The 72,089-nt window shown below is 35.9% G+C and overlaps 1 protein-coding gene across 1 annotated transcript; it reads right to left on the bottom strand.

Annotated features, from left to right (window-relative positions):
• Positions 1–20,856: 20,856 nt before the first annotated feature.
• Positions 20,857–70,296, bottom strand: LOC148956736 (dual specificity tyrosine-phosphorylation-regulated kinase 2-like). The gene is made up of 4 exons (XM_089087108.1): positions 70,169–70,296; positions 57,146–58,582; positions 46,475–46,883; positions 20,857–21,635 (listed from the first exon to the last, which is right to left on the bottom strand). The coding sequence occupies exons 2-4, from the start codon at positions 58,481–58,483 to the stop codon at positions 21,031–21,033; spliced, it is 2,352 nt and encodes a 783-aa protein (XP_088943234.1). The 5' UTR covers positions 58,484–58,582; positions 70,169–70,296; the 3' UTR covers positions 20,857–21,030.
• Positions 70,297–72,089: the final 1,793 nt, after the last annotated feature.

Genomic DNA, 72,089 nt, shown 5'->3' with positions numbered 1-72,089 from the left:
GTAAGGACACTCAATATCCTAAAAGTATTTGATTCAAACTTTTACCTTGAGAATCGATGTTGTTAGCTGAATTTCAAAAGGATCGTTTATGAGTACTGGCGTATCTGATGAAATAATTTAGGTCGTATGATAAATTTAATTTATTTTTTTAATGCAGTAGTTTTTCAGTAAGGACATTCGATATGCTAAAAGTGTTTGATTCAAACGTTTACCTTGAGCATCAATGTTCATACACACACACACACACACAAACACACACACACACACACACACACACAGAGACGACACACACACACACACAGACAACACACACACACACACACACACACACACACAGAGAGAGAGAAGACACATGCACAGAGACGAAACACACACACAGAAATGACAAACACACATAGAGACGACACACACAAAGAGACGACACACACACAGATACAGAAACACACATAGAGACAATACACGCAAAGAGACGACACACACACAAAGACAACAAGCACAGAGACAACACGCACACACACAGAGACGAAACACACACATAGCGACGACACACGCACAGAGACGACACACACACAGAGACAAAACACACAAACAGAGACGACACATACACAGAGTCATAGTGATACATAACAGAGTCATACATAACAGAGTCATAGTGAGAGAGATATTCAAAAAGTTGGGTTGATCTAGGTTCACTTAGAGTGGCGCGGCACTCTAAGTGAACCTAGATCAACCCAACTTTTTGGATATCTCTCTCACGATGACTCTGTTTGTGTGTCGTGTCTGTGCGTGTGTCGTCTCAATGTGTGTGTCATCTCTGTGGGTGTGTCGTCTCTGTTTTTGTGTCTTCTCTCTATGTTTGTCGTCTCTGTGTGCGTGTGTGTCGTCTCTGTGTATGTCAAACGAAACTCAGAGAAGAGAGAAAGTAACAAAATGAAAAATAAAATAAAAAAGGGTGAAAAAACGAGGATTTTGTCAGCCAGCGAACCATGAAGAAGACAAAATATAAGCAAATATTTCGACAAGGACCTCCGCCAAGTCGTCCTCAGTGCTAAAAAAAAACAAAAAAGAGAAGAAAAAAAAAAACGAGAATCTAACCTTTCGAAGTTTCCTGTACAAAGACAGAATAGACTATTCTGTCTATAATGTGTCTATTCTGTCTTTGTACAGGAAACTTCGAAAGGTTAGATTCTCGTTTTTTTTTCTTCTCTTTTTTGTTTTTGTTTAGCACTGAGGACGACTTGGCGGAGGTCCTTGTCGAAATATTTGCTTATATTTTGTCATCTTCATGGTTCGCTGGCTGACAAAATCCTCGTTTTTTCACCCTTTTTGATTTTATTTTTCATTTTGTTACTTTCTCTCTTCTCTGAGTTTCGTTTGTCATGTATAGCCAGTGTGGTCTAAGAATGTATTCTCTGTGTATGTGGCGTCTCTGTGTGTGTGTTTTGTCTCTGTGTGTGTGTCGTCTCTGTGTGTGTGTTGTCTCTATGTGTGTGTCGTCTCTGTGTGTGTGCGTGTCGTTTCTGTGTGTTTGTCCTCTCTGTGTGCGAGTCGTCTCTGTGTGTTTTTGTCTGTCGTCTCTTTGTGTTTTTGTCTGTCGTCTTTGTGTGTTTGTTCTCTCTGTGTATGAGTGGGCTCTATGTGTGTGTCGTATCTGTGCGTGTGTCGTCTCTTTGTATGTTTCGTATCTGTGTGTGTCGTCTCTTTGTGTGTGTTCTCTCTGTGTGTTTGTCGTCTCTGTGCGTGTGTCGTCTCTATGTGTAAGTCGTCACTTTGTCTGTGTTGTCTCTGTGTGTGTGTCGTCTCTGTGTGGGTGTCTTGTCTGTGTGTGTGTGCTGTCTCTATGTGTGTGTGTCGTCTCTATGTGTGTTTCGTATCTTTGTGTGTGTGTCGTCTCTGTGGGTGTGTCGTCTCTGTTTTTGTGTCTTCTCTGTTTTTGTGTCTTCTCTGTATGTTTGTCCTCTCTCTGTGTGTGTGTCGCGTCTGTGTATGTCTCGTCTCTGTGTGTGTTTCGTCTTTGTGTGTCTGTCATCTCTGTGTCTGTGTTGTCTCTATGTGTGTGTCGTCTCTGTGTGTATGTGTGTGTGTGTGTGTCGTTTCTGTGTGTTTGTCCTCTCTATGTTTGAGTCGTCTCTTTGTGTCTGTCGTCTCTGTGTGTTTGTCCTATCTGTGTGTGAATCGACTCTGTGTGTGTGTCGTCTCTGTGCGTGTGTCGTCTCTTTGTGTGTTTCGTATCTGTGTGTGTGTCGTCTCTTTGTGTGTGTTGTTTCTGTGTGTTTGTCGTCTCTCTGTGTGTGTATCGTCTCTCTATGTGTGTCGTCTCTGTGGGTTTGTCGTCTCTATGTGTAAGTCGTCACTTTGAGTGTGTCGTCTCTGTGTGTGTGTGTCGTCTCTATGTGGGTGTCGTCTCTGTGCATGTGTCTTCTCTCTGTGTGTTGTCGTCTCTGTGTGTGTGTGTCGTCTCTGTGCATGTGTCGTCGCTATGTGTGTCTGTCGTCTCTGTGTGTGTGTGTTGTCTCTGTGTGCGTTTTGTTCTTTGTGCTTGTTGTCTTTGTGTGTGTGTGTCGTCTCTGTGCGTGTATCGTCTCAATGTGTGTTTCGTATCAGTGTGTGTGTCGTCTCTTTGTGTGTGTCGTCTCTATGTGTGTTTGTCGTTTCTGTGTGTGTGTGTTGTCTCTTTGTGTGTGTGGCGTCTCTGTGCATGTGTCTTCTCTCTGTGTGTGTGTGTGTGTTGTCTCTGTGTGTGTGTGTGTGTGTGTGTGTGTGAACATTCATGCTCAAGGTAAAAGTTTGAATCAAACACTTTTAGCATATCGAATGTCCTTGCTGAAAAACTACTGCATTAAAAAAAGAAATTAAATTTATCATACGACCTAAATTATTTCATCAGATACGCCAGCACTCATAAACGATCCTTTTGAAATTCTGCTAGCAACATCAATTCTCAAGGTAAAAATTTGACTCAAGCACTTTTAGGATATTGAGTGTCCTTACTGAAAAACTACTGCATTAAAAAAATAAATTAAATTTATCATACGACATAAATTATTTCATCAGATACGCTAGCACTCATAAACGATCCTTTTGAAATTCTGCTAACAACGTCGATGCTCAAGGTAAAAGTTTGAATCAGACACTTTTAGCATATTGAGTGTTCTTACTGAAAAACTAATGCATTAAAAAAAAAAATTAAGTTGATCATACGGACCTAAATTATTTCATCAGGTACGCCAGCACTCATAAACGATCCTTTTGAAATTCTGCTAACAACATCGATTCTCAAGGTAAAAGTTTGAATCAAATACTTGTAGGATATCGAGTGTCCTTTACTGAAAAACTACTGAACATAAGTCCTTAGAATAGCATGGGAGGGAACATAAACCCTTAGAATAGCATAGGATGGAACATAAGCCCTTAGAATAGCATAGGGAGGGAACATAGCGCTATAGAATAGCATGGGAGGAACATAATCCCTTAGAATAGCATAGGAAGGAACATAATCCACCCAAATCCATAAGTACATGCCCTGAAAAAGTGTCAAGGAACGTAATCTCCCCCAATAGCAAAAGAAGGAACCTAATCCACCCAAATCCATAAGTACATACCCTGAAAAGGTGTCAAGGAACATAAGGCAAGCAAATCCATAAGTACATGCTCTGGAAAGGTGTCAAGGAACCTAAAGTACCCAAATAGCACAGGAAGGAACATAAAGTATGCAAATCCACAAGTACATGCTCTGAAAAGTGCCAAGGAACTTAATCTCCCCAAATAACACCATTATAAGTACTCTAAGACACCTCGCTCCCATCACTACATCCCTCCAAAAATATTTTATTCAGAGATTTCTTGTTAAAAAATTATCCAATCACTAATTAGAATCAATCACACTCCTATTATTCAAACATTAATTAATATCGTTCATAGAGTCCAATTTGCGAATTCCTTATCCCTTTTTGCAAATGTCAATCAAAAAATTCCAATTATAAAAGTGTGTTTAATCACGTTGCTTGGAAAGGTATCCACAAGTACATGCTCTGGAAAGGTGCCATGGAACGTAATCTCCCCAAATAGCACAGGAAGGAACATAAAGTACTAGAAATGGAACATAGGACTCTACTGGCGTTCGGTTGACTTCGTATTAATTTTGCGGCAATTCTTTATTGCGTCAACCGCTAAGTTGGAGCTTTTCTTTTCTCGTGTGGTCAATTTTTGCGACTTTCCTGATTAGAAATGAAGCAGGGCTTGCACTATCCCCGAATTCGGGGATTTCCTTGAAAATCTATGTGTCACCCAGAAAATAAATTTGGTTCCCCGAATGCCCGAAAATCACCCAATCACGGTGCCACCCCTAGTAATTTATCACTAGTAACTATCCCTGCCAAATATTACTTTGTATACCATAATTCTTCACTACTATCTTGTTCGTTAATTTTCGTCTCTTGTGTTACTTAGCATATAAACCAGACAGATACAATTGCAGTATACACGATTCTTCATATGTTGACAAAAGTATCGTTTTTATGAAATTAAATAAAAAAAACAAGTTTTTTTAACTGAAAGTAAGGAGCGACATTAAAACTTAAAACGAACAACAATTATTCCGTATATGAAAGGGACTGTCCCCTCCACAACGCCTCACTCCTTACGCTAAAGTTTATTTATTTTTTGAAAAAGTAGTGGTGACAAAGAGTCAAATTTTAGCGTAAAGACCGAGGCGTTAAGAAAGGGACTGCCCCTTTCACATACGGAATGATTGCTGTTAGTTTTAAATTTTAATGTCGCTCAATACTTTCAGTAAAAAAAAAAATTGTTTTTTGTTTAATTTCTGAACGTTTTTCAACTAATGCAGGTTCGATTTTGGCTCACCGCGCAAGAAAAATTAAAACACAATTTGCATATTAGTTTTGGCAGATTTATTCCGGATATGAAGGGTCGCCCTCCTCAATACCTTGCTCTTTACGCTAAAGCTGTTTGCACTATTTAAAAAACTACCTATTCTTATTAAACAGCCCCTGTGTTTTAATTTTAGTAAACAATCAAACTTTAGCGTAAAGAATAAGGTATTGAGGAGGGAGCAACCTTTCATACATGGCATAATTTCTGCTCGTCTTTCAAATGATGCCGGTAAATCTGGCTCACCCTCTATGAAATATACCCCTCCCCCTCACGGTACTCATCCGTGGGGATTTCATCCAACCTAAAGTGCACCCCCCCCCCGTCTCTGTAAAATTGCTTGCTTGTGGACGAGTCACCCTGAAAAATTCTCCTTAGCATTTTTGCATTGGAATAAGACTATCTATAATTGGTTTCTCGGTCACTCCAGAAATGCCCCCTTCCGTGGAAATAATTTCCCAGAACACAAACCGCGAAAAAAAAGCCCCCCTATAATCCCCCCCCCCGGAACATTTCTATATAAAAAATTTGGCAAAGAGAATGTACGACAATTAAAAAGAATTTCGTATAGTAATTCTGTCAAATCCCCCACGTGTAACATTTCCCAGCACTCCCGTACTAAACGCACTCTTTTATATACGGCAATACTTTCACCCCCCCCTCTAATTTGCAAATATATAGCCCAAATTTGTTTCTAAACTATTATATATTCATCCTATTTTATTTCATTAGCATTAACCAAACTAGCACTATATAAAAGAGTGCGTTTAGTACAGGAGTACCCATTTCCCCTAGAACATTTACTCCCCAGAAATTTCCCTCCCAAAGGAAGATTCTCCCATTAGAAATCCACCCCAAACTCACCACCCCCCAACCAAAAAAAAAAATGGCTGTATACTCCCCAACACCAGATACAGAATGTAAGCAATGGGCAAAGTTTATAACTTACAGCCCTTCCCCCGGGGACTGTTGCGAGTCATTTTATACCTAAAGACATAGTTATAAAATTTTCGACAATGTTGAATAAAATGGCTATCTCAAAATTTCAATTTGGTGACTTTGGGAAAAAAAGGAGTGTGGGAGGCGGCCTAGTTGCCCTTCAATTTTAATTTTTTGGTCGCTTAAAAAGGGCACTAGAACTTTTTATTTTCGTTCGAATGAACCCTCTCGCAATATTTTAGGACCACTGGGTCGATACGATCACCCCTGGGAAGAAAAACAAAAACAAATAAAAACACATCCGTGATCTTTCTTCTGGCATAAAAAAAAATACATTCCACATTTTTGCATATATGAGCTTTAAATCTCTACAACAGATTTATCTGATACGCTGAATCTGATGGTGTGATTTTCATTAAGATTCTATGACTTTAGGGGGTGTTTACCCCTCTTTTTCAAAAATAAGGCAAATATTCTCAGGCTCTTAACCTTTGAGGGGCAATACTAAACTTGATGAAATTTATATATTTGAAATCAGCATAAAAATCTGATCCGATTTGTGTGTACTCCCTTTTAATTAGATTCCTTGGATGTTATTGAATGCCACGGCGAATCTATTATTTCAACTATTATGCAAGGGTTCTGAAACGCCACAGCCATTTCGTTTCCACCAGATTTCTACTTCTCTTGATGAATAATGAAGAATTCTTTTGTAAATTGAAGCTGGGATTTGAGAAAGACTGATGAAAACATTAATGTTTGCGGTCAAAATTGATCGCGCCGGCGGCGCGCCACCAACATCTCACCGGCGGCGGCAAGAAAAAATCATCGGTGGCGCACCACTGCTATTTTTGGCCTCGCCGGTCTTCTCTTATCGGCGTGGCGCTGGGGTCTAATTATAACTCCAAAGAAAGCAGAATATATTCCGTAATGGAGGGGGACTGGCCCTTCCTAATCCCAACCTCCACCTCATGGTCGAAGAAACTTTGGAGGGTGCTCAATACGTCAAATTGAGAGCAGTCCTTTTTATAAATCCACAGTGATTGGAGACCAGCCAGCCGCGGGGGGGGACTCCGGCTCCCAAGTGGAGAGGGCTATGCGCTGGGTTCTCAGATGGCTTAGATGAGTTGTTGAGATTCAGGTTTATTCTCCCTGGAAAATTCCCCCACACATAAAATGAATCAGCCACAGAGAAAGTATGACAAATAAAAATAATGAAGAAAAAAAGGAATATTGGAATAATCTACCCATACTCTGAATATAGGCAGAAAATGACGTGTAGAGGATTTTATTACCGTTTTCGTGTTTATGGTGAGACTTATCAGAGAATCGTAAGATAAAGATTAACACTGGCACAGTGATTTTTTTTATTCATAATTGAAAAAAAAAACATAAAATAAGGATTCTAATGATATTACTTTTGTTTAGCCCTCGGTTTCATTTACGAAAAAAAAAAAACATAATGAAAATGTGAACAAAAATATAACAGAGTCAAACTTTATAGACAGAGACAGAGTCAAACTTTATAGACAGAGTCAAATAGACAGAGTCAAACTTTATCGTAAAGAGCGAGGCGGTGAGGAGGGGACAGCCCCTTTCATATACAGAATAATTTCTGTTCGTTTTAAGTTTTAATGTCGCTCCTTACTTTCAGTCACAAAAAAAACATTGTTTTTTTTAATTAATTTCTGATCGTTTTTGTTAATGCAGCTTTGATTTTGGCTCACCGTACATGAATAATTAAAACAAAATTTGCATATTATTTTTACTTTTTTTGGTTAAATGGCTTTCTCAAACTTTTGATCTGACGTAACTTACGAATTAACTTACGTAACGAATTTCTACATTCGTATGTTTTTATTACGTATATTAGGGAGTTCTAAAGTTTTTTTTAGTACTTTCAAAAGAGCTATCTATTCTAATTAACCGGCCTTTGGGATTCAGGAGTTTATGATTCGAACAAATTTCGAACTTTAGCGTAAAGAGCGAGGTATTGACTAGGGGGAGAGCCCCCTCATATACGAAATCATTTCTGTTCGTTTTAAGTTTTAATGTTGCCCCTTACCTTCAGTTGAAAAAAACAGTTTTTTTATTTAATTTCTGATCGTTTTTTAAATAATGCTGGGAAATCTGGCGCCCCCTTCATAGAAATGTCCCTTCCCCCAAGGAAACATCCTTAATGGACATATTCTCCCCCGTGACCCTAATCCGAACACCCCCCCCCACCAGAAAAAAATTCGTCCTGAAACCAATACTATAATAACCAATACTATATGTAAACAAGGGGCAAAGTTTATAACTTACAGCCCTTCCCCTGGGAACTGTGGGGGATAAAGTCATTCTCAAAGACATATTAATTAGATTTTGGACTATGCTGAACAAAATGACTATCTCAAAATTTTGATTAGCTGACTTCGGGAAAAAAATGAGCGTGGGAGGGGTCCAAGTTGCCCTCCAATTTTTTTGGTCACTTAAAAAGGGCCCTAGAACTTTTAATTTCCGTTCGAATGAGCCCTCTCACGATATTCTCGGACTACTGGATTGATAAGATCACCCCTGCGAAAATATAAAAAAAAACAAAAAAAAACAAACAAACAAATAAACACACATTCGTGATCTTTCTTCTGGCAAAAATTACAAAATTCCACATTTTTGCAGATAGGAGCTTGAAACTTCTATAGTAGGGTTCTCTGATACGCTGAATCTGGTGGTGTGTTTTTCATTAAAGTTCCATGACTTTTAGGGGCTGTTTTCCCCTTTTTTCGAAAATAAGGCAAACTTTTGATGGGTAAGACTAAACTTGATGAAATTTAAATAATTGAAGTGAGCATAGAAATCTAATTTTTTTGATGTATCTATTGGTGTCAAAATTCCAATTTTTAGTGTTTCGGTTACTATTGAGCCGGGTCGCTCCTTACTTACAGTTCGTTACCACGAACTGTTTGAAAATGTCAAGCGTTCCAATCACTTTCGACTATTAAAAAGGGCACTAAGCCTTTCGATTTCCAATCGAATGAGCCCTTTTTGAGTTTCTACGACAACACTTTCAATAAAAACCTTATATGCACCAGGGCATAACTTACAACCCTGCCCTGAAGGCTGGGGGGGGGGGGGTTGTCATCCTCAAAGACCTATTTTCCAGAACTTTTTGCAACGTTGAACAAAATGGCTATCTGAAAATTATGATTAGATATTTGGAGGAATGGTGGGCGTGAGAGGGGGGTTAGTTACCGTCCAATCACTTTTATTTATTAAAAAGGGCACTATCCCTCTCAATTCCCAATTGAATGAGCCTCTTTTTTAGTACAGAAGTTTTTAGGATAGAAGTTTTTACGACAACTCTATCTATAAAAACCTTATATGCCCCCAGGGCAGAACTTACAACCTTTGCCCTGGGGGCTCTGTCATCCTTAAATTCAAAACTTCCAGAACTTTCAGCAACATTGAACGAAACGGCAGTATCTATACTTTGATAGAATGTGTTTGGGGAAATGGTTGGCGTGAAAGAGGGGTTAAATCCTTTCCACTCACTTTCGACTATAAAAAAGGGCAATTTCAATTTCCAATCAAATGAGCCCCTTTTAAAATTTCTGCAACAGCTTTCTATATACACCTTATATGCCCCAAGGGCATAAATTACAACCCTTGCACTGAGGGCTCTGACGGGGTTATCATCCTAAAAGACCTAATTTCCAGAACTTTCGACTACGTTGAACAAAATGGATATCTCAAAATTTTGATTGGATGTGTTTGGGGAAATGGTGGGCATGAGAGGGGGGTTAGTTGCCCTTCGGCCACTTTCAACTATTAAAAGGGCACTAGCCCTTTCAATTTCCAATCGAATGAGCCCATTTTAAAGTTTCTACAACATTGCTTTCTATAAAAACCTTATATGCCCCCAGAGGATAACTTACGACCCTTGCCCTGAGGTCTGTGGGGATGGAGGGGTTGTCATCCATAAAGACCGAATTTCTAAAACTTTCAACTAAGTTGAATAAAATGGCTATCTAAAAAGTTTGATGGGATGTGTTTGGGGAAAAGGTGGGCGTGAGAGGGATGTTAGTTGCCCTCAAATCACTTTCGAGACCATTAAAAAGGGCACTAGCCCTTTGAATTTCCAATCGAGTGAGCCCTTTTTCAAGCTTCTACGACAGATTTCAATAAAAACTTATATGCCCCCAGGGAATAACATATACCCTTGCCCCGAAGACTGTGGGGGAGTGTTCTAATCAAAGCAATAGTTTCCAGAACTTTAAAGTGCGTGGAACAAAATGGCTATCTCAAAATTTTGATTGGATGTTTTTGGGGAAATGGTGGGAGTGGAAGGGGTGTTAGTTGCCTTCCAATCACTTTCGACTACTAAAAAGGGCACTAGCCATTTCAATTTCCAATCGAATGAACCATTTTTGGAGTTTTTACGACAACGCGTTCTATAAAAAAACTTATATGCCCCAAGGTCATAACTTACAACCCTTGCCCCGGGGGCTGTGAGGGGGTTGTCATCCTCAAAGACCTAATTTCCAGAACTTTCGACTACGTTGAACGAAATGGATATCTCAAAATTTTGATTGGATGTGTGTGGGGAAATGGTGGGCGTGAGAGTTAGTTGCCTTCGGTCAGTTTCGACTATTAAAAAGGGTACTAGCGATTTCAGTTTCAAATTGAATGATCCCTTTTTGAAGTCTCTACGAATCGCTATCTATAAAAAACTTATATGACCCAGGGTATAGCTTACAACCCTTGACTTGAGGGCTGTGAGGGAGTGTCCTCCTCAAAAACATAATTTCTATCTGGAAATCAACTACGCTGAACAAAATTGCAATCTAAAAATTTTGATTGGATGTGTTTGGGGAAAAGGTGGGCGTGAGAGGGGGATTAGTTGCCCTCAAATCACTTTCGACCACTAAAAAGGGCACTAGACCTTTGAATTTCCAATCGAATGAGCCCTTTTTCAAGTTTCTACGAGAAAGACTTCAATAAAAACTTATATGCCTCCAGGGTCCAACTTATGATCGTTACCCGGAAGACTGTGGGAGGAGTGTCCTGCTCAGAAGTATAATTCCTGAACTTACAAATCCTGAACTTTAAACTGCGCGGAACAAAAAGGCTATCTCAAAATTTCATTGGATGAGTTTGGGGAAACGGTGGGCGTGGAAGGGGTGTTAGTTGCCTTCCTATCATTTTCGAAAATTAAAAAGGGCACTAGCCATTTCAATTTTCAATCGAATGAGCCCTTCTTGAAGTTTCTACGACAACACGTTCTATAAAAACTTTATATGCCCCCAGGGCATAACTTACAACCCTTGCCCTGAGGGCTGTGGGGGGGGGGGGGTTGTAAACCTCAAAGACCTAATTTCCAGAAATTTCAACTACGTTGAAAAAAATGGTTATATCAAAATTTGGATCGGATGTGTTCGGGGAAAGGGGGGGCGTGAGAGGGAGGTTAGTTGGCCTGCAATCACTTTCGACCATTAAAAAAGGCGCTAGCCCTTTGAATTTCCAATCTAACAAGTCCTTTTTGAAGTGTCGATGACACGGCTTTCCATTAGAATCTTACATGCCCTCAGGGCACAACTTGGAGCCCTTGCCCTTAGGGATGTAGGGGAGTGTCCTCCACAAAAATATAATTTCTATCTGGAAATCAACTATGCTGAACAAAATAGCTATCTCAAAATGTTGATTGAATATGTTTCGGCAAATGGTGGGCGTGGAAGGGGTGTTAGTAGCCTTCCATTCACTTTCGACTATTAAAAAGGACACAAGCCACTCCGATTTTCAATTGAATTAGCCCTTTTCGAAGTTTCTACGACAACGTCTTCGATACGAAGTGCCCTGGTCTAAAGGAAAAAAATAATACATTGTGCCAACATCGTTCTTATATGCCCCCAGGGCATAACTTAAAACCCTTGCCCTGAGGGTTGTGGGGATTGATCTCCTCAAAACATGGTTTTTATCTGGAATTCAACTACGCTGAATAAAATGGCTATCTCAAAATTTTGATTGGACATGTTTCGGGAAATGGTGGGCGTGGAAGGGGTGTTAGTTGCCTTCCAATCACTTTCGATTATTAAAAGGGCACAATCCACTTCAATTTCCAATTTAATGAGCCCTTTTCGAAGTTTCTACGACAACTTCTTCGATACGAAGTGCCCTGGTCTAAAAGAAAAAAAAATAAATAATACATTGTGCCAACATCGTTCTTATATGCTCCCAGGACATAACTTAAACCCTTGTCCCGAGAGTTGTGAGGGGGGGGGGGGTGACCTCCTCAAAAACATATTTTCTATATGGAAATCAACTACGCTCAACAAAATGGCTATATCAAAATTTTGATTGGATGTATTTGGGGTAATGGTGGGCGTAGGGGGGGGGGCTAGTTGCCCTGCAATCGCTTTCGACTAGTAAAAAGGGCACTAGCCACTCCAATTTCCAATCGACAGAGCCCTTTTTGAAGTTCCTACAACTCCTTCGATACGAAGTGCCCTGGTCTAAGACCAAGAAAAAAAATTAAATAGTAATAATACATTGTGCCAACATCGTTCTTTACTTAGGCAGTGCTATTGCGCTGCCTATCATATATTCACTTTTAAAAAGTTAAGTTTGGTTAATGCTAATGAAATAAAATAGGATGAATATATAATAGTTTATAAACAAATTTGGGCTATATATTTGCACATTAGGGGGGGGGAGCATTGCATATATTAAATACGCAACCTAACCTAACCTAGGTGCCTTTTTCTCCACCTAAACCCCTAAAAACAACAGTTTAAATATTGTAAATTCAATGAGAAACCACGCTCTTCGATCAATTTAGATAACAATTATCCGCTTTACGAGTCTCCATCATTGCATTCATTCGACTGTCTATAGCCGAGGTGCCCATATAATGGGAAAGTACCTTTTCTTTATTATTTTTAATGGTCATATTTTCTAAGCGGCTGCTCAATTTTACATATGGGGGGAAATTCCCACAGGGAAGGGGGTTATTTTTCTGGAAGGAAATAAGCCTAGCACCAAGTTGTTGACAGCAATAGCATCCTTCTTCTTCTCTTTTTACTAAAACAAAATTCTTGGAGCACTGTGCAGCTAACAGCTTGAAAATGGTTCTTTTAAATTGACCTCCGGTTTTCTTTTTAACACATCTTGGCTTTTCATAAGAAATTTCAAATAACAGATCCCAAACTTTTGGGACTTAAAACTTTTAATTTCAACTAATGTTCTACTGTTGTCGGTATTTATTGGCGTTTACCATGCTCTTCAAGTAGCTCTACAAGAAACATTCCGCTCGAGTCGGACGAATAGACAAAGCGAAAACCAACTTTAATGCAAGAAATCCTAATATCAGTTATGAAAAATTAATTGGGAAGCCCAATAATGTGTTAGCAAGGTATTACGGTCACTCGAGAGGATACTATATTTTCCACACAGGCTTTGCTCGTCTTTGTCAATCATATTTTCTTACAAAAATATCAATGTTAGAAGAATTTATTCTAGTTTTGCCATATTCACCATCAAGTTGATACTCTTGGATCAACCTGTGGTTAAGGTCTAAAAAAAGATGCTATGCGAGAATATGTTCAGAAATCCGACAAGAGGCCACTGATTCGCAACTATTGCAAATAAAACCTGTTCTTAGGTGGAGGGAAAATTGGTCGGGTCATGCTTACCTTAAGCTATGCTATTGACAAGGAATTCAAATACGAAAATGGCTGGTTTCATTTTTCTAAATATCCCGTTTATCGAAGTGTACACAATCTACCTTTTTTAATAGTCCAAAGTAGGAAAAGATTGTCTACCTCACTTGCTCCAAAGCCCGAGCCTATCCTCTCTAAAAACAGATTTCAGCCATTACAATTCAAAATTAGTATATTGCGTTAAAATGAATTAAAGCTTGAGCAGGAGCTTTAGCTATTCAGAGTGCATCTTGCATAAAACATTTTATTGCTCCTGCGAATGTATTTTGACAAGAGGGGCAATTTTATGAGTTGAGTCTAAAATTAAGAGCTTTCGACGAGACAAATAGAATAATATATAAATTAAAACATCCCCGGTACTTATCGGTTATATAATAAACACTCGAGAATTTGTGACGCGCTTATAAGACAAAAATTAGTCAAGCAACTTTTTTAACAAGACAATTCCTTTGGCTCGCTAAGCAAACATAGGTTTCTCACTCCGTGAACAATATTTCTGAATAGGTTTTTTGGGGTTGAGGGGCAAAAAAAGGTACCTAGGTTAGGTTACGTATTTAATATACTGCGCTCTGGGCGGCCCCCTTCCATAATTCTTTGTGGTAGTTTTCATAGTTTTGTTACTAAAGTATTATATTTTCATCATATTTCGTTTTATTTCATTAGCATTAAGCAAACTTCACTTTTCGAGTGTTTGTTATATAACCAATAAGTACCACATCCCTTGTTTTGACGCTTGAAGTCTGTTTTGCAATCAAATTTATAGAGGAAATAGGTAGGCATGCGAAATCACCATTCGTCAAATGCCAGTTATCTTCTTAGCTTTACAAATAACAAGGTTCTAATTACGAAGGCGCAAGTTGTAGGGTTGACATACTATTTTGTGCCCCTCTACAAACTGTTGAAAAAGTGGTACTTATGTGTCATCCCAACCACACTCAAGAAGTGAAGTTAGGTAAATCATAATGAAACATACCTAAATGATGTAAAAATACAATACTTCAATATCAAACATGGAAACTACAACATAGAATTATGGAAAGCAGGCCGCCCATAACACATTATATTAAATACCTAACCAGCTCTCAAGGCCGTACCCAGGATTTTTTTTCGGAGGGGGTTTAACTCAAGATTTTTTTTCGGAAGGGAGGTGGTTTACACAAAAAAACATCAAAAAGCGCATACGAAATTTGTTTATATCCATTTTTGTTACGTTTTTACGAGTCAAAAAATATTTCGGGAGGGATTCAACCCCCCCCCCTTTAACGCCCCTCTGGGTACGGCCTCACCAGCTCTATATATTAAATACCTAATCATAATATACCTGCATAGTGATTTATCTCACTCAGGCTAAGCGGATTATCTGAGTGCACGCAGAAAAACCGGTTTTCAACAGATCAAACTTCTTGAGTGGGGTTAGGATAACACGCAAGTACTGAAAGAATACAGCTTTTGGGCTTATAATAATGGGCGATAACACATTGAATTATTTAAAGATATTGTTAGTTGAACTATGACATGGATTTACGTAAAACACCCCCTGTTTTGCAGTCAAATCTATAAAGGAAATAGGTAGGCATTTAGAAGCCTAATTAAAATACTGTACGAATAACATCAATTGGTAGATTTATTACCACTACTAACAACTTACTGCAGAGCCAACCACCTGACCCCAACAGAGCTGCGCACACTCCTCATCCAACAGGGGCGAATCTCCAGCATTTTTATTGGGCGGCAAGAGGGGTGTGTGTGTGGGTCTATACCCAGAAGGTCAAGGAGCACGGGATATATAACATTTTCTCTCCGCATTATTGGAAGGGGGCAACTGCCTCCCCCCGCAAACGACGACACTGTCATCCAACCTAATCTATTCACAGTACTCTTTGTCCCCTCCCATAAAGTCCAAATTTACTTTGGATTATTCCCTTTTGACCTCTTTCCACCCCATTCAGGGACGACAACTGCTTGTCGTTTGGCCCTGGATGAATGGTTAAAAAGTATAATCTTTGACAATCTGCCATCATTCATCTCAAACTTTCTTTCATTATAGCCATTGACAGTGGGATTGAACGCCATTTTTTGTACAGCTTATTGTTTGATATACAGTCAGTCAAACTACTACCAAAGACTATCCCAATTCAATCATAAAAAAAAATTATGAAAACCCCTGAAAAACTTTCACAGTATTGTTACAGAACAGCCAAATTCGAGGGGGCACCAACTTTCTACCACCTCTTGTACATCTCAGACCGATAAGTATACCGCACAGTCCCACCACGCTTAGCACAGGCCAATGGTATACGTAATCTCAGAAAGTGGACACCCCTCAGACCAAAATTATAACAGAAAGCGAATACAGTTCAAGGCAAGGATTGCGAAATCCGAATTCTATTTTTATTTTTACGAGTTTTACACAAAAAAAAAGAATGCTTGGCTTTTTCAGCCAAAATTGATATTTAAAATTCAAGCACACACAAAAATCAATTCTTGTAGATGAGGGAGTAAACACAATTTTAAAATGTTTCTAGGATACTCCAAACTATGGCTCTGGTCTAGCCTCAAATCAAAACAATGGCGTCTTACTTCCTTTCAACAACGGTCTGAGGGACTGTCAAAAACGGGTTGGTTTGTCCCTGCCTTGGGTCATAATCTTCAATACGACGAAACAGATGGCATTTTTTTTATTTTTAATATAATGAAAATGCCCTTCTTTCTTACGGAATTTGTTTTAACATGTAATAAAATTTGGAGTCTGACTTGTTATTAACCCACCCTTAGGCCCTCTTTTTGGATGTCCCGTTTCACCCTTCAGACATACTGCACTCCAGACGCATATCTACAAGTACTTTTGAGTCCAGCCCCTGCCTCAAACGTCATTAATTTTTTTTTTATTATTTCCATACCTTCTTGTTACTTTCTGCGTAATTTGCCTGGTTGTTAGCGGTTTAGACAAATCTGCCCGCCCTTAAGTAAATTCCTGTGTATGTAACTGTATATCCCCACCCACCAAGGCGGTGGAGGTTGTGGACACGCATCTCCATCCGTATAGGAGCACGCGGGTCATTGTCTCAGGGGAAGGAATATCAGAGGAGCTTTTTCAGTACAAGTTCCATTCCAAACATAGAACCAAGTATTGAAATATGTCAACAGCATGAGCTTTCTATACAGATTAAACATATTTAGACTAGAAAAACCTTCCATAAACATAACACAAAATATGTAAATGTACCATTTTGGTCTTTCGTCGATTACAACGTAAATATACTTTGCAATAAACAGATTTCAGGCAAATTCCAGGGACGAGGATGGAGGAATACGTCATATAAGGTTTGGCCCTTTGAGCAAACCCCAAAAATAGGTAGTAGAAGAGCAAGGGATTGACTTTTGCAAATGGACTTACACATGAATAAATATATTATGTCTAAAACCAAAATTCTGCGGGAGGGTTTGTTATTTGGGGATGGGACCCGCAAGTTGAAAAAAAAATTTTGGTCAAGAACCGAATCGTGGTTCATTTTAAAGCCTTCTTCTAGAAATTCTCCTTTGGAAATATGGATAACTCCAGAAAGATTCTCTACCCTTACCTTACTGTAAGCAGATATATTTAACTAGTTGTGCAGATTCTGATGTTTCTATCATAAAATTAAACAGAAGGTTCAGAATAAAGTCCAGCTAATTCTACCCCCCGCCACCCCCTCCCCCTTGTAAAATTCCACCCACAAGTAAAACTGAGCCGCGACAGTGAAAGTATGACAAATAAAAATACTGAAAAGAAAGAAGGAATTTTTGAATGATCTACCCATATTCCAAATATAGGCAAAATATGTGGTGTCGAATATCCTATAGTGTTTATTTTTATAAATTAAAATTTGAAAAGAGGAATCTAAAGATTATGCTATGGGAAGGAGGATGTATTGGGGCCCAGGAATGAGCACTGAATTTTTTTTCCTGGTCAATTTGAAACTTACAGTCGTAAGTCTTTGTGCCAAAGAGACTAATGAACAAAAATTATTCAAAGGATTGGCCACTTTCAAATTAAGTCCCCCTAATAAAGGGGCCTTAAAAAGGGCTGAATTTTTTTATTCATGAAAGTGAAATGAAACCTTGGGCTAAGGGGACCCCAATTCAGAAGGATTAAACAAAACCACTGCCGAAACACGAAATAAAAAAGAATCAAAATTAAATAAGACTGTGAAAATAAATACTATAGAACACCAGGGACCGGCAAGCTTTTTCGGCTCCAGATCAAAACCAACCATAGTGTGAATAGTAAAGGGACGCTTGGGTCAATGATAGTTTCATTTTAAAACAGTCTTTTAATGAATAATTTTGCTAAGAAAATGATTAAAATGTACATTTAAACTTTACTTAAAAAAACGGGGATCAGAGGTTGCCAACCCTTATTCGACACCACCTATTCAGCTTATATCTTGGAGTATATTCCAAAGTCCCTTTTTTTAAATGTCAAACTTTCTCAATGTCTGCTCAATTTTACATGTGGGGGAGTTTCCCATGGGGGGGGGGGAGGGGGATATACCTAGCACGCAGAATAACATATGATATACGGCCCAAATACAATTAATGTTTAAACTTATGAACTTTATAAGCAGTTTGTCCAATATGCACCCCGGCTTGAACAGCTATAATTAAACCTCAACTGAAAATTTTTACAGAAAATAAAGTTACCACTGTTTTGAATTACTTTATAGGACGACCCTTCTCCGTCAAATTCAACCCAACAAACGGCAAAAGTTCAACCCAAAGGCCCAAATCTTACCTGCAAACAGGAGGGGGAAAGATTCCTTCCACGATTTCTCTTTCCCCTATATTCAAAAACATAATAATTCAAAAAGAATTAAATATGTTCATTTGTCGTGTTTTTATTCAAAAACTATCAATTTCTTATAGTTTTAGCACATCAAATCTGGATATAAATTCCTTAGAATATACCGTAAATAAAATTTTGATGACCAGGTTCTGGACCAAAGATGCCCAGTTTTTGACATTCCGTTATTACACAAAAAAGAACTCTGACACCAAGGAGAAAACTAAGCTGAACTTTAATCAAATCAGACCGTTGTTAATTAAAAAACACAATAAATTTGGTCAAAAACGACCTCTATGAAAGACAACAAATACGCCTATGCTAAATCTAAAAAAGAATTCTGGCCACTAAAACCTAAATTTTCCTAAAATTGTACCACAAAAAACAGCGGTATTCTCAAAGGTAAAAAAACAAAAAAACAAAAAACACTTGAATTCTGGGAACAGTGCCTCCCTTAAGTCGCAATTTAAAGGCAAGATTCAAATCCAATATGCCTTCATTGACGAACCTGAAAAAGGGGGAAACCCGTGAGTTTACAACGATTCTAACTTGATAAGAATCTATGATTGGGGGCAAAAATAGGTCCAATCATTATGTTATAAAAGAAGAAAAAATTCTTATTGTCACCAACTGAATTTATCAATATTTACAATTGTTTGAGCAGACTGAAAGAAAAACTAAAACTTGCTACATAATCGTACCTAAACTCAATTGTGTACATCTAAAATTAAAGCAGGAAATTCGGGATTCAAAAAATGCGAACGCACTATAGAGAGAATAAAACTATCATGAAATAACCTAAGGCATGAGACCTATTACTCAACTATATCCGCTATTGCCTTTAGGCTAAAGCTAAAATTGTCAATTTTGGATTTCACTAAAAAAATTAATGTTTCGTTCCAGAAAATCTAATTTTAATTGATAGAGAGCTATCTATGTACATACTTCTTGAATGCGCTCCCTATCTTATTACGCAGTCTGCTGCTTCATTACAAAAGACGAAAAAACTTTAAGCTTTTGGAATACGTGATGCTTTTCAGTTAAAATGAATATCACACTTTCTATGCTATACCACAAAAAAGGAAATAACCAAACTTTTCTTGAATTTATCAGTAATTCCTTTTTACTCTCGCCAAGGGAATGTATATTGCCTCCCATAGATGTAAAAGAATTTTGGCTCCCAAATCCCGGCCTCCCGTGCATTTGAACATTAGTTCGTTTATATGTTTGTTACTCTTACGTCTAACAAAACGTGTATACAGTTTCCTAACATGTGGCTCTTTGGCATTGCCGAGACTGGGTTCTTTTAAATAAGAAACTACCCTTCCGCAACAGTTGGCACTTCAACTGTCCAAATCCAAGATCTAAGAACCTGTTCATTTTACAATATCGTTTACACAATCTGTATAACAGATAGTTTTAATGTCAAACCACCGAGAAACAGAGAGTTTACTTGTTAAATATTTTAGGACTAAAAAACATTTCAATCTTGTTACTGGCTTTATATTTCTCCAGAAGAACCAATCAGGTTTTAACAATGTGGTGTTATTCCTGTACACAGAAATTGCATTCCCTTATCCATCTAGAGTTGTCGCTCTAAAAGTAAGTAAAAATTAGCCAATTTTTAAAATGTGGGATATTTTCGCTCTAGAATTAACTTGAAAAAAACCCACAAAACACATTATGTGGAACTAAAGCACACTGTACAACAGGGACAGTAATCTTTCTTTTTCTCTTTGAACAAACTACAATGCCAATTTACCAGAAAAAAAAAATCAGAAGTCAGTATTCTAAACCTATTTTACTTATTTTTAAACTACTTTTATTTAAGAGTATAAAACACACTTTTTAGAAAATATAATTTGTTAATCCTAGTTTTTCTTCATCTTGTTTATCACGAGATATAACAAACTTTAAACTGTTTTTAGTTACTTATATAGATGGAAGAAGCAATAATTCTTCAGGCGAGGAGGAGGTTCTTTTCTTAGATATATTCAAAGAATAGGAAGGTCTACTTATCGGTGCAATAAATAATGCTGGATAAGAAAGAATGAAAAACAAATTGAGATGCTCCGGGATTATTTTCGCAACAATGGTGTGACCCCCTTCCATGTTACTATCTTGCTTCTGGGTAAATAGTTTTAATCAAATTCACTTGAATCAAAGAAGAGGCAATGAAAGGAAATTTTTAATTTGCTGGAACGAAGCAACTAGTCAATCTTGCAAATCTTAAAAGATGTAATTTAGTTTTGGGTTAAGACTTTGAACAGAAAAAAAAAACCACCACAACATGGGAAGTGTTGGCTGATCTACACTAGTCCCAATTCTTCTAAAGCTCTTAGGTTTCCATCCAACAGTTTTTTTTTTCGAGTAATGATAGTAGCGTCCGATAGCATAGAGCAAGGAAAGAGACTTTTCCAGGATCGAGATCAAATATATGATAAAAAAAAACCGAAACCGAGCACGACTTCTACAGGCCATTTTAAATTGTTGTTGCATTCCCAAGATGTGAAGAAGAAATGACATTGACAAACAAACAACTCACACTCAAAACAAAAGTTCAAATGACACTATTCAAAATAAAACCACCTCAATATTCCGTCAGATTTAAAATAGACTTCGCTTCATCGTGCCAGATTTAAGTTATCTATATATTTCTTTTAATTGCACAAAACTAGGCTTTGATTAGGACTGAAGACCAAGGCTAGGCAACTTAGATCCATCCAAAGTAAATCGATTTTGTTTAGCTGCACCACTACATACCAAATTGTCCGTGCTAACACTATGACCATTTGTATCGCTGAATAATGCACGACGCGCAAAACTACGCGTTACCATGGAATGTCCACTGGCCGGCACAATTATTGTTTTTGATACGGCCGCAGGAATATTCGACATTGATCCACTAGTGGAGCCAGTTGTTTCAACAGCTGTGCCATTGATGTTGCCACCAATTATAATAATGTCCGGGTTATTAGGATCTTCTCCATTATTCGAAATTATACTGCTATTGGCACTGTTACTAATTCCCATGTACGTTCCGATTCGAGTAGGAGTAGATGATTCTGTTACACTTTTTTCCGAAGGTGGTCGTGGAAGACGCCTTCTTAGCCAGCTATGTCTTAGAGCCTCTTCGGGAGTCATCCGAGTCTGTGGATCCCAGTCCAAACATCTGTTAATAAAATCCATAAAGAGTGTTTCATCTTCAGACATGTCGGACAAGGGGTCAGTGGATGACTCACCATCGATTATCACTTCCGACGACGAGGTGGTAGATTTGTTCGTTTTTCCTGAAAAATAGAATAAACCACATTTTAGTGTTTATCGACCCCAAAAACTACTTAATCGAACCACTGAACCGTTCACCCAAGGTTAGGCTTACAAAACCACACGAAACCCAAATAATACATTCTAATCAGGCTAAGTAGAGAGAACAAAAAACCAGTGTTACAAGATAGCTTTTTTTAAAATACGACTTTAGATGATATCAAAATAGACAACAGAAGCCCAGAAAACAAAATTGTCGTGCTTCCTTCTACTAAACCACAAGCCTTAATATAATTCAATAATAGTCGTTCTTTCGCCCACTAACAGAAATTGCTGCTAGAGATTAACCATACTAAATGAAATTCTCTTATCTACAAACACACTGCAAGGGCAACTATACTCTGCCCAAAACTACTGCTACGGGACTGCCATTTGCATTTTTCAAAACGGCCATTCTGAAATATATAGAGGCCTATATTTTTTATGACGTATATTTTGAGCAAGAAATCCTATTCCTGGCTGCAAAACAGATTTCAGCAAATAATTGAGACCTACATCCATACCAACACCATTTAAACCAAGGACAATTTCATTCTAGTGAAGCACACTGTTGGTAAAATTGAGCATTAAATAACACAGGGTAAAACGGACTGAACCGATCGATCAAGTTTGTTTTAAATCATAGATTTTATAGAAAATAAAAAAGGAACGTAAAACGTTTTGAAGCAGCGCAATCGATAAGTGCTTCAACATTTCAATCGTCTTTTATAGCTATAAATAAGGTAAAAAAATCTAGTTCTTCTAAGCCAGATGAAAAAAAAAATAATCAAAAAGATTTCTTTAATGCATGTTTTGTTGGTCATCACCCCAAATCCAAGGAGACTGTTTCAAACACAAAGGGTTTTCCCTTTTTCGTTTGTAAAATTTGAAAACGGATATTCCATCTTGTTCTTGGCAACGACTCATAACCTAAGAACTTGGTGCATTTGAATAGGGACTGCTTCATACCAACTTCGCTATTTCGATGTTGAGCTGAACTGAATTACCGGTAATAGTGCTGCCTAGATTATTTAACTATCGACGAGCGTTTGAATAAAAAAAAGAAGACTGAACAGATCATATAAGTAAACACAGAGAGATTGAGAGGAGAGAAAGATAGCAGTGGTGCCAATTCAGGAAAATCTAAGGAGGAGGCATTTGTATTTTTTCAGTTTTTTTTTTTTTAAGAAAAGCCATAAAATCTATTTTCAAAATCAGAGGGAGACCACTGTTCCACTACCCCCACTAATTGGTCCCCTGAAAGACAGCACGAAAGTAAGTGGAAGAAAACAACAATAGAGCTAATTTTAATAAGACTTGTCACATCTTTCCAGGCACAAATATGCACAAACTTACATCATATAACTAACCACCGTCGATTTTATGAAAAGAAAAGAAACAATTATAGAGTCAATCAAAGCTGAATCTCCGAAGAGAGTTGACAGATGAGGCTTGGAGGATTTAAATCAGTTTCATGTTCAAAAATCATTCACGAGAAGATTCATTCTTGTCTTCAATAATTCTAAATTGCTATATTTCACTAAATACCGAAATCTGTTGTCACATTCAAAGAATACCCAATTCGTTATCCCCATAAACATAAAAAAAAAAATACACAGCTAACTCTACAGCAACAATTTTTCATTCAGACTGACCAACGGAGAGGAAATTAGTTTCAAGATACTATTTAAGCTTCCAATGGAAGGTCGTGAAACCCTCTAAACAGTTCAGAAATCCAGGAAATCGGCCAAAGACTGGCCTAGTGATGAATCTTAAAAATTATTTAATTACATTTCCGTTAGATCAAAATTAAGTGGAGTTAGCCTTTTATCGGCATATGTTTTTTTAAAGTTTAATATTTGAATTTACTAGCTGCTCATTGATCAAGAAATACAGCTTAGAATATTAAAATCATTGTACAAGAAAGAATTATGACTACGCTCATGGTTGCTTTATACATATACAAAAAAGCACTAGACATCTGTCCAGGATATTCAAAGATATACTTGACTAAACCATGAAGTTGAACGATAAAACTGAGTGTTATAATTTATGATTTTCAAAAAGAAATACTAGCCTATATTAGAATTTTGGATAAATAAACTTCATACAAAGAACTTTGTATTTTATTAAAATAACTGGAAATGGATAGTTCCTTGAATCGAAACACAAAAGAGACGACTGAAAATGAGAGGGAGGGGCAACGAATTGTCGAATAACTATCAAATATAAGAGGGGATGGTACTTCAACAAAAAAAGGAGGAAAGACATGACGAAGTCGTAATTAAACATATTCGAAGCCACTCAAAACTCAATCCGGTTCAAGTCGAATTTATTCAGACTTGTTACACTAGACAGTGTCACAAAAGGAACATTGAATAGACAGGAACAAAAAACTGCATTAAAGCATCTGAAAAGTATATAAAAAAGCTGTCAATAGACATGTCAAAGAACAAGAGTGATATGTCTTCTTTTTGTGACATTTCTCAAGGAAAGAATTCTCAAAAAATTGCCAATCAGGAATGCAGACATCCTTGCAGAAAGAGACTACAAAAAGTTGCAGAATATAAAAGAGCAAAAAAGCACACAATGCCTTATTTCTTACATCACGGTAAAGACGGCGAATCGGAATGAAATTATGAATAAAAATGACAGAAAAGAAACCTCCATAGTTATACGACCTTTTTTGTACCTTCATTTGGACATTGAAAAACTGACAAAGAGAGGGTCAAATAAACCTACACAAAAATAATTTATGTGTAAAAGCAGCGAGAGAAAGACGAACCGAGAGGATCCAAGTTTTCTCAGAATCAGAATTGAAATATATTAAGTTTTTCGATTTCTCAAGCGAATCAAGATTTTCGCCAAAAAGTTCCATACTTCTTTTCAAATATACTTAATTAGCAACCTAACTATAAACATGTCAATCAAATATTGAAACGGTTTCTATAGTAATAATTTACCTATAATCCACATCATACAAAAATACAAGACACACCCACAAGGCCGTATCCAGGGGGGTAATGTTACAGGGTTTGAGCCCCCCTAAAATTATTGCTCGACATGTAAAAAGCAACAAAAAGGGGAGTCCAGCTTATTCCCCCTCCTCCCCTCTCGACAATTCTCCCAGGAGAATTCTTCTCAAGTGTAAAATTGAGCAGTCAAAGAGAAATTTAAGACAAAAAAAGAAAAAGAAACTGTATAATAGTACCTAATGTACTAAGAAGGATCGCATTTTAATACCCAATTTGCCTAAATCTTTAGAACCCTTCAGATAAATATAGAAAGGGGTATGGGAATTAATCTCTCATCTTCCTTCATTTAGACTAAGTCTGAATAAGGGAGCTACAGGGTTATACCTTCCTTTTTGTAAAAGAAAAAACAAAACAAATGCAATCATAAAAATATATGCAAAGATGCGCAAGTGTACATGAACTAAAGATCACCAAAATTTTGCTGTAAAAAGGGGGAGGGGTTTGGAGCTCAGAAATGAGCCTCAAAACTTTTTCCAATCAATTTGAGACTTACACTCGTTAGTCCTTGGGCCAGGGGGACTAATGTACAAAAAAAAGAATCAAAGGATTAATCCTCCTCTAACAAAGGAGACTTTAAAAAGTCCCGTTTTTCGATCGACCTGCCACTGGTACAAATTCTGAATCCGCTAATACACATGGCCCAACACCAGGGTTATATTAGCACTTTTAATACTCTCACATTCCGAGCACACAAGGTTCGCCATCACTACTTAGCCCATCTATTATGCAAGGCTGTGGCTAACAACTTCAAAAGTAAAATCTAAATATAAAATTTACATCAAATTACTCAATTGACACTGGAATACATTTTCTATCTTATTTTTATCAAACATCAAACATTTTTTTTTAATATTATAAAAGGAAAAAGGTCAAAACAATATTAAATCAATTCACATCTTAAGGAGAACAAATAAAACCCGTTATAATGGCTAGGAGCATCCACTCCAGCAACGGAAAAAAGATATACATGCCCTTGACATTTAAGCTGTTTAATGATGGTTTTTTATTCACACATTCAAGTGGATACTGACAACTATAATATTTACTAGAAAGGAGGTGAACAACCTCAAAATTTTGTACGTGGGGTGGGGGACTGATTCTTCAAAAATGCATCATAGCATACTTACAACTTACATCAGTTGAGTCAGTTGAGAAGACAATTATTTTCAAAATGTGGCGCTATTTCAAGGGGAACCTTCAAGGGGACAAATACAAAAATAGGCGGACAATAGCCAAAGGACCAACATGGACTTAGTAAAAAGCGACGCCTTCCACCTTTTTTTGGCCTCGGCTTGAAGATCGGATGGTAATGGAAAATTCGGAAAGAGCTTACTTGTTTATCAATTCTGGATTCTAGCGCCCTTCCTAAGCAACTAAACGGATCTAAGGGAGCATGACCTTCAAATTTAACCCTGGGCCCTTCAAAAGGGCATCGGGTCAAAATCTAAAATAACACCTTTAATCAACATTGTCAAAAGTCTAAGAAATATTCCTCCTGAGGAAACATCCAAATTATGTAGATAACTGATTTCAAAAGAAAGACTTCAAAGATATACTTTACAAGACAGGCCGACATACAATACGCTGTTGTACGAACATTCCTTCCATATGCCAATTATCGCTACTGCTACCACCATTACTACCCCAACTGTTTATTAAATTAGTTAATTTGAATTTTGACCTTTATTTTTGAAGCTATAAATTATTTTAAAGGATAATCTGCTACTACTAACAACTCACTGATTCAATATCTCACCTGAGGACTGCACAGATGCGCACGCTCCTCGTCCATCCCGGTCTATTTAAAACTCCCCTCTTTACACCCTCCCAAGATGTTTCAATTCCCTTTAAACCTTTTCTTACTTCTTCCCACCCCAGTCATAGACGACCTGATCAGTATCCAATGCAATAGTGTGTTGTTTAGGAGGTGTTAATGTTAATTTGTTGTCGATGATGAATTTATCAAATTGTTCAGTATCAATGATTCAGTGTCAACAATTCAATCACTTGTGTTGGAGACAAGAGGATCTAAAAACAGAGCACAGTAGGGAGTCTTTGCTATAGATCTGACTAAAAGTAAGATAGGAAAATTAAAGAAATACAAAAAACTGTAATAAAATACAAGACATCTTGATATTTGGGTTGGGATATTGGTCCTACCCCCCCCCCTGCGTCAACAATGTAGGCTTAAATGGTTAACTTCATAGCGACACAGTCAAAAGCCACGTTCCCGTTTCATTAAATGGAGGAGACGCTTTTAAATCCAACACTAAAATAGGACGTTTTTAAATCCCATGCCTTAACGTATGGAGTTCTCCGTATCTCGAAAAGTTCATCAAACGAACATCTGAAAACAACTTATCTTGCTTTATACAGTTAGAAATTTCGTTAACACCCAGTCTCTAGGTCGAACACAGTCAGATGATGCCACAAAACGGGTGTAAGCGTCTCGGAAGAGACAACAACCTAACCTAAAGCCTCAACATGTTTCTGATATTCGCAACACAGGATATAGAATTCGTCGTTTTTTCTGCTGTTTGTCAGAAGCAAGGCAATCGTGTATTTCATACAAGAGATTGCACGCAGTTCGTAAGCTTCGTTCGAATTTTATAAGTAGTTTGGAATGTATTCATATTTCTATGCATAGTTTCACGTTTGGCAAATCACGTTCAAACTTAAGGTGAGTTTATTTTGGGTGAGGCTGGAGGGGAGTTAAAATGTTTATGGGGGAAGGAATATTTTCTCTCCGGTCCTCACGAAGAGAGAGCACGCTACGGGGCTTTTTCGCGTGTACCCAGATTCTAGACAAGTACCCTTTTTTCTTTTGTATGCCTGTCATCCGACTGGATCTTTGATCAATAAAAAATATTCATTATTGGTTTACCGATACACCAACCGTATGGTGGAGAAAATTCAATCCTGAAAATAGAACAAGTGGACCTAGTCAGTCAAATTCGCCTTTGACAGTTTCAAATACCTTATGAAAATGTTTGCATTAGCAGATCTATCATTTAAAAGAACGAAAAAAATTAAATGAAATTTTGCTTTCAACGAAGAAGGTAGCTTTGCTTGGAGGTTATAATACGTTGTTGGGCAATCTCGACCCAACTAGATGCCCATCAAGAAATCCCAGACACCAAAATTCGATCGAGGATAACTAGCTGAAGAAGTATGCTAAAATGTAGAAAAATAATGTCAATTTCTTTAGCATCTGATAAGAAGTACTTGCCGAAAGCACAAGATAAAACCTACAAATATCGTCAATTTCAATGTTCAAATAAAGAAAACTTAGGAACAAAGTTTCACTTATCGACCAAAAAATGGAATTGTATGAAGGAAGGTGACAAAGTGGAATATACAAGACTTGAAAAATCAGCGCATTCAACGGAGGGGAGGGAGGGGGATTTAAGGGTCTAATCAAACAGTCCGTGGTAACGAACTGCAAAAACGGAGCGACTCGGCTGAACAGTAACCGATACTCCTAAAACAGACTTTTGATAACAATTATTACATCAAGAGTTGACTTTTTATGATGATTCCAAATTTATATAATTATTACATGAAAAACTATCATATTTACATGAAAAATATATCGAAACATTTTACTATTTAGTCATGCCACAAAGATGTATAATAAAAAAAAATACTTTGCAAGATATTCAATAGAAAAGCCAACTAAGTACATGTCCCCACGGTCCTCTTCACTTTCCGCCTCTGGCTACGTCACCCGATATTCATAAGGGGAAAAATGGATCGATAAATATTTGTCAAGAAGGATTGATTCCAGGAAATTCAAAGATCTAGGCTACACTTTCCACCAGATTAAGAAAAATAAACACATTTTTAGAGACATTTTTGTCATCTTAGTTATGTAATTTCATATTTGTTTTTTTTTTTCAGTAACAAGAACCACTAATTGGTATTACCCCAGCTCAGGTGATTGGCGAAATCTGAAAAAACCCTGGATGTGTCCTTCAGCTGCATTTTGCCAATAACTATTGTTTGCTGTATTTTTGTAATTTTTAAAGACAAATCACACGCAGTAATTTTTTTGGAGGGACGGGGGGGCGAGAAAAATAGAAGAAGGTAGAACCCTATCAACAGTTTTTCTGTATCCCATTTTTCTTTCATTTTTTGTCATCCCGTTGTCTGCTTGAAAAATATATTAGGTTTTGTAATTAAAGTATGTCTGCATTAGGTTTTTTGCTGTTGAAAACCGGTGAAATCTGTTTCTACCTCTGAACAAACTAAGCAGTAAACATTGGTATAACAGAAGGAAAAATTATGACTTCAGCATTGGACTTACCGTGTCAAGCTCAAGATTAGGCAATAAAACTCCCCCAAAAAGAAATCTTTCAAAGAAAATAAACAGTTACATTTAACCAAGGACAATCAATTACCTTTTCTTTGAAAAACTTTAACTTTCTTTGAAAAGCTTCGTTTTAATCTCTGTTCGTTCTTAATTGACATTGGTTTTCTACTGGTCTTTAAAAGGAGTATTTGTCAAGTTTTATTCTCCTTTTTTTCTGCTTAACAATTAAGGCTTTGGCTTACCGTTTATATTTTGGACGGAATTTTGCAACAAGTTTTAAATAGATTTACTATACAACTTCGGATGGACCAGTAGGAAGAAAACTATTCAAATGAATAGATTAAAAACCACATAATCACAGGCATTCTATTGGTCTGATATTGATGAAGGATTAAATTATAATAATCCTATTGTGTTGTCTTCAGTTTTAATTGCTTGTTTGTTAAAATAAATGCACTTTGAACTCATTTATTGAAATAAGTTCTGATTTGTTCTTTAAAATAAAATAGGAAATCCATAATCAATACAACCAGATTTGTTCGGTTTGAAATTTCCCATGTTCTAGAATTTGAAATACAAGTGTCTTTAGAGCCTGAAATTATAAGCAGTTCAACATAAAAAATAGAAAATTTCGTACTAAGACTACACACAACCAAATTTTTTATCCAGCATTTATTGTCCCTGATAAGCTGAACGGGTGACTTTAAGCCTAATTTGAAATCCACCTGATTCCCTGTCAATATTCTATTAAAGTTTGAGCTGGGTCCCTTAAGCGGTTAATTTATACCCCTTAGCCGTATACCACATAACTTATATATTGCAGATACACCCAATTGCCAGCATGGGTGCCCATAGTGTCCTTAGATTTAGGTCAACACCCCCTTACGCATTCCCTGAAAGTTTCAACTTAATACCCTTAGCTATTCCTGACATATTACACACGCAAAGTTTTGACCCCTTGGATGCACATAGTGTCTTTTAATTCGGTTCGATAACCCCTCAACATTCCCTGAAAGTTTTAACCTAACACCATTACAGAAAGTTTCAAACGCAATAACCTAAATAAACGAGATATCATAGGTAAGCCCTTTTAATAATCTGAACACATATACTGGTTTTTGATTTAGCTCAACATTCCTCTCTATATTCCTGAAAGTCTCAATTTAATTCCGTTTATTGTTTCTGAGATAATACAGATACACCCTTTTGAAAACCTGGATGCACGTATTGCCCTTTGATTTAGTTCACAATCCCCATCAAAATGTCCTGAAAGTTTCAACACATATCCTAATCCGTTCCTGATATGCTCTGGATGCACCTTTTGATTCGGTTCAATGTTTGCATTCAACACGCTCTGAGAGTTTCAACTTGATACCTTTAGCGGTTCCTGATATATTCCAGCTGGTGGCCGGCGTTTACCCCCCCCTCCCCCCGTGGAAATAAGGCTTTCCAAATTTGAAATTTTTTTTTTTTTCGTAGGGGGAAAGAATTTTGGTACTTGTATATTATGCACACTCAAGTTTACGCTGTGTAAAATTCGACAACACAGTTTTTTTCTTTAATTTCTTCGTTACTTTAGAAATAAAATTGGGCTATAGATTGCACATTAGGATAGCGGGGATAAAGTATAGCGGGTCTGCACGCAAAATGTGTTTGGTACAATTATTCTGTATATTAGATAGATAAATAAGTATATTTTAAAGCCTAATATACGGCCAGAACACAGTATAATAACATAAATGAAAGGCATAAATAACACAAACTTTGATCAGTGATCATCATAAAACACTTAAATAAAACACAACATTAACCTAATAATAGTGTTTAGGCTAATACTTGGAAACACGGCCATTGAAAAAAAAAAACACTTAAATGAAACATTACATGCGGACAAAGGGTCACTTTTTTTGTGTGGAGAGGATAGGTTTTGTCAGTACTTGTTGTATGTGTTTATACTTTGAAATTTAGTAACCTTATTTTCCACAGGGGTGAGGGTATTTTCCGCGAGGGTATTTCCCAAGGAAGGGGTATTTTCCGCGGGGGTTACTTTCCGTGAGAGGGTATTTTTTGTGGGGGGAAATTTTCCAGGGGTTAAACACCCCCCCATTCACTATGTTAATTTATGTTATTTTACTGTGTTCACGGCCGTATATTTGGCTTTATAATACACTTATTCATCTATCTATCTAATACGCAGAATAATTCTACCAAACACATTTTGCATGCAGACCCGCTATACTTAACCCCCCCCCCCATGTTCAAATCTATAGCCCAAATTTATTTCTAAAGTAACGAAGAAACTAACAAAAAAAAACGATTTATTCTTGAATTTTACAGAGCGTAAACTTAAGTGAACGGCGCATAACCGACAAGTACCAGACGTCGTTCCCCTATTGAAATTTAAAAAATAAAACTCAAGTAAAAACCTCGACTTTGAAAAATATTATCTTCCCCGGGGGGGGGGCATTTTCCGTGGGGGTTGTTTTCCGGGGGGTAATTGCCGGGCGGTAGACGCCTAGAACCATTCCAGCTATGCCATTTTGTAAACCCGGACGCGTGTTTTTATATTTAATTCAACACCCCCAAAGTTTCAATTTCATATCCTTAGTTATTCCCGAAGTATTGCAGAAACATCCCTTTGACAACCTTGTTGCCCACAGAGTGTGTTTATTTTTAACAATCTAGATGCACATGACAGTGTCTCTTTATTTATTTCAACATCCCTCTAAACTTGCCATGAAAGTATCAAATTAATGCCCTCAACCGTTCCTGAGATATTGCAGATACATCCTTTGGACAACCTGGATGCACGTAGGGTCTTTTCGTGTAAGTCAACACCCCCCTCAAAATTCCCTGGAAGCTTCACAATAATACCCTCAGACTTTCATACACATAATTAAACATGCTCTTTCATAATTTTAAACCCTTGTCCAAGGGGCTTTAGGAGTCATTTCATCCCTGGAGGCGTAGTTCTTGGACCTTCCGACTATTATGAACAAAATTATAATCTCAAAACTTTGATCGAATGTCTTAATTGGGGGGAGGGGGGACTAAAAAGCGTTAAGCAGGGAGAATGGTTGCCCTCCAATGTTTACTCTTAAAAAGGGTACTAGAAGTTTGGTTTCCAATCGAATAAGCACCCTCTAGAGTATCTACGGGTACTCGTTCCAGACGAAGTGGCCTAGGCAAAAGAAAAGAAAAATATATTGAAACCATTAGGCTCCTTACTTATGCACTGCCTAAGAAAAAAATATTTCGTGCATATATTAGGTTTCGGCTGAAGACAGCTGTCTTGTCAAATTGTCAGCATTCAAAACTCAATTGGCCGTAGATGATATCAGTCCCACTTAGACATAAGTTTGAGCGAGTACCCTATCCCCTCGCACTGCTATGAGCAACTGGAAATATATATACAATAATGCCAAACTTTATAAGGAATATTCCAGCTGGTAAAATTTCTTATGTACCTGCAGTGCAGTGTATAATTGAGTTTTTGTTTTTCGTCTTTGTAATTTGTTCGATTATGTGCAATGTGTTGTAATTCGTTTTTTGTGTGCGTTTTTTCTTTTTTAGTGATACTCCGTCTTTTGTACCTTTTTTTGACGGGTAATAAATAAATAAATAATGACAAGTTTACTATTCGTAAGAGAAAAATCAATTTTTTAAGTATTGTACACAACATTTACCTTAGGTCTTAAAAAATTAATAGCACAATTTAAAGACAGGGATGACGTTGAGGAGAACCAGGACCAGTGAAAATGAACCATCTCTGAACCTGCATGTGTTGTAAGCTATTATTTTCCATTGCTGTGCGCCCAGTATTCCATGTTTCGTTTTCAAAAATTATGTGTGGTCTAATGTTATGCTGGCCAGCTACGTACCAAAATCAAGCTACGAACTAGTGTCTTGTTTACATGATTAAAATACCATTCAAAACAATTATATATTCAAACATATCATAGTCAAACCCCGCACCTTATTATCTCTGTGGTTCAATGTGCAAGGTTATAGATCGGGTAATATGTTTCATTTTATTCTTCTTCTTCGTATGTTGAACACTTAACGAGTTTAATCACGTAAACAAATCCAAATTCTGAACAATTTTATTTGACGTCGAAATCTAAACACAAGCAAGCCTTCTATTGTATTTTTCTTATTGAGGCAGAGACGTTTTGATGCAGAAAATATTATTCCGAAGCTTGTGCTTGACTGAATAAAGGATTTTTATAAGTTTTAAAATATTCTATAGTCTACATAAACGTAGTGCGCAAACAGCAACAGAAAAGGATTGCCAAAATAAGAAGAGATAATTGTATCAACTTTGACCTAGCAGATGTGAGGTCGTACCAAAAGATAACAAAGAGAGTTTTACTAAATTTATTATAGAAAAAACATTGTCTTTTCAGTGAAGTTATAAAAAGCGCAAGTACAGTTTGCAAAAAAAAATTTAGACAGTTTACTAACAACTTTGTTTTAGGATTTAAGTGTTTACTAAATATTTTTGCCTTAACTTACGTTCAAAATGTCAAGTTAATATACTCAATTCGTTGGAAATTTAACTATTCAAAGTAGATTCAAGCTTATTGTGCTTAGTAAATATTATAAATGCAATTGGATTCACAAAAAAGCTCTTAATGCGCTGGTTAGTTTTAAAATGGTTAGGGAATTTGACGACAATACTATAAACAGACAGCTCCTTTTGTGAGATATCCATGAGAGAGGAAACAATTTTATTAAAATAAGAAGATTTAGAAATTGCAGTACCATAGAATTGTATTGTTTTGAGGAGGCAAACTCAGTGCTCACTCCTTGGAATTTTCACTGACAACCAAGTTGAAAATGGGACAGGTGAGCAACAACAAAAATATATGTAACTTATTTTGATTTTGCTTCTTTTTCATATCCTACAAAGCTTTAATACCTAGCAACTCTAGCTATATGCAACAAATAAAAACAAGCTAAGAACTGATCTTGCGCAAAGCGTAAAAGACTGAAACTATATTTACCCCCTGACATTTGAATTCGTTATACAGCACTACTTTAGGTCCGATTTCAGGTCAGAAAGTACGCAACAGGGTTTAGTTTAACGAAAATCAAAGTTGGTTCAGATAAAACTAAATAAAAAAAACAAGTTTTTTTAACTGAAAGTAAGGAGCGACATTAAAACTTAAAACGAACAGAAATTATTCCGTATATGAAAGGGGCTGTCCCCTCCTCAACACCTCGCTCTTTACGCTACAGTTTTGTGAGACAGAGTCAAACTTTAGCGTAAAGAGCGAGGCGTTGAGGAGGGGACATCCCCTTTCATATACGGAATAATTTCTGTTCGTTTTAAGTTTTAATGTCGCTCTTTACTTTCAGTTTAAAAAACTTGTTTTTTTATTTAATTTCTGGTCGTTTTTTAGTTAATGCAGCTTTATTTTGGCTCACCGTCATTGAATAAGCAAACAAAATTTGCATATAAATTTTACTTTTCTTTTGCTAAATGGCTGTCTCTAAATTTGGTTCTGACGTAATTTACAAATTAACTTGCGTAACGAACTTCTATATTCGTATATTTTGCTTCTGGCAAAAAATACAAAGTTGCAGATTTTGGCAGATATGAGCTTGAAACCTATGTAATAGAGTTTTCTGATACGCTGAATCTGACGGTGTGATTTTAGTTAAAATTCTTTCACTTGTAGGGGATGTGTCCCCCCTCTTTAAAAAATTGGGTAAATTTTCTCAGGCTCGTAGCCTTTGATGAGTAATACTAAACTTAATAAAATTTATATATTTAGAATCAGCATTATAAGCCAATTCTTTTGATACAATTATTGACATCAAAATTCCGTTTTTAAAAGTTTCGATTACTATTGAGCCGTATCGCTTGTTTTTGTTTTTTTTTATTACGTATATGTTATTACGTCTATGAGGGGGTTCTCCCCTTAGTCAATACCACGCTCTTTACGTTAAAAGTTAAAACATTTTTTTAATTCACAAACCCCTGAATCACAAAGGCCGTTTAATGAGAATAGATAGCTCTTTTGAAAGCACTAAAAACAAACTTTAGCGTAAAGATCGGAGTATGGACTAGGGAAAGAGCCCTTTCATATACGTAATGTTTTTTTTTCATTTTAAGTTTTAATGGTCTTCCCTACTTTCGGATGAAAATATTTGTTTTTTTTAAATTTAATTTCCGATGGCTTTTTAAATGGCGCTTGTAAATCTAACACATCCTTCATAGAGATATCCCTTGCCCCAAAGAAAAATCCTCCACGGAAAGATTCTCCCGAGTAACCCCCTCCTCCAGCCCCCCTCTCCCCCCGCCCACCAGAAAAAAATCCTTCCTGAAAATGTCTGTATACTTCCCAATAACCAATACAATATGTAAGCAATGGGCAAAGTTCATAACTTGCAGCCTTTTCCCTGGGAACTGTGGGGAATTATTCATCCTAAAAGACATATTTTATAAATTTTCGACTATGCTGAACAAAATGGCTATCTCAAAATTTTAATCGTGTGACTTTAAGAAAAAAAAGAGCGTGGGAGGTTGCCCTCCATTTTTTTGGTCAATTAAAAAGAGCACTAGAAATCTTAATTTCCGTTTAAGTGAGTCCTTATACGATATTCAAGAACTACCTGTTCCATGAAAATACTCCTAGAAAAAAGAAAAAAATAAAAATAAACACGCACCCGTGATCCTTCTTCAGGCAAAAAATGCAAAATTCCGCATTTTTGTAGATAAGAACTTGAAACCTCTATAGTAGGGTTCTCTGATACGCTGCATATGATGGTGTGATTTTCATCAGGGTTCTATAACTTTTAGAGGGTCTTTCCCCTTTTTTTCGAAAATCAGCCAAATTTTCACAAGCGCGTAACTTTTGATGGGTATGATTAAACTTGATGAAACTTATATATTTGAAATCAAAATTAAAATCTGATTCTTTTGATGTATCTATTGGTATCAAAATTCCGTTTTTTAGAGTTTCGGTTACCATTGAACCGGGTCGCTCCTTACTTACAGTTCGTTACCACGAACTGTTTGAAAAATGTTAAGTCTTCCAGACACTTTCGACTATTAAAAATGGCACTAGCCCTTTCGATTTACAATCGAATGAACCCTTTTGGAAACGACAACGCTTTCTATAAACACCTTATATGCCCCCAGGGCATAAATTACAACCCTTACCCTAAGGTCTGTTAGGGCGGTTGTCATCCTCTAAGACCGAATTTCCAGAACTTTTAACTACGTTAAACAACATGGCTATCTAAAAATTTTGATCGGATGTGTTTGGAGAAATGGTGGGCGCGAGAGCGGCGGTAGTCGCTCTCCAATCACTCAACTATTAAAAAGGGCCTTAGCCCTTTCAATTTCCAATCAAATAAGCCCTTTTGAAGTTTCTACGACAAAACCTTCAATAAAAATCTTATAAGCACCCAGGGCACAACTTAAAACCCTTGCCCTGAGTGCTGGGGGGGGTGTCATTATCAAAGGCCTAATTTCGAAAACTTTCTAAGACGTTGAACAAAATGGCTATCTGAAAATTTTGATTGGATATTTTTGGAGGAATGGTGGGCGTGATAGGGGGGTTAGTTACCATCCAATCACTTTCGACTATTACAAAGGGCACTAGCCCTCTCAATTTTAAATTGAATGAGCCCCTTTTGAAGGTTTACGACAACTCTATCTATAAAAACCTTATATGCCCCCTGGGCAGAACTTACAACCTTTGCCCTTGGGGCTCTACTTTCTATATAAACTTTACATGCCCCCAGGGCATAACTTACAACCCTTGCACTGAGGGCTCTGAGGGGGTTATCATCCTAAAAGACCTAATTTTCAGGACTTTCAACTACGTTGAACAATATGACTATATTAAAGTATTGATTAGATATGTTTGGAAAAATGGTGGGGGTGAGAGTGACGGTAGTCACTTTCCATTCACTTTCAACGATTAGAAAAGACCATAGCTCTTTGTATTTCCAACTGAATGAGCCCTTTTGAAGTTTCTACGCTTTCAATAAAAACTTATACGCCCCCAGGGCATAACTTACAACCCTTGCCCTGAGGGCTGTGGGGGAGGGTTAGTCATCCTGAAAGACCTAATTTCAAAAACTTTCAACTACGTTGAATAAAATGGCTATCTAAAATATTGATTGGATGTGTTTGGAGAAAAGATGGGCGTGAGAAAGGGGATATTTACCCCCAAATCACTTTTAACTATTTAAAAGGGCACTAGCCCATTGAATTTCCAATCAATGAGCCCTTTTTATGTTTCTACGACAAAGATTTCAATAAAAACCTTATTTACCCCCAGGGCCTAACTTATAACCCTTGCCCTGAAGACTGTGGGAGGAGTGTCCTGTTCAAAGGTATAATTTCCTGAACTTTGAACTGTGTGGAACAAAATGGCTATCTCAAAATTTTGATTGGTTGTTTTTGGGAAACTGGTGGGCGTGGAAGGGGTGTTAATTGCTTTCCAATCACTTTCGACTATTAAAAAGGGCACTAGCCTTTTCAATTTTTCGTTAGCGCGCTGCCTATGATATCAAACAAAAGTGTAAACCACAGTTTATAGAATTAGCAGTATGATCATTCCCTATCTCACCCATTATAAAAACCCGGACCGAGGTGCGAGTGCTCCAGAGAACGTTTTTGCAGATATAAACATAAGCGGCATTAGATCTTTTCACGGGTAGACAAGTCAGATTTCTCTTGGACGTGAAACTTACAGTTATAATAGAAATAATCGGAAATAAATGGAAACCCGCTATTACGAATAATGCACTTTGTAACCCTCTTGGACGCGAAACTTACAGTTATAATAGAAATAATCGGAAACAAGTGGAAACCCGCTATTACGAATAATGCACTTTGTAACCATTTCTCATTGATTGACGGAAACAGACTAACCCGCTAATGCAGAAATAAGTGGGAGGAGCTTTTTGTTCGCACTGAGAATGAAGACCAGAAATGATCTGCGATAAACTTACTGGATAATTCTATAAACTGCGGTGTAAACCTTGGGGGTATTAACTGCGTTTGAAATTACGTGTGATTGAAAACCTGGAATCAACGTATTGTCTCTCCTTAAATGTTTACGAATGAAAAGTCAGATTTTCCTAATTATTTTACGCTTAATTTTTACGGTTCAGTGTGGTAATAATGCTGAAACTTGCGATACCAAAGTCTCGTTCATAGTTCTTTAACAAAAAAAAGAGAAATTTTAGGAAACCGAAGTGTTCGGGCAGGAGTAGACTTAAGATGGAGCCAGGGAGTGAAAGTGATTTCATTTCGATGTGAAACGTGAAAAAAAAGAAAATCCTTCCGTTTTCTATGTCACTTTTTCTGACAAATCTTGGGAATGAACTATCATAGCTTAGCTATCCCTTGACACAGCGAACGAAAGCTATATTTCGGCCATTTATGGATGAATCTGTTTTCATGGAAAGCTCTGCAGTTATTTGACAAATTAATAAAAAAAAATACTTACGAAACAAGTGAATGTGACGAAACTAATACTGAATTTTCACTCTGGTTTGTATTTACTTTTTTACTTTAGAATTTTACGCATCTAATAACACCATTTTATTGATGTTACTAGTAATATTAGGCTTAAGACCAAAAATTAGTGAACAAGTTTGATGTGTTCTTAAATTCCATTATGAGTTTTCCAAAAGTCCCTAGATTTTGTTTGTGGTTCCAAGAGGAGATCAGACAGTTTTTGGAGTAGGGTATTAAAGGTGCCGGTTTCTAAATTAGATTCTAGGGAGAAATGCCAGACGCATCGGAATCGGTTGATGGGAACCATTTGGTGTAGCATTTGCTCTAGATTCTGGAATATTTACTTGAGAAATTGTACTTGTTCCAAGAAGATGAGACAAGTGAAAAATAAACATTGGAGCTATAAGATGCTGTAAAATAATTTAGGATTTTTTTCAAATCTCTGCCTTGACAGTTAATACGAATCTGGTTTTCAAACAGTTCGTGGTAACGAACTGTAAGTAAGGAGCGACCCGGCTCAATGGTAACCGAAACTCTAAAAAACGGAACTTTTATACCAATAGATACATTAAAACAATCAGATTTCAATTCTGATTTCAAATATATAAGTTTCATCAAGTTTAATCTTACCCATCAAAAATTACGCGCCTGAGAAAATTTGGCTGATTTTCGAAAAAAAGGGGAAAAGACCCCCTAAAAGTTATAGAACCTTAATGAAAATCACACCATCAAATTCAGCGTATCAGAGAACCCTACTGTAGAGGTTTCCAGCTCCTATCTACAAAAATGTGGAATTTTCCATTTTTTTGCCAGAAAAAAGGTCACGGATGCGTGTTTATTTGTTTTTTTTTCCCCAGGGGTAATCGTATTGATCCAGTGGTCCTAGAATATCGTAGGAGGGTTTATTAGAACGGAAATTAAAAGTTCTAGTCCCATTTTTAAGTGACCAAAAAAATGGAGGGCAACTAGGCCCCCTCCCACGCTCATTTTTTCTCAAAGTCACCCAATTAAAATTACTCGGGAAAATCTTTCCGTGGAGGATGTTTCTTTGGGGTAAGAGACATTTCTATGAAGGGGGCGCCGGATTTCCAAGCATTATTTAAAAAACAATCAGAAATATATTTAAAAAAAACAAGTTTTTTCAACTGAAATTAAGAAGCAACATTAGAAATGAAAACGAACATAAATTTTTGCGTAGATGAGGGGGTTCTCCCCCAAGTCAATACCTCGCTCTTTACGCTACAGTTCTTTTTTAGTGCTTTCAAAAGAGCTATTTATTCTAATTAAACGGCCTTTGTGATTCAGGGGTTTGTGAATAATTTTTTTTTTAACTTTTAACGTAAAGAGCGTGGTATTGACTAAGGTATGAACCCCTCATATACGTAATAACATATATGTAATAAAAAAAAAAACAAAAAAAAACAAGCGATACGGCTTAATAGTAATTGAATCTTTTAAAAACGGAATTTTGATGTCAATGAATATATCAAAAGAATGGGCTCATAATGTTGATTCTAAATATATAAATGTTATTAAGTTAAGTATTGCTCATCAAAGGCTACGAGTCCGAGAAAATTTACCTGATTTTTTAAAGAGGCGGGAAACATCCCCTACAAGTGAAAGAATTTTAATGAAAATCACACCGTCATATCCAGCTTATCACAAAATCATATTACATAGGTTTCTAGCCCGTATCTGAAAAAATCTTCAACTTTGTATTTTTGGCCAGAAGAAAAATATATCAATATAGAAGTTCGTTACATTAGTTAACTTGTAAATTACGTCAGAACCAAATTTAGAGACAGTCATTTAGCAAAAGAAAAGTAAAGATTTATGCAAATTTTGTTTACTTATTCAATGACGGTGAGCCAAAATAAAAGCTGCATTAACTAAAAAACGATCAGAAATTAAATAAAAAAAAACAAGTTTTTTAAACTGAAAGTAAGGAGCGATATTAAAATTTAAAACGAACAGAAATTATTCCGTATATGAAAGGGGCTGTCCTCTCCTCAACGCCTCACTCTTTACGCTAAAGTTTAAATCTGTCTCAAAAATTTATTTTTTTAAACAATAAAAAACTTTAGCGTAAAGAGCGAGGCGTTGAGGAGGGGACAGCCCCTTTCATATACGGAATAATTTCTTTTCCTTTTAAGTTTTAATGTCGCTCCTTACTTTCAGTTAAAAAAACTTGTTTTTTTTATTTAATTATAGTAAAGATCGATGTGGGTATAATGGATTATTTTTTGTTCTTGTTGTTGTTTAGACCAGGGCATTTTATTTCGAAGGAGTTTTCGTGGGACCTTCGAAAAGGGCTCATTCGATTGAAAATAGAAAGGGCTGATGCCCTTTTTAATAGTCGAAAGTGATTTGAGGGCAACTAATCCCCCTTCCACTCCCATTCTCCCATTTCTGCTCTTAAAATTTAACCAAATCAAATTAGCGTAAGTGTATCCAAGCCATCAAAGAAAGCAAACAGATTTTTTTGCGAATGATATCAAGTTTTCCATTTCAGGTCAACTAGAGGAGGCATGAAACTAAATTAAACACTACTATTTGTGTCCAGATTTTTAAAAGGGTGTATGTTGTTAAAAATTGCTGAAAATTTTTCTCCAGCATACAAATAGCAGGCCAAACTATAAAGTCTTAAAAAACGAAAAGATTTAAAGTATTATTTTTTTTTGTTCCTGAAATCACTATGTCAATATAAAACGAACAGAAATTAATTTAAAAAACTTTTCCCGCAAAACAAGTTTTTCAAAGAAAAGCAAAGAACTCAAAATTTGCACTTTATGTGCATTGTCAGTTTAATATACATATACTGATATCTAGTAATCAAAATGTTAATATTATTTGATTTATTAAAGTTATAAAAGTAAAAACATTTATATTTTTTCAGTAAAGTGCAAATATTGTTCTGGCCTTGGGAAGGCATAGGGGTTTTGCGCCCAACTTATGTTAATTTCTGCTCGTTTTGAATTTGACTCGGTTATTTATTGTAATTTCTGTTCGTTTTGGGTTTCATTTATTTATCGATGCTGATTTGTGGTAGTTTCACGCTTGGTAGATTATTTGATTTTATTTTTGTTCATTTTTTGTTTAATAGAGTTCTTTACTTTTCTTTGAAAAACTTGTTTTGTGGAATTTTTTTTTTTAATTAATGACACACAAAAGGCATTAAATCTGGGAGATTCCCATAATTATCTGAAGAAAAAAATTAAAGTAATATGTGTGCTATACAAAACAGAAATTAAATACCATAATGAAATTGATATTTTCGGAATCAGAAGAAGTGAGGATTCTATGGATTTTTGTAAAGGGATAAATACAACAAAATAGGATGATGTCTATCTAGAAATATTTTCTATATGTAAGTCAATACCCTAATAATTTGGAGTGTTAATCTGGAATAATTTTAACAATGACCATATTAATACATACCTTACCTATTCCATGATATAGGCTACATTCCTTTTCAATTTCTATTTCATAACAAGATGTTAGGGTTACATTCTTAAAAAAATTTACTTATTGAATCAGTAATTTTTTTTTACTCAGTTCAATGCCAATTAATGGCAGCGTATGTCTTCTGCCACAGAAATCAGGAAAGTTACACTTTCTAGAGCTTCATGACGATATTTTTTTCGCTCATTTTTCACACATGCTCCCTGTTTTCAAACTATAAGAAAGACCTGGCAGAGCTTGGCCATATATTGATACAGTAAATGAAAGCCGTGTTTTCTCCATTTTATTGATGTATGCACAGTTAGTGAAAGCTATGCAATTACTTGGCAAATCAACACAAAGACTTTGTGAAACGCGCCTGTCATGATAGCAATGCCCAAGTTCCATGCACTAATTAACCTATAACAGAGATTTCTTGCTTATAAGAGGTTATAAGCAAGAAAGTTTTCCAAGAATTCCTTGCTTAATCACATTCTACCTAGCAAAGATCTTTTTAATTTGTTCATATTAAAGACAAGTAACATTTTCTAATTAAAACAAGTATCGACTAGTTCTGACATTTCTCGCAACATATTACCTCAATTACAAGTGCTTTATTCTTTTTCGATGAACAACTTATGTAGATCTTCATCAAACATTCTCTGGAAATCAAAAACTTATGGCCGGTTAGTCTACAATAGCCATTAGCGATTTCCCAATCAGAGATTCTCTGTTCTGACTCCTTTTCTTTCAGTCTTTTTTTGTTTTTTGTTCTAACGCAGGGAAGAGGAAGGATGTCTAGGTAATATGCAGCAAGGAATATCAGGGACAGTCGAAACTCACATTAATTAGAAACAAAAATTTAAAAAAATGTGTTGCGTTTTTCAGGAGGCAACATCCACTAGATTTTCTACACATGCATTCGTTGCAAAAGACCAGGACGTTGCCATCCATTGGTGAGAGCCAGTTTCTACTGGCCTTGATAGCAAAAGAGTATTTATTAAATTACAGGCCATTTTACTAGAGGCTTTAAGCCACGCCAAAATGTATTTTTCTATTTATTCGACGGACAATTAAGCATGGAATATTTATAATTACAATCATTGAGAAATAAACTGTTTAATGGTTTTTAGGTGGCTCTCTAGTGAAGAATTACATTACCGCAGTTCGGTAAGTTTTATAAGAGTATGACAAGGTACAGTTCAAAACATTTTACCGTTCCTGTATAAATTAAAAAAAAAAAGTTTTTTTTAAAAAGTATGACTGTTTGTTCCAATTTTTAAGAATGGCTACTGAAACACAGGGGCCGTTTAATTAGAATAGGAAGCTGTTTCAAAAGCGCTAATAGCTTTAGCGCAAAGAACAATGAATTGAGGAGGGCGCAATCCTTCATATACAGAATAATTTCAGTTCGCTTTGAGTTGTAATGCTGCTCCTTACTTTCAGTTACAATAAATAGTTTTTTTTATCTACTTTCTGTTCGTTTTTCAAATAATACCGGTAAATCTGGCTCAGCCTCCATGAAATATACCCCCTCTCACGGGAAACTCCTCCATAAAAATTTCATCCAGCATAAAGTACACGCCCCAAGTCGAGCTCCCTCCAGATAGTTCCATCCTCGCTGGAAATCCCCCTCCCCGTAAAATTTCTTCGATTCAGTCTGAAAAATTATCCTTAGCATACTTTCATTTGAAAGACTTTAATCCCTAATCGGTTTCTCGATCACTCCGGAAATACCCCCTTCCGTAGAATTTTTTTTCTGGAAATCAAAAACGCGGAAAATGGGCCCCGGATAATTCCCTCGGATCATCTCCACATGCAAAATTGATTTGACAAAGAGAATGTAAGACGATTCGTAGCAAGAATTTCGTATAGGAATTCTGTCAAATCCCCCTATTATAAAAATTTACCTGGAAAGTTCACCCCCCCCCCCGGAAATTTATCTCCTCAAGTAAGATTCTCCCAATAGAAATCCACTGCAAGCATAAAATCCCCCCGCAAAAGATATGTATACTTCCCAATAACAAATACTATACGTAAACAATGGGCAAATTTCCTAACTTACAGACCTCTCCCCAAGGACTGCGGGGATCATTTTACCCCCTAAAGACATAGTTACTTGGTCTTTTAACTATACTTAACAAAATAACTGTCTCAATATTTTTATCAGATAACTTTGGGAAATAAATGGGCGTGGGAGAGGGATCAGTTGCCCTCCAATCATTTTTGTCACTTAAAAGGGGCATTAGAACTTTTAATATCCGTTCGAACGCGCCCTCTCCCGATCTTCTAGGACCATTATCTGTATACGATCACCACTGGGAAAAAAGAACAAAAAATGACACAAGAAAAGAAAATAAACACGCATCCATGATCTGTCTTCTGGCAAAAATAGCAAAATTCTATATTTTTGTATATAAGAGCTTGAAACTTCTACAGTAGGGTTCTTGCCAACGCTGAATCTGATGGTGTGATTTTCATCAAGATTCCTTGAATTTTACGGGGATTTCCCCCTTATTTCAAAAATCAGGCAAATTTTCTCAGGCTTGTAGATGAATCTTATATATTTGGAATCAGAATAATAAGCTGATTCTTTTGATGTATCGCTTCTTACTTATAGTTCGTTACCACGAACTGTTTGATATTTGTATCATCGGAGATATAATATTATTAGTGCCCGGCTTATCCCCCCCCCCCCCTGCAAAAATTCACTCTCCTCTAAAATTGAGCAGCCAAAGAATGACAAATAAAATAATAAAAGAAGCAACTTTGGAATATTCTACCTAAGTTCCAAAATATATGATGAATATATAGGATAGAATATCCATCGGTATTTACTTGTAAATTTTTTATTTATTCTGACTCTTTTTTTTTTGTCGTTTTCTTGGAAGGTGGGAGGACAAGTTACCATAGCAGTGTAAGATAAAGATTAAAAAAAAACTTGATAATATGAAATAAATAGACGGAGAGGGAGGGAATCATTGTTCATATTAATAGAAATTCCGCGTGACTTTTGATCTTCGACGCTGCTGAAGCCATTGTGACTTCTACAATAGTATTCTTAGAGCTTTCAATACATTGCACACAAATGTTTAAATACATTGAACCTTTGTTTATAAATAGGAAAAGAGAAATATTACGATTAGTAATCGCTTAAAATAAAGCTCTGGTAACACTTGCCAATCCCATTCCCCTAAGAAATTTCCTGACGATGCTCATGATACTCCGCTGGGTCTTTTCCACCTGTGTCGGTAGGCATGTGAACTGGTGTGTAAAAAGTGGGGTAGCAAAGTAGCAATGCTACTTGGCAGTTTTCAAATTTGTTGGCAGATCTTTTTAGGAACGAATACGCAACCTTGCGGCATTACTTCCAACTCAACTAGGGAGCTCAATAAAAAGTTTTTTATACTTTCAGATTGATTGGCTATCTCAGAATTTTTAATCGACAGCAACTAGGTTTTCCATGAGGCAAAATAGTTGCTCGGTGCCACAAAACGGAAGAAAAAGACACATTTCGACGGCACTATCATTTTGGACACTTTAAAAGTACTAAAACTTTTAATTTCCGTATTATCCTTCTTCTGAAAAAAATGCGCAAAAATCCACATTTCTGCAGACAGGAGCTTTAAACCTCCAAATACGCTGAATCTAATGGGTTTGATTTTCATTAATACAACTTAGCTTTTGGGAATGTTTCCTCATTTTAAAGTTCATAGCGTAATATCTTACTTAATGAACTTTAAGAGTTTCGCTTACTATTGTCCCGAGTCGCTCCTTACTTACAGTTCAATCTGTTTGATTCTACACCATATATTCTACATATATTTAGGAATACTGGTAGAATGTTCTAAATTCCTTCTTTTCTTCATTCTTATTATTCGTCTTAATTTCCCTTTGGCTGCTCCATTTCACACATGGAGATAATTTTTCGGGGGGAATACACCGGGCCCCAATATTTTTATAGCTGCATATAGGGCCCTCCCCAGTGTTATTACGAAGGGCCTGTATCCTAACCTAGTAGAAAAATGTTTTTTTTCGGATTCGCAGCCCCACCCCAAAATAAATTATATGATATTCGTCCTCACAAAAAATAGGTACTTGTGTATTAAACATACTCTTTTATATACTTTATATGGAATGTCAAACTGGAGATGCTACAGACACCAGGACAGATACCCAACAGACTGGTTATTTCAATAGACTGCTATTAAGAATTGGAATGCATAGAGTAGTTTTCATTTCGTTTACGACATTTAAACTGTTGTTTTTTGGGGTTTAGGGGGGGGAGGTACCTAGGTTAGGTTATGTACTTAATATATGGTATGCTTTACCCCTAACCCCCCTAATGTGCAAATATATAGCCCAAATTCGTTTCTAAACTATTATATATTCATCCAATTTTATTTTATTTCATTAGCATTAACCAAACTTGACTTCTTTAGGAGTATATAAAAGAGTACGTTTAAAACCCAAGCACCAAAAACCTTATGGCGTCCAACTGACAAAATGAAAGAGGAAAAAACAATGCGTGGAGCTGGTTAAACTTACCTTTTAAGGCCATAGCCAAACTCTTAGAGCCTGGGGGTCCACGATGTTTTCCCCGCCGAGAGATGCCTCCACTAAGGATGACTTGACCAGTTATCGAGGTAGTTGCGGTGCAGTAGCGCGGATAACCCTTTGAGTTCACAAACAATTTTGATCTTTTTGAACCTTCTAAAAGTCTTGCAGGTGGCATATCAAGTAACTCCATCATACATGCTAGTTGATCACCTTCATCTTCCCCAGGTAGAAGGGGGAATCCAAGGTGAAGCTCGGCAAGAATACAGCCTAGAGACCACATATCGATAGGCAAGCCATATCGTAGTCCGAGTATAACTTCTGGTGCTCGATAAAACCGTGACTGTATATAGGTGTAGACACGTTGATTTTCATAGCAGCTTGAACCAAAATCGATCACCTGAAAAATATCACCCGAAATTAAACAGTAAATTTAATATAGCTGAAATATTTTCAAGTGTTTTTTTTTTTTTTTTTTTTTTTTTTTTTTTTTTTTTGTTAACAAAATTTCCAGATACCTCGCTATTCTTCTGTAATTTTCTAAGCGGCCGTATATTCTCGTACTTAGAAAGAATTGTTTTCTGACTTCAAACTGTCCAAATACTTACCCCCCCCTCCTTAGGTGCAAATATATAGCCCAAATTATAAATTTCCCATATATTCTGTCACTTGCCTTTGTCTTGTCTCGCGCTAAGCTGGAAAAAAACTATCGAAGAAACCGGTTTTGTTCTCGAGTTTTACACAGTTTAAACTTGAGTGAGTGGCGCATAATACACAAGTACCAAAATTTCTTCCCCCTACAGAAAAAAAAACTCAAAAACTTAAGGCAATTTTGTATTCGTGTGGAATGTCGGGTGAATGGAATAGAAGGTATGGTAGGGGTAGGTGTTGAAACAGGTATAATCTATTTTTCGATCAGGTTCGATTCCAGATCGGAACGTCTGACTCTCTTGGTTTGTATTCTAGGGTAAAAGATGCATAGGGAGAGGAGTTATATTTTAGAACTGGGCTATCTATGGAAGATATTAAGCGGGTAATTTCATGGCACTTGGAGGAAGAAGACATGGCACTTGGCAGAAAATACTACAAAAAGGAGTAAGGCTAACACCCCTTGTGCCTTATAAGGACCAGAAAGTAATTTGCACTTTACTGAAAACAATTTTTATTTCGAGCAATGTGTACATATTCTTCATAACATCAAGCAAACAAAATCATCGTGATAACCAAGATTAACAAAAAGAACAATTGAATCTGCACTGACCATTTAATATATATGCCTATTGATATTGATTTCTGAAAGTCTCAACAATTTTGATTTTATTAACGCTCTAAAAAAGAGAAATTTTGAACCTTATTTTGTTGTCAGTAAAGTGTAAATTACGTTCTTGTCTTTAGAGGGTACAGGGGACGTTAACCCTGCTCCTCATTGCGGTAGTTTCTCCTCTTTTTAGGTTTGACTTTTCTATTTATTGTAACTACTATTCGTTTTTTATTTCATTTATTTACTAACAGTGATTTATGGTTTCGGCTTTTTGATAACCTACATGTATATACTAAGGTTTGGTTTAGTTCAATATCCTCTCAACATTCCTTGAAATTTGCATTTTCATACTCTTAGCCTAAGCAATAGTAGTAGTGTCCATAAAGTGCCTTTCGGTTAGTTCAAAACTTCCCATCGACATACCATGTAAGCTTCAACTTAATACTCTAAACTATCCCTAATATACTACGTCTACTTGACATCCTGCACGCACATGGTGTGTTTTGACTTAATTCAACTTCCCCCTCAACATTCCATGACACAATTACCTTCACATTCTTAGCCTTAGCAGTAGTCATGCTAGAAATAGCAGCAGTAGTAGTGGGAGTGGCATACACGGTTTGTGTTTTGATTAGTTCAACATCCCCCTCAGCATTCCTTGTAAGTTTCAACTTACTACTCTAGTCTAAGCCGTTCCTGAGATATTGCTGATGCTTCCATTTGACACCCTGCATGCAAGTAGTGTTTTAATGTAATTCAACTTCATTCTTAATATTTCCTAGGTTTAATAAGGCTAGGTTGTCAGTACTCCGAGACAATGTCAGTTTTTGCCCCCTCCCTCACCATCACTCCGCAGAACAAATCGATCATGGTATTGGCAATACTATTCAGTTTGGCACCCCTCAGAGGCTGTGACTAGGGGCAACCGTCCCCCTTGCTCCCATAGCTAAACCATTGATTTCAACCAAAACGTATGTTCTTATGGGTTACCAGACTGTATTTCCCCAAGTTTATATAGAACTAATTTCACTATCATATTTGTTCAAAGAAAAAAAAATATCAGACATAAGGAACTCGTGACATCTTGCCAACGTCAGGTTATTGCCAGAATAGCCATATTGCAATGCCAACAATCTTTATGTAACACGAATCTTACAAATAAAAACCGGTACCCAAGCTAAAATAAAACAAATCTCGTTATGACAGCGATTAGTATAACTCAGGGGTGGAGGAGGAGGGTATATGCAGTCTTTAAACTGTAATGAAAGGATTTTGACAATAAGCAACTGACTAGAAAATCCCAAAAATGTATACAAAACTTTGTAAGTTCTGATGGCCGATAGACACAAAATACACATGATTTCTCGCAATCTTAAAACTGGTAACATTTCCCTTCCCTTTCATAATTAAAATAAATAGGCAGCTATCAATAAAAGACCATGGAAGGCGAGCAGGCTAAAAGCTAGGCACAGTTCCGTCACTCGGCACGCGCCCCCTGGTGTACATGATTTCTAAGAAAGAGCGACCCCTAGATATAAGGGCGGGGGATCGGGTAGTGAAATCACCACTAGAAATGTTTCACGAAAATACAGTAAAATGCTTTAGTTTTCGCCAAAAAAAAAAAAAAAAAAAAAAAAAAATGCCTTTGAGAATCTGCCTCGCTTTTTCCTTCACAAATACTTATTAGAGCCCCCTCGTCCCAAAATATTGATCACATGAGCTAATTCGTAGATATCTTCCTTTTTTATTAGCTTGAGTCAGTTTTAGACACTCGGTCTTGAATTCCGATGTCAATTCAGGATTAATTGAAGCTTTTGTATAGTCCATCATTAAACTGTTGTTATAGTTAATTTTTTGGCTTCGACTGTCATTTCCTAACCAAAAAAAATCGTTAAAAGCATGAGGTAAGAAACAAAGGATTCTCCAAAGTTTTTTTTTGATGAAACTCAAATTCAGATTCACTCAAAAAAATACAAACTACAAAAACGTTTATGTAGATACAAAACTTAACCAGAAAATGCACTAGATAACAAAATTGTAAATCATAGGTGAACATGTACACAGCATTCATGGTTATCACTAGTCTATGTCACTGCATGAGTTATTTGCTTTTGCTTACTTTCGAATTCAAAGCTACACAGCAAAGGTGTCCAAAAAAATTTTCCAGGGAGAAAACTGTATTGAGCAACATTTGCATTGGATAAAATCCAGTTTCGTGAATTTTTTTCCAATGCCTGGATTATTTCTTATTCCACATTCATTGAAGATATAAAATGACAATAATATTCGCTTACTGAAATAGTGGCATTCAATTTTCTGTTCGTCTTAGATTAATAACATTAACTAAACTTCTTAACGAGAAATTAACATTTCAGAAGCGTTCCAACTTTTATGTTCAAATGCCTACACATATAAAAACCGAGATTACGGGAAAAAATACCCGAAACTTCAACAAGAGCATTAAATAGAAGGAAATATTCGAAAAGAAGTGTGTGAATTAAATCACGATTGTTTCTTCCTTAATAAAACTTGTTTTATACGTTGAACTTTAGCAACAATTCTAAGAAAATAAAGGTGCTTACGGATATATAAAGCAAAAACAATGACTTAACGGTCTTTCCCCAGTTTAAGCCCCAGAGGGTCAACTTAGCTAAGAACACATGTGTCTCTCGTGTTTTTTCCCTGGCCTCATCATAATGTGACGAAGTAGAAGTGCACGAGTCCTTCTCCACCTTTCTAAAATTAGCGCTTATATCATTAGTATTAGTCAGAGAAAGTTAGGGAAAAACTCCCTCAATGGCAGATTAACGCCATTCTTAAGGTCTAAAAGGGATCTACTACACATCTTCACATATTTCACAAATTCTGTTTCGTATTCATTTAAGTTAGATTTCCTAAGGATCCTCAAGGTAATACGACGCCTCCTACTACAAATGACAACCAGGACCCTTCCTACCGCGACTCATGAACCAGCATTACTACAATGGATAAACACAAAAACCGTAGCAATTAAAAAACGAATATAGATTAAATTAAAAAGGGAGGTTTTTTCCATTGAAAATGAATTTGAAACGGATTCTCTCCCTTCGTGGCTCAATAAATATTAACTGAACTTTTCTTATAAATTGATCAAACTTGCTTTCAATTTTTCTTTTTTAACTGATTCAAACCAGGAAGGTATGCAGAAGTTTACTCAAAGGAAGCTAAGGTTTGAAGAAAATGTATAAGAATCAGCGGATTTCTCTTCTTATTTATAAAAAGTTTGTATCCCTTATAAATGGACAATACAAAAAATTATAGAAACAAATCTTATAAGCCTCGATATTTCAGGCAATAGAAAGGCGTGGGACCAATGATTTTCCTTCTGATAAATATGATGAGTACTCTCCTGATAAATATGGCTCTAGTCAAACCATTATTTTCTAATAGTTTTAACTTTACTTGTTAACAAGAAATTATTACAAAGGAAGTCATTAGAAAAAAGGTTACATATACATTTAGGTTACCGAATGGCCTACCATCCATTGGTGGACTTTCGTAGCATAAAAATAAATCTGAATGTCTTGGTTATACCAAGTTGAACACTTTTTTAGTTTTTAAAACTGTAGGAGCACTGATTCCTGATAAACATAGAAAACGTGTATTATATTGCTAAAAGCAAAAATAGAACAATTTTTAATCCTTCCGTTGAAGCCTTATCTTTAGTTGTTTTAAACAGTCGTTAAAATTTTATTTCTTTAAAACATACATGTAATACCAGGTAGGTGTGCATGCATTTATCTATTGTATATTTTAAAAGCCCCATATTTTTAACCCTAGCAGAAAAAGATCAAAGTCGCCTATGCAGTTCAGGACCTAATAATGTTCAAAACTATTAGAAGTACATGAGAAGATACTCTGTTGGTATCCTTCCCCCTACAATAAAATATTAGATATGGTCTTGTAATCACCATTAAAACAAATTATCAATCTTCTCTCGAGGCAACTGCAAGTAGGAATAAAGATAAAATAAAATATAAAATAAAATAAAAATGAAGACGAGAGAGAAAAATAGAGAGCGAGTCGAAATCACAGAAGATAGGAAGAAAAGGAGGAAAATCGAGAAATGGAAAATGCAAACTAGCTAAGTGACAAATGTTTTTTTGTAGGTCATTTTTTTCTTTTTAGTAAAAGGTACAAATATTGATATTTTATCCCATTTTGGTTAAATTGCATTTGTGGGATAAAAAAAATCGCTATTAGGCTAAAATACCAGTGTGCAGACATAAAGAATTCAATTGAATTGGGGAGGGGGTTTTTCTTTTCGTAAATGAGCATTTCAAAAGTTATTTCATTTATTTATAACAAACTACAACTTGCCACCATATCTTGAGTGAACAGATGCAATTTAACCATTGAATTTTGACTTGGAAATAAAACAAAAATTGACAAAAATAAATATATCTGTACATAAAATTGTTTAAAAACAATGCCAAGTTTTGATAGATTTCCGTATACAATTTTTTTTTTTTTTTTAAAGGGCAATGACCAAGCGAAGCGATTGCCATTTGCGAGGGACGGAGGCCCAAACGAACGGAGGAGGTGTTGAAAAGCAGACTAACATGTCTCTGCTAGCAAACAGGTCCGACAAGCGGGCTTGTCGTCAACCAGCCTTTATTGTCAACAAGCTTATTGTCAACCAGCCTTTATCCAAGCAATAGGTATATTTCCATAATGAACCAAAATCTAATATATAGTTTTATTTCATTTGAAAAACAAAAATTCATACTGGAGTCGTTTCAAAAATCGGAGCACTATCGGGGCCAGAACAGTCTGTATTTTCGGAAAATTGACTCCATTAGGTAAGGCATAAACCAGATCGCCTATCAAATGGTTTCGCGATTTTAATGGAAATATTTTAGCCATGCCTTAGCTACAGACGTATAAACGACATCCTGCCGGGTTCTCCTTTTTTCAACAGTTGTCACAAAGGCAATTTTCGGCCCAGCTCCCAAACCACATCCGCATACAAAAGAACAGCCAGAGGATAGGATCGCTATTGTGTATCTTTTCACAGAGGTTTTTGCTTATATCTTAATAAATCACCTGCTACCCTCAGGGTTGGACATCATGAACCTATTATTCCATCTGGGGTGAGCTGGTAACAGGTATACTTTTAAAAGGCACCAAAACCATGAGGAACAAAGAATTGGTCTAGACAACTTTAACCTCGTGGTGGGAGAGCCTACAATCAATGACCAAAGAAACCAATAAAAAGACTTCCGCACAAGTCTACAGAGGACTCTCTAATATGGCTAGCAAACAATAGAATTGAAACTGGAAAGATAATAGGCATAGGAGTTAGATCTTCGGCGATTGAAGAGGGAGCATAGGGACAAAGAACTACCAGCGCTACCTAAAGTGTAGTGCCTGGAGACTTCTAAAAAGGCAGAAAATTGGGTATTCAATATGTTCAATCTACAAAACATTGGAGGAAAGCTGGAATTTCTCATTGAGAAGTTCGTTCAAGAATTATTTGAAGTCAACATCCAGTCTGCACAGAGTAAGCCTATGTTAACCTTTATAATATATTTCGTTTATATAATATATTTTGGTCTATATATTTGTACATTAGGGGGGTGAAGGTAAAGCTTTTGGACAGCACCCCTGGGCGTGAAGGCAAAGTATTTGGACAACACCCCTAACCTACCCCCCACCCCTAATATGCAAATATATAGCCCAGATTATACAAGTCCAATACATTCTGTCTAAGTCCAATGCATTGTATCATCCATCACTTGTTTTTGTATCTTCCAAAACGGTTTTCTTAGATGTAAACCTAAGCGTAATTCTTGAGTGTGTTCCGTATTATTAGTAAGTACCCTTTTTATTATCATCTGTACCACTATAACCATCAGTACAATGCGAATTGATGGAAAGCACTTGACATAAAACCGGTAATAGTCAGAGGAAGACTAGTGCAGATGGGAGAGCGATCCCCAACCGAACAAAATTACGAGCTTTGTTCCCTTGAATTAAAAATACGTTAGTTGAGAGCAAAATCATCATTTTTGCAATCGCGAGAGCAGATGTAGATTATGGAATGAAAAATCTCACGAAATAGTATCTACCATAATTACAATTACACCAATGTTAGAGTTATACTTAGAGAAAAGGGGACAATTAATTAATCTAAACTGTATTGATATTATTCATAAGTTATTTTGAGATAAGATATATTATCATCCAATGCCTTGCTAGTTTACTTATACTATAGTTAGACATTATTAATGTAACCTAGCTTATTATGCTCCAAACTTTCAAAGACCTAAATTCAATTAGGCTATAGTTTTATCTTGTTTTAACTAATATAGAATAGCAAAGATATATCTTGTAATTTTTGGCCTCCATACTTCATACTCATCTGCAGACAACGCGTGCCACTCTGACTTAGCAATGAAGCCCCATGGTTTTAAATAGCGTCTTTCTAGGTCATAGCTAATTACAATGTTTTGTTAAAAAATAAGTTTCTGTTGCTACATTATTCAAGAGCAATGAGCGTCATTAGACAAAAAATTGCAGACAGTTAAATCACCATTGGACAAACAAGTTTTCCATTAGAAACAGAATCGTTAACGAAAAATTGGCAACGAGGATCTTCTTTAATTATAAAAGAGACGGACATATTAGTAATTTAGTCAAAGAGACATCAAAACAACTATTAAGAACATGTATAGTTGGAATTACAACTTCTTTTGAAGGGGCAACACGTCAAGACAATTTTTTCTCAGCAATGACTGTTGTAAAAAAAAACGAGAGGTAGCTCTTGGCGTATTTGGCATTATGTAAATCCTTATTTATTAACGGTTTTACACAGTTTTGTTCAATATGTTATTAAACCTTTTATTTGCACATGTCAGATTCTGCTGAAGAGTATGTCAAAGTACTTTTTGAGGTACTCCCTTGTTAGCTAGTACACACTCGAGAATTTGTATTGCAAACATCCAGACAATAACCAGTTTTCATGGTCTTTATGCCCGACAATTAACTTTGGCTTGGTGAGAAACTACATTGTATCTATATTCTAATTAAATATTTAGTTAGTATTTTCGTTAGGTTAGTTTACGTATTTAATATAACGTGGTCTAGGCGACCCCCCTTCCATAATTCTTTGTTGTAGTTTCCATAATTTTATAATTAAACTATTCATTATATTTTGGTATATTTCATTATGATTAACCTAACTTCAATTCTTGAGTGTCTACTAGCTAAGAGGGAAGTACCATTTTCGATTTACTCATTATCATAAATTAAAATTTCCTTTCAGGAATCGAAAGTGATTAGAGGGCAACCAACCCCTTTCCCGTGCCCTTCCCCATAAAGATATTTCACTTAATTTTTGTCTCGTCATTATGATTATAATAGTTCAAGGTGCAATCTGAAACTTAAAACCATAGGCCCCTGAAATTAGCGGTTTGTCATTCAATATTCTACTTGTTACATTTAACAATGTTTTTAAATTCCAACAATATTAACCTACTGATACCCAAAAACAACTAGACCTTCAAGGAAATCTACATCATCTTAAGGTGCTCTGTTCCATTTATTTTTGCCTTATTTTTTGCTGACTTTAATTCTAATTGTTTTTTAGATTTGCTGCACACTACAACCCATAGTGTATTTTGAGGTCTTTATCATTAAAAATCGAGTTTTCAGTTTTTGAAGATATCCATGTTTGTGTAAATTTTCACTTACCAATTCAATCAATCAGATTTTATTTTCAGTGTCCTTGGTACTTAGGTAAATTTCTTAACCCAACTGAAACATTTTTTCACTATAACACCAGTGGGACTTAGAATCTAATCATGTTTAAGCAGCAAAGTAAATTAAAGACTAAATGATGCAAGGTTATCAGAATAGTGTGTCTGCAAAATCTTGAGAATGGCTTATTCGAAACACACCAAAAATATGTTGTATCCAATCCACGCAATTTGTTTTTACACTATAATCCCTTGTGAGACTTCAATCTATTCACGGCTATCTATTCATAGCATATCTGCAATATCTTTAGAAAAACGTAGGCGATCAAATAGAAACAAGTTTTGCACAAAATATAAATTACCAATTAACAAAACTTAAATTACATTCCAGGATTTTAGCGGATTTTAGTTATTAAGCAGAAAAACTGAGAATCTTTATAATATTCCTACAATTAACCAATAAACTATGTCAATTAAAAACAAACTGAAATTATTTGCTTTTTAATCTAAGGAAGAAGTCTTGTCCTAAAAACGAGCAAAAATAGAATCTGTTAGTAAGACTAACAGAAAATACTGTGAATGATTAAATGGGACCTTAGCAAATGACATTCCAGCTTTTAGAGGTTTAAGGGACGTGGGCAGCTGCCCTTCCATGATTTATGGTAACTTCTTTTCGTTTTAAGTTGACTCGATTACTCATTTTAATTTTTGTTTGTTTTAGGATTCAGGTATACATCCATAGCAGTATACAGTATCTGCTGTATGTCATTATTTATTTTAATTTATGTTCCTTTGGGTGACATTTATTTAATAGTAATTTTAGTTAGTTTTAAGTCTAAATCATTCTATAAAAATTTATTTTGCCGAAATATGGCTGTTTACTTCTCTTTGGAAAATTTATTTTTAGAAAGTTTCCTTCAACTGATAAAATAAAAGAGAACTTGAAATACAGTGCTACTATTTTTATGAAGCCTTCTTCTCATGAAGCAACCTTGTGGCAAACTTTAAGTAACTCCTATAATAAATTTATGCAATGACTAGTTTCAAAGAACCACGGACTGAAGGGGGTTACACGAAGGAGAAACAATTTTTGTCTATTTTCTGCCACTGTATACCCACAAAAAAACGACTTTTATGTAACATTCACGGATGGGTGGGGTGTGGGGTGGGGGGTAAGAACTCTTCCCCTGAAAGAAGTACGACCTGTGTTTTGAATACATATTTTAAACTCGAACTTCACAGAATAGCATAATGATCAGGAGAGAAAAAATCACGGAGGACGAATTTTTTTGTAACTTGATAATTGTAGAGCAACAAACCTTCCTTCAACCTTCGCTTTTGGTAGAATAGGGGGTTAGACTCTTGTGACCCATTCTCTCTGATCAAGCTACAGCGTTTAAATATAAAAAAAAAAGCTTTAGTGGCGTCCATTCACGGAGATTAGAAGGAGTGATTTATTTTTTCAAAATCTAGGAACGGTGAAGATTCTGCTGCTTTTTTTTTCTTTCTACAAAAAAAATGCTATTTTCAATGAAAATACCAAAAAATGGTATTTAAAACTTGGGAGGGTGGGGGTAAGAAATCTTGGAGGGTCAATGCAACCCCCCGCCCTCTAATTGACGCCACTACAAATTTAATAAATACACAAAAGAAACAGCTTACCTTAATACCAGATCTACCCTGCTGTTTGAGAAGAACATTTTCTGGCTTCATATCACAATGAATAATTTTGCTTTTAGATAATCCATCTAGACACAGAAGCAGCGAATGGGCAAATTTCCTCACCAATTGGAGACTAAATCCTTGGAACTTATTCTTTTTTATAAGTTCATACAAGTTGATGGACAAAAGTTCAAAGGTAATGCACACATGATTTCTGAACATAAAACAATCATACAAGTGGATCACATTCATTTTATTTTCTTTGTCATGCTCTCTCAAATGTTCTAATATTTTAATTTCCTCTTGAGCCTGTCTATGAAATCGAGGTTGGTTTCTCACCATTTTGAGAGCCACATAAATGTGTTTCTTATGATCATATGCCTTAACCACTTGACCAAAACTACCCTTGCCTATTACTTTTATCACTTCATATCTATAAGCTATGTGGTCATGGGGAACATGAATATAAGAATCTTGATCGTCATCAAAGCCAAAATTATTTGTTGGCATACCTGGCCGCTTTTTAGCACTAGTACCAATATAAAAAACCTGAGTAAAATTGAGAATCTCAGTTGACTCAAAAACGCTTAAAACATTTTTGTAGACCTTAAGTACCTTTTCAGGTCTCCAAGGTCCACCTAATCGTTTGCCTGCTGACTGTGACTGACTTACATCAGTGGTTAGAGAACTACGATTATTTTGCAGCCTCACGTCAAGGACTGGGCTTTCTCCCCTCATGACTGTTTGAGGAGCAATAATGGGAACAGCAGAAGTCCTAACACTAGGAGGCACGTATACGCTACCAGAGTTTCTAGCACTTGGAGGCACGTAAAGATTACCTGAATTTCTGGCACTAGGTGGGACGTAAACACTACCAGAATTTCTTGCACTTGGAGGCATGAAACTACCACCAAAATTGTGCACAGTCGAGAGCCCTTGCTGTGCCTGTCGCTGTTCGTGAAATATAATAGTCAACTGTTGAAGGACAGGGTCGTGGATCTTAGGTAGTTCAGGAGTTGGTCTTATGTGGGTTGCTGGAAAAAGTCCTTGATATGACCCAGTACTAAAATTCGGTTCTTCAATAGTAACCTGCGTCGTTGGTGGGGTAGGTAAGGCTAATACAGGCTCAACTCCAAACCCAAAAGCATAATTGTGGTCAAATGGTTTGGGATATCCAACTAGATTGTCAACTGCTATATGATTTACGGGTATATGATGCAATGCTGGATTTAGTGAGTATAAAATCGGTTTCTCTACAACATTCAACGGTGATTCACTAGGAGTTTCGTTCACGACTGCTGGCAATCCTCCCCACTGCGTGAAATAGCCAATAGACATCGCCAAAATCACGAACCAAGATCAATGTTGGGTGTCCAGAGAACTGGGAGACCCAACATTAGTGTTGCACTTTGATGAATTCTTAGTCCAAAACTAATCCTGAAAGAAGAAAAATATTTAAAGGACAGATAGGGTACTACACCTCTTATAACATAGGACGTTTCTTCATGACAGAAGGCTACAATTTGATAGTTACATACCTGAAGCATTTCTTGCACAGGTGAATGAACTACAGGACCCCATCCCTAGGATATTTTGAGAAGTAAGTCAAAATGGACAAGTATTAGGGTAGGCTATTAAAAAACATTTTAATACAAAATCTTGTTCTCCTTTAGTTAATTTTTGACCATGTCCATCTCTTTGCTTTTCCTTATTGTTTTTCCTTTGTTGGCCTGAGCATTACTGTGGATATTCAGTTAACACCATAAAATTATAATACTTTCTCCCTGATCAACTATGCAACTAGAGTCTTAATATTGTTTTCCCTTGTTCAATCACCACAAAGGAATGGAAAATTTTTATTTCAGTCAAGATGGACAATTATAAGAAAATACAAACTAAGATTAGCCAACTTTTCAAGCAAGCAAATCATGAAGAAAAAAGGTTTACGGAGTTTTTACATACATTCGTAAGACATGTATATATTTCCAATGTCATTGCTTCCACTCTACAGACAAACAGCCTAATCTTCTGAAGATTCATAATTAAACTTAGAATTATTTACTATTCTCTCTGCTATGAGACCTTCAAGACGGACAGGCTAATCGAAACTCAAATATTAAAAGGAATGATAGGGGAAAATTTTAAAGGGTCACAGGAAGGAAGAAACAAGGTGTTTGATTAAAACGAGATACCTTTTCCAGGCCAAAACAGTTGTTTATTTTCAAGGAAAAATTATAAAAGCACTTTGTCTTGTATAATTTGAAATATTGAAACCTGATTCAATCATTTCAGTCAAATATATTTCTTATTTTGAAATTTACCAGTAATATTGTATTTTCAAACCACAAGCGTTATTTTTTCTAACGAGAAATTTTTCGATGTTTGCAATACATTTCTAAACTTTAAATTTGTTGTTTCCAAAATACTTGACCAACGATTAAATTTTGCAAGCCTCTTGATTGTACAACTCCCAAAAAAAACGTGATTAATAATTAGATACTATACAATTACAACTGGTTTAGGGTTCTGCAAAATGACAAGGTGGTGATAAATTATTAGTTCAAATCGGCAAAGCACTGCCAGCACAAGCCCAAGCCACTGAGTTAATACAGGCATAGCCTAAAATCCTTTTATGGTAATAAAGGTACATGAACCATATGTCTAATTAACATATTGTTTACAATACAGTAACTATATTTTTGGTTATTTACAGATAAATATAAGACTTTAATTATACATCTAAATCTACATAAGAACACATAGCAAAAAGTTGACATAATAAAATTTACACATGAGGAGATGGCTAAACTCTAAATTAATTACCAAGCTTCTGACTTTTCTTGGGAGGGAGTCCCCCTCCCCTTTGTGGATGTGCATAAAGCATGCATTGATAGACTTAGAAAATGAATCATCTTCAAACCCCCTTCCCACCAGCCTTCAGGTAGATGTACAAAATACAGAACTTGCAGAAAACCCAAACTGTGAGTTTGATGATTGACACAATAACAAACCAACATTTTAGGGATGCCTAAAACTGCTACAAAGGTCCACACATCAGACATATTTTATTTTTATTTCTTTGTATTTGAGTCTTCTGGACCAATCTTAGAGGATAAATCATTCTCTTTTAGACATGTGCCGGTACATAGGCTATGAATCACCAGTAGCTTCCTAGTTGTTGTTTTTTTCTGCCAAGTCTCACCACCCAAAACATATCTCACATTATAATACCCCATATTAAAATTGGAAAGCTAGAAGCAGATTTTACAATCAGCCCCTTATTTTAGCTACTTAAAAAGCATTAACACTTGAAGCAGTACTTCAACCCTTGGTATTCCCACTACCCCTATAACAAGTTATTACACGAACTCTTGTCCCTGCTCTATTTCAGTATGATTAACAACAGCAAAGCTTCATATAAATAAAAATAGATGAGCAGTTATTAATGGCATTTGTCACTACCACGAAGTCCACTCAAACATCCTGTTTATATCTAACTCTCCACTGAATTTTTCCTTAGTCTATATAGCCAACCATTTCTTCTGATGTGATATAAACGTGCTTAATAAATCTTTCCCATATTTCACTCCTATTGCCCTCCTGCACCAAGAATAACACAATTTGTCACCAAGCAAAACAAACTACCAAAAGTATTTTGCCACTATCAATAAAAAACTTTAACAAGAATACAAAATTAGCCTTAAAAGGCTGCAATCATTACTTTTAAAATTCCTTAAATTCACTCATTTTGTCTTTGTTTCCAATATTTCATCAAACACACTCTAAAAATAGAAGAAGACCGAAAACAAAGCTAGATTTAATGCTATTGTGCATTTATAATAGTATATTCTTGCAATTGCTAAGAAGAAGACGTTTTTTCTTTTTATATTGTGGTTTTTATTGTCTGGTAATTGAGGCTATCAAAAGCATTATTCAGACAAAAAGACTCCTTGAATTATAGCAAAAATTACTAAAATGATTGTACCACCTCTACCTGAGAAAAATTCAGATCCTTAAGAGTAAACCTACATGCACCTATCCTGGAAAGTATGACAAAGTCACTGAAAGGGAAGTCTTCTGAAACAGTATTGTAAAAGCCAGTGAAATAAACTACTAACACAAAATAATTTCTTTTTTTACTGAATTACTTCAACAGGTGCTGCAGACTCCAAAAAAAATAAAATTCACAGTTGTCACTTTTACAGTGAAGTTTTATGTCGTCCATAAAATGATTTTTGAACAACACAGAGAACCCAATTATATGTTAAACAGAAAGGCATGTCACACTGAATAAGGGAATTGTAAATAAAAACCTTGCATACAAGCTTTCATCAGATTTAGCGAGAAAGCAAAAGACAAAATTACATTTTTTTTTCTGTCTCCATGCTATCTTTAATGCCTTGCAAGTACAGAACAAAAAAAAACTGTCTTTTAAGTAAAATTAAACAAAGAACAAAAACTTGAGGGTAATGGAGCCCAATATTTTTCCTTAATTTGGTAGAAATTTAAAGTGCAGGTAGTTTCAAGTGTCTGGGCTCACCTATTGACATACATGGGAGCTACAAAATTAACGGCAGCTTTGGTATAAGCAAGTTCTTTTATTTAGATGCCAAGTCAACAAAGAAACAATTTGTCGCTAAAGGAGCACCTCATTGTATTGTATATTCTACTTCCAATTTATTTCCATGGAGTAGCCATGTTTTTCATGGCTACTGTTCACTTCCATGTTTTTTCATTGAGTAGCTGTTGTATATATTGGTTTGATTTCTTTATTCTCTTATGATTGTAGATTCCTTCCCAATTTTGAATTATTATTATTTAGGTTCTTCTCCCTTTTCAATACTGAGGAAGCCTTATTGTATAGAAACAGATTAGTTGTTCTTCTTTTTCTTCCTACTGGCCATAGACCTGATGTTTCCAACATTTGCTTTTTTGGATTGTTCATGCAAGCTCATTTTAGCTTTAGGTCTTTTACCCTGTCTCAACCCCTTCCCTACACCTAAGGCTTAGGAAATTGAATAAAAGACAAGTCTATAGCCAGTTTTAACATTGAAAAAAAAAAATCCTGTATTTTGGCTTGAGTCTACTTCCCTTTGGCTCAAAGTTTGGAAACACAATTCTGATGGTTTGAGTAGAATATTAAGCCATATTGGATTTTTTTTTTCAAGTTTATGCTGCAAGGCTTTACAAATCAGGAATTTCCTAAGTGGCAAGTTTCACTTTTATTCAACCCAAATTTTATCTAAGTTCATCAAAGGTGAGTGCCCTTTGAAGGCCATAGAGGTATATACTTCAAAAGACCTTTCCAGAGTGTGAACTAGGCTCTAAAAATGATGCTGAAAGTTTCATTCATCTAATTTAAATACATTACAAGATTGCAAAATATAACTCCTCAGAGTTTTACCATATTTTACTTAGTAGGCCTGATGTTAGTTGAAATCTTGGCATTAGCTGAATACTGGTCTTATTCTAAATTGTCACATTTTGGCCACTACTTTCTTTAAAATTTAACAAAACTCATTTAGCAAGCCAAAGGAAAGGAATCCGAAAATGATTGACATGACGGAATTTGATTCTTACTAGCCAACTACCATTTCCCAAACACAATCTCCTTGTCAGTTTTTTGGGTGGCTCACTTATATTAATTTTAAGGCTATTAAAAATTGGATAACAATAGTGTTTATATAGAAAGTGTAAAACTTCAAAACCTCTTGTGCCTGAAGTTTACAATGCAATATAATTCTTTGACACCAGTAGGCTTTAAGCTAAACTATACTTCAAGTTTCAGGCAATTATTGGATCTAGCCTGGAGAATCCAGCCATTAGGGATGTAGTGTATTTAAACTGGAAGAGACCATAACCTCAAAATGTCAATCAGATGTCCTAAAGGGTAACAAAAGCACCAGATGTCAAAAACAGTTGTCACTACCATGAATTCCACTCAAATATCCTGTTTATATCCACCTCTATCTACTGATTCTTTCCTTGAGTCTACATAGCCAACCATTTCTTCTGATGTGATATAAATGTGCTTATAAGCATAAATCTTTCCCATATTTCACTCCTATTGCCCTCCTGCATCAAGAATAACAGACTTTTTCACCAAACAAAACAAACTACAAAAGTATTTTGCTGCTATCAATAAAATTTTTAATAAAAATGTAAAATTAGCATTAAAAGGCTGCAATCATTACTTTTGAAACTCCTTAAATACATTCATTTTGCCTTTGTTTCCAATATTCATCAAACACACTCTAAAAAGGAAGAAAGCAAACAAAGCTAGATTTAATGCCATTGTGCCTTTATAATAGTATATTCTTGCAATTGCTAAAAAGAAGACGTTTTTCTTTTTATCTTGTGATTTTTACTGTCTGGTAATTGAGGCTTGACGAAAAAAAAATTAGCAAAAGCATTATACAGACAAAAAGACTCCTTGACATTTAGCAAAAATTACTAAAATGATTGTACCACCTCAACCTGAGAATAACCCTGATCCTTAAGGGTTAAACCTATGTGCACCTATCTTGCAAACAATGACAAACTCACCCAAAGGGAAGAGTCTTCTGAAACAGTGTTTTAAAAGCCAGTGAGAGATAAACTACTAACATAAAATAATTAATTTTTTTACCGAATCACTCCAGAAGGTACTGTAGACCCAAAAAATTAAAAATCTCAGTTGTTACTTTTAATGGCAAACTTATATCTACTTTTAACTGTAAAATGCTTTTTGAACAACCTGGAGAACCAAATTATATGTTAAATAGAAAGGCAACCCCCTAGACCTTCAAATTTACATTAGATATGGCTGAAAAAGCAGATAGTTGGAAAAACAGTTGACAAAAGGCCCTCCATCCCACTATCAACTGCCCCCCCCCCCCCTAGACAATATGCTGCCTACGCCCATGTCTACTTCCAGTTAATTTTCATGGAGTAGCCATGCTTTTCATGGCTACTGTTCACTTCCATGTTTTTTCATGGAGTAGCTATTGTATATATTGGTTTGATTTCTTTATTCTCTTATGATTGTAGATTCCTTCCTCATTTTGAATTAATATTATTTAGGTTCTTCCCCCTTTTCAATACTGAGGAAGCCTTATTGTATAGAAACAGATTAGTGGTTCCTCTGTTTCTTCCTACTGGCCATAGACCTGCTGTTTCCAACATTTCGTTTTTGGATTGTTCATGCTAGGCCATTTTGGCTTAAGGTCTTTTACCCTGTCTCAACCCCTTCCCTACATCTAAGGCTTAAGAAATTGAATAAAATACAAATCTATAGCCTGTTTTAACATTGAAAAAAAAAATTCTGTACTTTGGCTTGAGCCTACTTTCCTTTGACTCAATGTTTGGAAACACAATTCTGATGGTTTGCGGGCCGCATGCGGCCCGCGAGGCGTCTTGGTGCGGCCTGCAAAATCCCCTCCAACCCGCACCTGACGGACCACATTGCACACCATACCAATACACAACGGAGTGAAAGGGGACGCCATCTAGTATTTTCGAAAAAAATCCATGAACACCATCTAGCATAGTTAGTTTAATGTTCAACCACCCAGAGCAATTATATAGTTGCATTACATTTTTTTTTTAACCTACCTCAAAGTTTTGGAAATACCCCCCCCCCCAAAAAAAACCTTTTGCCTTTAGATTTTCTTTGTTTATTCTTTTTTAGTTCAGTAAAATTTAGTGATTGTGGTACCAAATGAAAGCCAAGTTACCTGGTCATGTTACGTTGCCACAAATACACTATGTCCATCCATGTTTGTCATAAGGGCACATTATAACATCTTAGGAAAAGATAAAGGTATTAAGGTGAAATGTCAAGATCTGTTGAGGGGGATTTATAACTAAATATGGATGTTAAAATGACCTACGTGCAATATATCTGGGATGGCTAAAGGCATTAGGTGAAACTATTAGGGGAGATTGCAGTGCATATTGAACAAAATGAAAATACACTCAATGCATGAAGGTTGTTAAAAAGGCATATGAGCAATATCTGAGGGACAGCTGAAAGCAACAAATTGAACCCTTGAAGGCTACTACAACTACTACTTATGCAATTAGTACTACTGCTTTTGTGACTTTTTCAAGTTGTGACTGCTTTTAACTACTTGAATTTGTGACTACTTGCAACTGCAAATACTTATGACTGTGACTGATTGAAACTGAAACCCCAACTACTTGTAACTATAACTGCCAGTGCATATGACTTTAACTGCAGAAACTACTTTGCTACAGAAAACAACAAGACAATCACTCAGAACTGGAACAATGCCAAAGAGACAGGGATAAACTGGCTGGTAGGCTCCATAAAAAGAAATAGATACACACAGGTATATATTTTATTTCTCATTTTTGCACACCCAAGATGACTTCTAAAAACAGTGAGATTGTTGATGAAAGATGGATTTTTAATGAAGCATGGACAAATTAATATATTTTTTATCTAAGTTAAAGAAAAACTTTTGTGTTCAATCTGTCAAAAGAGCATTTCCATAGCAAAGGAATAGAAACTAAATTTGACCGTCTTGAATATGAATCTTGAAAAAACAAAATCATCAACTTGAAATCGTCACTCAAAAATCAGCAGAAAATCTTTAACGTTGTGACAGACAAAAGCAAATCAGATTTACATGCAAGCTACAAAGTCACAGAAAGAACAGCAAAGCATGGTCACTCATTTACTGACAGTGAACTTGTCAAAGAGTGTGGCTTAGCTTATTGCAGAGGAAGTATGCCCAGAACAGAAAAATATTTGAAAATATTAATCTCTGCTAGAGCTTGCACCCAATGCACCAAAGACTTGGGTGCTAGCTTGTGCAAACAACTTAAGGATAAAGTGATTCTTTAATGTTCTTTTCTCTTGTGATGGACAAAAGTACAGATGTGTGGGATGCAGCAAAATTCCTAATATTTGTATGAGGGATTGATGAAAACTTTCATGTATATGAGGAGCTATTCAAAATAAGCAGTCTTAATGGAACTACAAGGGGGGAGGATTTATTTCACCACTTGCAACAGGCTCTAGGTTCATGCAGCTTGAGCCAGGATAAATTAGTCAGCATCACCACAGACAGCAGAAAAAAACACAAGCAGTCATAATACAGGTGTTGTTGGAAGAGTCAACAGCAAAATTCTAGGGTCTAAACCTGAAGTTCCATATATATTTCACAGTATTGTCCATCAAGTAGCATTGTATTGCAAGGTTTTATTGGGGAGAGAAATAATCAATACTGTTATATCTGCTATTATTTGATAAGAAACAATGGGCTTGAGGAAACAAAGTCACCACCAGCTTAAAAAGTTTTCTGAAGATATGGAAGCTGAATATGATGACGTGATGTATTACTGCAAGGTAAGCTGAAGGTCAGTACTTCAACAATTTCATATTTCAAGAAAGAAATTGGTAATTTCATGGAGATGAAAGGAAAGGTAATACCCAAAATTTACAACAACCAGTGGGTTGTAGATCCTGGGTTTTTAACTGATTTGATTACAGAAATGAATCTACTTGATACACACTTACAAGCAAAAATTAAATTTAAATGCTGGATGTATTCAGATGTTAAGGCATTTGAAATGAAACTAACATCATTTATCAAGCATATGGATGAAAGAAAGCTCAATCATTTTCCAAATTGCAAGAAAGCAGTAGAAGAAGCTGATGCAAATTTTGTTTGACAAAATACTAAAATGAAAAGTACATTAATAAAACTTCAATCTAAGTTTGAAAAGTGGTTTGCTGATTTCAGAAAGATCTCATGCAAGATTTTTGAAAACCCCTTTGCAGTGGATGTCAACAATGTACCAAGTTAATTGTAAATCAATCCAATAGATTTGCAAAGTGATACCACACTTAAAATAACTTTTAAGGGAAAAAAAACTTGGTGGACTTCTATGGAAGTTTGCTCTCTGAAAACTACAAGGATTTAAAAAGCTTTTCTCAGCAAATAATTACTGTTTGGTAGTATGTATATTTGTCAGCAAACTTTACATTAAGCATTTAATATACATTTAACACTTGATATACATTAAGTGTTTTATTTTAATCCTAAGATATTTGTACATAAATATTGTTGATGTACTCTAATCATTTTGGTGTACCTACAATACTACATTACAGTGTAATGACATGTGACCCAAGTTTGCAGCCTGCATAATAGCCCCAGGTAAATTTTGACCCTTTTACAACAAAAGGGTGCCAACCCATGATCCAAAGCAACTACTTGCCAAGATAGCAAGAAGGCCATAACTAGAAGTTTATTAAAAAATTTTAGTTGGGTGGCTTCTTAATATCTTGGAAAGTAGTATAGTTTGGTCAATGAAACTTATGGGAATAAATCCAGGGCCTAAAATGTTTTCTGGGGGGAGGGAGCTACTATCTCAATCTCTTCCCCATTTCTTGGGGTAAAAATTAGATGTATAACTGGAAAAAAGTGTTAAACCTTGATTTTGGGTTTTAATATCTTTTTTTGTTGGCTTTAGCTTCTGAAAATGTAAATCCTGCTACTTCATTAGAACTTTGAGGCATATCAGGGTTTTTCTAGTTTTAAGGAATAATTTTATAGATCTTTAAGAGCTTGTAAATTGGGATTGAGCAAAGTTACAAGACTGAAAACACTTCTTGTGCTTGTTTTTAGCAGAGGATCTATTTTACAAGACTTGTAGGGTTATCTAAGGTTGGTGTCCTCTGAAAGAAGGAGTGTGTCAAAAATACTTTCCCATTAGATCATTAAGGCACTGGATATGTTCCTGGGAGTCTCATTCACCTAACACAACTACTCTCCAAAATGGTAAAATGCCCCTAAACTAGAAGTTTGCACAATATAGTATAACTGAGATAGGGACAAGGTAAACATCCTAGCCTACTTGATTCCTTTTAGTATACTCTTTCCAAATATGCTAATCAATTCACCCTTTCTCTACCTGATTTTTCCATAAGTAGCCCTAATGTTGTATTTCTTTGGTACATCAATGCAGTCATACCTTCTAGTTCTTACATTAAACCTGTTATCTTCTCAGTTTATAATTTATCTCTGTCTGTGATTGAGTGCAGAAATTACAAAAATATTATTGAAATGATTTTAATAAGAGCATAATAAGGGAAGAAAGATGGTACTCTGATTAGTGAAAACACCCTTCATAATACAAAGTAAGAATTTCATTGGTTTATTTTTCAAGTTCTAAGAGATTCCTTGGAATATATATGAAACCATCAGGGGAGAGGATACATTTATCTTGCATCACATTCTGAGATAAGATGGCATTGATCCTCCTGTACAGAATCTTGCTGGAGATGCTAACTTCATCAATGTTTGGTAGCATCCTGGGTCAGCTGCATTCATCCACTCTTAATCAAATACCCTTCTTGAATGATTTGGCCATCAGTGGCATCTGAGAGACTATTCCACAGTGGCATGGAGCAAACAGTACAGCAATTCTGACACATATACTGCTGGCCTCTGGGGAGATGTAGTTTCTGGCTCCATACCCTGGTGGCACCAGAGAGAGAAAACTGAACTTAGCAAGTGATGACACATGTACAAGTAATTCTCTTGTCTGGCTGAGGATTTAACTACCAAGGTAAAATTCTAGACTAGCTACTTTTTGCCATTTTGGGAAATATTTTGGTTAGGAAAATGAAACTTTCAGGAGTGGATCTACAGACAAAAGTGTCCCAGGAAGATTGTTGTTGGAGAATAAATGTGTTTGGCTTTTGTCCTCTGCATCACCACACACCCAGGAAGGTATTTTGTAGTACCTACCTCCACTCCTTTTAAAGTATTTGTAATATAAAAGTGAAACCTTAAAAATAGATCTTCTGTTTAAATCAATTAGGCTACAAGAAAAGTATTTTCAGCTTCACAACTTTGCTCAATCCCAATTTATGAGGTTTCAAAGATCTGCAAATACATTTCCTAAATTTAGAAAAAAAAATATATTGCTTAAAATTCTACTCAAATAACAGGAATTGCAATTTTAAAACTAAAACTGGAGAAAATGAAACTGAAAATTAAGGTTTAATGTTGTTTTGTCAAAATTCCAATAGACCTGATTTGGGAAGAGCATAAAAAAAGACATCAAGTAGTATGTTTACTTTATTCATATGTCAATAATATGAACTATAAAAAATTTACCTGGGATTCTAGCTAGATATGCTTGTGAATGCTGCTTAAAGTTGATAATTAGCCTATCTGGCTGAAGCAGTGGCTTCTTTTTCTAGTAAAGCAATTTTGCTTTTCAGATCAGGGACCTACTTTCCACATTTATGACAGATAAATTTTAACACAAGTATTTATCTGGATGGTAAATATTTACCAAATCATATTATTGAGTTACAACTAAAATGAATATACCACTCAATGCCTTTTTATGCTCTTTATGAATATAATAATCATTTTTGCCAGAAATTAATTTTAGCCCCCACCCCTATATATACCAATTCAGGCTATATATTTGCACATTAGGGGGGAGCTTAAACTTACTGCTCATTTACATCAGGAATAAAATTACCCCCACCCCCCTAATGTGCAAATATAGGCTATACCCTGAATTGGTATATATAGGGGTGGAAGCTAAAATTCATTTCTGACAAAAATGAATAGGCCTATTATATTTGTAAAGAGCATAAAAAAGGCATCAAGTGGTATAGGCTATTCACTTTAGCCTAGTCATAACTCAATAATATGTTTTGATAAATATTTACTGTCTGGATTAGGCACCATCTGAGGACTGCAAGTATTAGGCTACCACAAGCCTGATAGCCTGATTTAGGCTAGACTCTGAATCCATTCCTGAAAAGTTAATCCATCTAAATTGACCACTTACAAAGTTGACAAAAAGACACCTATCTTCGATTTCAGCAAAACAACTTCCACTAGGCTATTGGCGACGAAAAATTAACCTAAGTGGGCAAGTCAAACCAAATTAGGCCTATGCATTTTAGCCTAATTTGGCAACTTTAAAGGGTTAGCTCCATAGCCCTTGGACTAGGAATGAAATTGAATAGTGCTTAGACAATACCTGATAAGATTGAGCCAAATTGCTCATTTAATCCTTAAATAAAATCTTCCATGAACTTGTTGCTAAATATTCCACTATTTTGTTAATTCCAACAAAGCACAAAGAGCACACTGAAAATGGCGTCCAACGCCCTTTACGGGATCTTGAAAGTACAGCCATCTATATAAATTTTATAGAATTGACACTAGACAAGGATTGTGAGTGGCACCTAGCAATGGTCCTGTTTTTCTTATAACCACAGACTAACAACAAAACACTCAACTCCTGCATATGAAGAATTTCTAAAAAGCAAAAAATTAAGTCTTATTATCCTACTTTTAAGTTTTTGACTATTTATATTGTTCAGAAGTACTTTTCCACTGATAAAGCTTATTGCATAAAATTTCTATCACAAGCCCTGAAGGGCTGAGTTTGAATTTCGGGGTTAGAAATATCGAAATTAAAAATATCAAAGTAAAATACCATAATAATGCCACATAACATAAAGTACAAAAACAGACTAAACTAAATAGAACAAAATAATATATAAATAAAAAATAAAAAAGGTATATTAAAACCATAGGGAAATAATAAGCGAACAAATACAAAACGGGTAAGGCTTGTACCAATTAATAAAAAGAGCAAAGCTAGCAGGATGCCTTTCTTTAGTTTTTCCGTAATGTAGGGACAAAGATATATTCATATCTGGAGGCAAAGTGGGGAACAGGAGACAAGCAGGATTGGCTGGGGAAAGGCTTGAGGATTGAGGAGTCTATGTGAGAAGTGTGCTTTCATGAAAGTGCGTACCGGGCAAGGGTTTCTTGTTGCCTTTTTTAAAATACCGAGACACAAATAACCTTTCCTGTATCAAGCGTTTCTAATTAAGCTTTATCAAAAGGAAAGAGTATGAGACTTTACCCTCTCTGAAACTTATTTGCAGGGCTACTTTTTGTATCGATTCAATTTTATTTGACTCCTTCCTGGAAATGCCAGGGTGCTAAATTTGACTGGCATATTTGAGATGAGGGTAGACAAAGGAAGTTTAAATCCTTAAAAAATAGGAATTAGGTTGCCAGATTTATTTAGAAGCTTAAAGAAGAAAATAGATGCATGGGCCATATGAATTATATTTTTAACATGGTAGCCCACTTTCAATCAGAAGAAACTGTGAAGCCAAGTAATTAAAACGAGGACACTGAAATTTTACAAGGGATAGGATAAAATAAATGGCGCAGGGATTTACGGAAGGAAGTTTGAAATATCATGGATTTATAAGGGTTTACTGTCATGCCCAAGTTTGAGGAATCTTGTACAATTTTATTGCAGAAGCTCATAGCATCGTTAAAAGTTTCTGTATCAAGTTGCAGCGACCATAAGGTCATCAAAAAATTTCCATCTGTCAGGAAATTCCTTAGCCACACTGCCGATCATGACTGAGAAACGGAGTGGGTGTTGGAGAGTACCTTGGGGTGCTCCATTGTTGATAGGGAGAGGATTGGGATCATGATTAAGATATTTGACTACTTACAATCTATTTTATAAGAATAAGGCAACCAAATTCAGAAGGGAAAAATTAATAGCACTTTTTAAAAATATATATTATGATTAACGAGAACAAACACTTTTTGGAAATCAATCGAAATTTAATTTAACCAAGTATTGGGTTTGTCAAGAGTTTTTCCAGTGGTGTCACTTTTGTGATGGAGTGATTTTATTGCTGCAACTAACTAGCTTAAGCATGTGACTTTATTCAACGTGGATCAGCTAAAATAAATCCCCAATTAAAATGACTTTTAATTATACAAGCTCTGTAACGCGACTTTAGAACAACCAAGAGAAATGATAATTAAAGGTGTTCCTCGTGAAGAAATGTGTCTAAAGCCTTATTTTATACAATTATATCTACTTGATTGGTAAACAGATAAATGAGAGTGAGAAGTAC

Source organism: Artemia sp. Qi Xiang Cuo, chromosome 1 (assembly GCF_049724085.1).
Source record: "Artemia sp. Qi Xiang Cuo chromosome 1, ASM4972408v1, whole genome shotgun sequence".
Taxonomy (NCBI): domain Eukaryota; kingdom Metazoa; phylum Arthropoda; class Branchiopoda; order Anostraca; family Artemiidae; genus Artemia; species Artemia sp. Qi Xiang Cuo.
The sequence above is the reverse complement of the archived record's forward strand: the minus strand, read 5'-3'. Positions and strand labels throughout refer to the sequence as shown.

Excerpts from the sequence above, each read along its gene's own strand:
- LOC148956736 (XM_089087108.1), bottom strand. The coding sequence starts at position 58,483 with ATGTCTATTGGCTATTTCACGCAGTGGGGAGGATTGCCAGCAGTCGTG. Across the intron at positions 46,884-57,145 it reads AGGGTAGATCTGGTATTAAG|GTGATCGATTTTGGTTCAAG; the intron begins GTAAGCTGTTTC and ends GATATTTTTCAG. Across the intron at positions 21,636-46,474 it reads TTTGGCTATGGCCTTAAAAG|GAAAAACGAACAAATCTACC; the intron begins GTAAGTTTAACC and ends TCTATTTTTCAG.